This window comes from Lygodium microphyllum, chromosome 2 (assembly GCF_053477565.2).
Source record: "Lygodium microphyllum isolate KBCC chromosome 2, Lygodium_microphyllum_v1.1.10, whole genome shotgun sequence".
Taxonomy (NCBI): Eukaryota; Viridiplantae; Streptophyta; class Polypodiopsida; order Schizaeales; family Lygodiaceae; genus Lygodium; species Lygodium microphyllum.
Genome location: NC_141136.1, coordinates 95,942,796 through 96,014,884, shown reverse-complemented (window position 1 = coordinate 96,014,884; position 72,089 = coordinate 95,942,796). Strand labels below are relative to the sequence as shown.

Below are 72,089 nucleotides of genomic sequence, written 5' to 3'. Positions count from 1 at the left end.
AGTATGTGTCAAATGATTTTGACAACTTTTTGGCTGAAAATGGCATACGTAGGCAGCTTACCTGTAGCTACACTCCTTAGCAGAATGGGGTAGCTGAAAGAAAGAACAGGGTCTTGATGGAAGCTGCTCATGCCATGAGGAATAAGAAGAAGATGCCGCTCTATTATTGGGCTGAGGCTGTTATGACAGCCATGTATATCTTGAATCGGACTCCCACTGCAGGTATTCATGAGATGACACCATTTGAGAAGTTGTATGGCTATAAACTGGATGTAAGTCACATGAAAGTCTTTGGCTGTCTTGCTTGTGTGCATATTCTAGATGAAAAAAGGAAGAAGCTAGATCCAAAAGCGCATAAGTGTGTTTTCATTGGATATTCGCAGGAGAAGAAGGCATACAAATGTTATGATCCCTCTACCAGGGAAACCTTGGTGAGCAGGGATGCTATTTTTGATGAGATGGGTTCTTGGTGTGTATCACCAGCTACAATGCCATCAGATATGCCTTCTACTCATGTATCTACAGTTGATATGTAGCAGAGCACTGCTATGACAAGACCTACTAGTCAGACAATATCCCCATGGGCAGGGAGATTGAGGAGCTCACTGTCCACTGACACCAGTATGTCAGTGAGGGGGAGATATGATGTCGTGGAACAGCAAAGGAAAAGAGAAAGTTACTGAGGATGTATGTGGGGTGATGACACCTGGTAGAATGACTTCTGGATATGAGTCTGCTTTTAGCTGCTCTTTCAGTTCATTGACTTCCCTTTGAGCCATGGTCATTTAGCGTGTTCTATCCAACTGGGATGCAACCATGGCCTCTTTTTCAGCTTTGAGCTCTGCTCTCACAATTCTCTTCTCCTCCTTTTCTTTCCCTAAATGAGAGAGGAGCTCCTTGTCGTACTCATCATAGTTTTCAAGCAGCCTCTTTGTTGTGGGGGCAGAGGTTGTGGAGCCTACCACCTTTTGGCTCTTAGGGTGTCGCCTCGACTTGATGTCTGCCACAGTCGACCTTTTGGTTTTTACTAGGGGGTTCCTTCTCCTGCTCCTTAGCCCATTTCTTTATTCACAAAGTATTGGACCCAAGTCATTAGGTTGCTGGCATCCACCTAGGTCGTAGAACTAGGAGTGGAGATAGCGGTGGTGGCGGCGAGTGACAGAAGAGTGGGAATGGGGGTGATTGGGGCTTTGCCCTTGCCTTCTTGCACCGCAAGCGGCACGAATTCTGGCACCTGGGTGCTTGAGCTTGGCCCTTTGTTTCTGATTGGGCTCACAGGTTCTGGCTCGTCATGTCTGGACTGCTGCTCAATGGACCTTTTGCAAATCTGCCTTTGCCTTTTTGGACTCTTTGCGGACCTTTTGCTATCTTTCTTCCTTCGCCTTTTTGGACTCTCTGCGGACCTTTTGCAAATTTTCCTTTTCTTGTTTCCTCCTCTCCTCTTCCTATTGTCCTTGTGCAATTTTCTTCTTCATCTTCCTAGTCTTTCCTTGGCTAGTTTGCTCTTGTTGTTCCATGTCTTCTTCTTCCTCACTTAGTGTCCTTTTGCTAGACTGTGCCTTCTATTCTTGGTGAGGTGGCAACTTGCTTGGTGTTTTATCCACCCCTTCTCCTCCTTCTTCATGCCCTTGTCCCAAGGCTTCCCTGATGATTGTGGTGAGGACCCCCTGAATCCAATGGTTGCATCCTTTGAAGACAAGGCTTTTCTTTTAGCTTTGGTGGTGGGAGATTCCCCTCCTGCAATCTATCCTCTCATAGCCAAGGCTTTTGACTAGGACTCAATGGTCTTCCTCACAAAACCATCGAGGTTCACCTCATCCAGTGACCTTACCTCGACACTCTCTAGCAAGGGGACATTGGTGTGGCTCATGATGGTGTTGTATCTTTGACTAGAAAACAAGGTGTGCACCATTTTGGCTTGGAGCTGGATTTCGGGTTCAAGGATATCTGCCAAGTTGATGCTGTCGTTGGACTGGACTTTTACTTTGTCCATTCCTAGCAAGGCATATAAATCTCCTTTCAGTTTCCTCTCTACTTTGTTTTCCAAACCCAATGCCTTTTCCACTAGCTCTGAGATCAATTTTATTTGCACCTGACGAGTTCCCTCTCCCTCATGCACAGTTACAGTGCCATGGTTCTTGCGGAAAGTCCTCAGGAACTCTTCACAATGGAAGTAGTCCACCCCCTAGCTTACTACTTCCACGTATTTTTGCAGATTCCATTGTTAGATGATCTGCCTCACGGTCTACTCTTCAATGTCCACATCTTCTAGGTTGAAGATATGCCAAAACTTGAACTAGTTGAATGCTCGTATTTCCACCGAAAGTCTACATTTTGCTTGTTCTTCCTCTAAAAAATGAAATTTGCTATCCTTTTCTTGGCCTGCCATGATGGGTGCTTGTCATGAAGCCATATTCGCCATTAGTGGTTTTCAGAATAATTACAAGCAATAGGAAATGACTACATACTTGTTGAACTAAAATGCTTGAGTGCAAAAGTAGACTTTTTCCTTCCATTAGTCTATTGATTTTAACTTTTATTGACCTTTTTCTTAATCACAAGTTGTTACATTCTACCCTTGCAATGTGTGCTTTTCCTTTATTGTTTTCCCTATGTGTTTGGTTTGATTCACATTACCCCCTCCCCCTTTACAATGAAAAGAATCCATCCCAGGATGAAAAGGTTAGAGGATAAAGGGCCTTTAGCGCACAATCTTAGTGTTTTACTTTTGCATGAGCTAGGTGTAGGAATTTAGATTATATTCTAACTGAGCATAGCTATCCATTTCGAAAGGGCGGATGCCTACATGCATAATATAAGTGAGGACATCAAGCAAGAAGTCACCAGAGGCCACTTGGCTAGCAACATGCAAATCCTCCTCTGTGAGGATGCGATCTAAATAAGGGTGTTCTTTAATGTGTTCTTCCATGGGTTGATTACGGAGAGTAGTCAACACCCTATATGATATTGGAGCAACATAGGTTGGGTCATGTTCACATGCTTTGATTGTGCATTGTTGTTCAGTGTTGGTCATTATTTGGCATCCCTCTAGCTCCCATTGCAATCGTTGAGCATACCATTTTGGCAAGAAGGGGGAGTTGTTGTTAGCAAGCTATTGCAACTTCTTGATTTCCTGGTTTGTGGCCATGACCATGTTCTTGCTATATGACGTGATGAGACACTATTTGATTGCTTATTCCTTGGTTATCTCGGTTGCAATTAACTCCTCAGCTGCTTCATAAGCTTTAACGAATATGAATTTCTACTCCTCCCAAGAGCAAGGGAGTGTCCGTACTTCCATCGCTATAGGTTCTTCCAAGAAGCCTAAGTCTAGTTGATCATAGCTTTTAGCCATTGTCATGAAAGTAGTGTCCAAGCATCGGAGGCAAGCAACCCAGTCTTCCCCAGTATTTTCAGCTAAATTTGCATCCAATGTTAGAATTGATTGTCGCTCATTAGAGGGCCTAAGCCTGGTGGGTGGTTGGGGCTTTGATCAAACTAGAGAGTTCAACAGCTAATGGTCACAACATGGTTTGCTCCGTAGATTGTAGCTTGGCTTCATGTTCGATAGGTTGGGTTGGAGTTGCAGTTGAGGTGCTACTAGATGATTGTGAGGTCTAAGGGCACCACCAAGGCTAGATTCGGGTGGCTGGTCAGTAGCAGGTTGCATTTTTGGGCAATAGATTGGCTCAGGCCCTGTTGAGCTAGGATTTGGAGGTTTTATGGACTTATCTCCCTCATCGATCAATTCGTGGATGGTGCATGTGTTCTTAGCAGTAATCGCCATACTTAGGTAAGCTAATTCTACAACTTTCTCATCCTCATTTTCCATTTCAGTGATAGTGGCTACTCGTACGTGGACAAGGGGTGTTGGCATTGGGGGCTCATGCAATGGATGCATGGGAGGGAAATACTTCTTTATGCTATTGCCATTAAAGAAGCCTATTCCCTCTCCCTCTATGCTTTCGAGTTCTACTTTGCCAGTTCGGTTGATGGTTCAGACCTTAAAAGGTCTTAGCCCCCAAAACTTCTGTTTTTTCTTATGTCCTTTGACTGAGTACAACAATACTAAGTCACCCTTTTCAAAGTTGCGCTACTTGACATGCTTGTCAAACCAATGTTTGCGTCTTGTCTTCTCGCATATTAGCGCATGGGTGGCTAGGTTTTCGATAAGCGTTCAACTTTAATCAAGCATTTTGTCCATGCCTCCTTCCCATCCCATCCCTCTTGAAGGGCTATCCTAAGGCTTGGTACGAAGAATTCCAAGGGAAGGATTGCCTATGTACCATATGTCACTCTGATGGTGATATGTCCATCTTGTAAGCCGTGCGGTAGGCCCACAAGGCCACTATTAACTTGTTATCCCAATCATTGCATGAAGTAGAGATGCCTTTGGTCAAGACGTTTACTAAGATTTTATTTGTGGATTCGACTTGACCCTTTTCCTGAGGGTAATAAGGCAATGATTTTCGATGGATGATTAGAAAGGAGGAAAGGAGGTGAGCTATCACTTCGTTGATGAAGTGTGTGCCTTGGTTGCTAACTAGTTCGATGGGGCAGCAGAATTGTGAGATCACTTGCTCCCATAGGAACTTAGTAGTAGTCCTAGTGTCATTCTTTTTCGTGGCTCGTGCTTTTGCCCACTTTGTGAGATAGTTGGTGGTGGCTACAATGATGTATTTGGCTTGTGAATACTGTGCCGCAGGACTAATGGGTTTGATGAAGTCAATCCCCCATTTCTCGAAGGGTTGTCATGCGATAACTCGGTTTAGCTCCATGTGATCCTTACAAATCGAAACTTTAGTCCATTGGCAGTCATCACAATGCTTCACAAATCGTGTCGTATCTCGGAAAAGGGTAGGGCACCACAACTAGGATTGTAGCACCTTGCAGGCTATCACATCTGTGTTGAAATGTAATGTTGCTTCCCTTTATGCACCACGACAGAGAAGTCAAACTCCAAAAGCAGAAGAAGCCATCTAGCAATGTGTCATGTAGTGCATGGTTTGTTAACGAGATACAACAAGGCTTGATGGTCAACAAAGAAAGTAAAAGGCGTAGCCAAAAGATAATGTCAAAATTTCTTTATAGCAAACACCATGGCCAAGCCTTCTCTCTCTGTTGTTGAGTAATTCATTTTGGTCTCATTGAGTTGTCTGCTAGCAAAGCTCAATGGGTAATTCAGGTTGTGTTCACCTGGTTGGCACAACAAAACTCCTACACATAATTTCAAAGCGTCGATGTGTATGTAGAACATGAGTGTCCAATCTGGGGCTCATAGAATCGGTGCTGTGGTCAGAGCCTTTTTCAACTCCTCATAGGCACGTTGGCATTTCTCGATCCATTCAAATGTGATCAATAGCTTGTATAGAGGTCTAGCAATTGATGCATAGTTCAACACGAACCATTGATAATGCCATGTATGTCCTAAGAAGCACTGAATACCCTTGTAATCAATTGGGGGTGGAAGATCGACGATGACCTTGATCTTCGAGAAATGTGTCCTAGGATATATCCATGCTTCACCCAAAACTGGCACTTCAAGGGGTTCAATGAGAGACAGTATAGTTGACATAGTTCAAAGAGCTCTGTCTAAGTATTCTCGCCAAGTAGAGTGAACACACAAGTCGTCCACAAAGACCTCCGACTCCTTCCTCAGCATGTCCTTGAATATTGTACACATCTCGTTGGAAAGTGGCTAGCACATTAGTCAATCCAAAAGGCATGACTATGTAGGCAAAGACTTTCCATTCAGTGGCAAATGCGGTTTTATACCTATCATTAGGATGTATTTGCATGTGATTGTATCCAGAGAAACTGTCCAGGAAACTATAGGCCTCTTTACCAACCACTCTCTCAAACATATGGTCGGTGTACAGTAGTTGGTAATTATCCCTCTTTGTAGTTGCGTTTACCTTCTTGTCATTGACACACACTCAAATCTTTCCATTCTTCTTTAATACGATGACTATGGGGGAAACCCAATATATGTGTTCAATTTCATATATGAATCTTGCTCTCATTAGCTTGCTAATTTCTTCCTTGACACCATGGGCATGCTTTGGATTCATGGGATATGGTCCCTGTTTGACCGGTGTTGCGTCAAGTGTCATGGGTATGTTGTGAGTCACTACACTTGGGTCTACCCCTTTGAGCTCTTCTAGGGACCAAGAAAAGATGTCTACATACTCTTGCAAGAGAGTAATGAGACTTGCTTCATCTTGCTTAGCCAAGTCATTGGCTATAAAGACAAGTCATGGGCTCTCCCCCTCCTTGGAAAAATTGACCTCCTTGACATTGGCAGGTCCCTCGATTGGTTTTCTTGCTTGCCCCTATCGTTTGGCTTCTAGCAAGATCGCCACCCTATCTCCCTTTTTGAACTTCGCGAATTGTTTTGGCAGGTCTTGCGGTTTTCATTGTTCTTGTGTCCACGTTTCTTTGCTCAACATCCGTCGTTCCTCCCTTAATTGTCGGTGTCGTAGGTGGATAGGTAGGTCCCCCTTAGTGCGTCTAGTCTTGGGAGGTCGAGGTATTTCAGGGTCACTATCTGAGCTGACTTCTGATTCGGAATCGAATTCTCCATCTTCGCTAGAAGAGGGGCTCTCTCTTGGTGTTCATAGCTCAAAAGGTGAGTCTGTTCACAGTAGTGGTGTGGCCCTTGGTCGGGCTAAGCTTGCCCGCTCGTAGTCGATTGCACCTGTGTGCTCCAACGATCGCAGCCCTTGTGTCTAACTCCTTTGTCTACCCTAAGGGCGTTGTGTTTGTGTGGTCCAAAGTCTACTCGTATTTTTTGATTATATATCCCCCAATGTCATATTCTATGGTATCAATTTCCATTTCACTCTCGTCACTCAAGGAACAACAGTCCTCATATTCATCACATCAGAGCTGGTTGCTCATCATTTTCTTGGTTCTGACAACTCTCTTCTTGTTGGTCAAGGATTAAGGCCCAATTGTAATTTAGGTTTAAATTGTGTACCTTGGACCATCGCCATTTGGGCTTGCCCAAGAGGCTTTGGAGCGGCTTAAGATTCATTGCTGGATTGCCAACCAACTAGTCGGCGGTCAAGTATCCTAGGATCTCCAGGAGCTCTCGTTTATTATTTGGGACTCAAAATGTAACAAGGTTGGGTCTTCCATGTAGGCCCCTACTCATCATGCAAACTGGCACTAAAGATGTGCCCTTGAGCTTACCAATGGCCTTGATGGCTTATTCGTACTCCTCAATGTCTGAGAACTGTAGATCAATGGTAGCAAGGACATGCATCCAGTCCCGCTCATCCTTAGGGCACGAGATATACTTGGTAAGGGCCCCATAGGATACCCTAGTCTATCTGTCGCCCCTAAGCATGGTGGAGATGGCATCTAGGTTGACAGGGGTCATCTTCCATGTATCCATCTCCACTCTTACGGCCTCCATTCGATTGCCCAAGAAGATAAGACCATTGCCCTAGTCCTCCACAACTCTCGTGTTGCACATCCAAGGCCAGCTTAGCAGTATGTCGTAGTACACTCAATTACTATAAAGTCAACAAAGAATTGGATTTCTCCGATCTTCACTGGCTAATTTTTCAACACTCCAAATGGTTTCACCTTCATTCAATTAGCTAGTGTGGCATTGAACCTAGTAGTCTCGACTGGTGGGTTACCCCAAATTTGGAGTACTGTGTGGCTAAGCACACTCACTCTTGCCCCTGTGTCTACAATTCCCTTTTTGTGACATCCCCCAGATCTGGCAGGACTACATGCTTTTTTGTGTCTTCCCAAAAAGCATTGACATGTAAGGATTTAGGTATGGAGTGCAGCGTCAAACTCGGTAATTGAGTTTTTGCGTTGTGCTCAGGCAAGTCTGTGTTAGTTGGCTCATTTGGTTCTTCAATCCACTGCTTTAGCTCTAGCATAGTATTGGATGCTGTCTAAGTAGGTCACCTAAGCTCAGAGTTATAGGGGTGGTCACCAGTGTATTGAGGAGGTTGCTAGTCACTTTCCTCTCTTCCAAGTTTGTGCCTCTTGGACAATATTCTTGACTGTTTTGCTGGCTCAAAGCATTTAGCCTTTGCCTAGGTGGCCATGCTTATTGTGCCATCACCTCCCTTGATTTTGGCCATGGGAGGGAGATCAGCATGCTTATACTTGAGTGATCATCAATCTCATCTTCTAGTATGTGCTCTGCATCCTTTAGGTGCTCCTGGGCCTCCTTTACCCATTCTTTCACCTTCTTGATGGCTTCAAGTTGGTGCTTTGGGTTGAGATACTCCCCGACCCTAGCACTCCCCTTTTTAGCCGTTCGTGGAGCTGACATTTCTTCCTCTGTGTCCATGACTTTCTTTCCAATAGGTAGTGTTGTGGCACTTCCAGTTTTGAGGGTGACCTCAGCATCTGGTTTTTTCTGCCTTCGTCTCTGACTCTTCTTTCCAACTGAGGTTGCGTCAAGGTTGCTAGGCCTTGGCAATGATATGCCGGTCTACTTCGTCTGCATGCGGGTCATGACATGTAATGGGATAGGTGTGGCCTCCCCATTGAGTGTCTTGACACCAAACAACCCCAATGGAACTGATGGCTTGTTCACCAAACTAGAGGATGGTCTCTATCTAGGGAAATCAACAAAGAGATGAGTGATTCCACACTCAACACATATCAAGTCAATCTTATCTCTATTACTTGCTCCCTCTTAGGGCATCGCGAAGAAATATGTCCTGGGTGAGGACAAGTCCCACACACAATTGGCTCTTGGGCTTGCCCTCCTAGGCCTCTTTCTCTCCCTCTACCTAACACCATCATTGGTACTGGTTGATAGTCCATGAGGATAGCATTGCCTTCATCATCGTATGACACATATGGGTTTACATAAGGCTCGTCATTGCTAGGCTCGTCCACATAGTGGACTAGAGTATCACTAAGTGGATGGATAATGTAGGGTCCAAGTGGTCTAGGGATACTTGTAGGATTTATCTCCATCCTAGGAATGGATGGCTTGGCATCATTAGGTGTCGAGAGAGCCAATGGGGCTCTCCTTCCAAAGAAGTTTGGTGGCCTGTTGGCAAAGTAGGATTGACCGTAAGGCTCTGGGTACAAGAGTCTCTGAGGTAATCGATAATGCATGCTGTCATGGCTGAACCTACCACAATTAGCACAAGGTCGTGACCTAGGGTCCTGACACTTAGCTGGTAAGTGGTTTCTACCACAATACACACATTGAATGTGTGGGTGCATTGGTCGTCTCACCATCTCCTGTAGTTTGGCTATGTACATCCTAATCTCTACTAGCTCTTGTCCCAAATCAGTGCCCTTCCCTTTTTCTTACATGCTTGGGTTTGCTCTTTCACTCGGCGTTGAGGCTCACTCGAAACTCTTGGCACTGGGCTCTTCTTGACTCAAGCCTCTAGAGCCTCTTTCCTTGAGTTGGTCATCCACTATAATAGCTTCTTCAAAGACCCTTGCCAGTGCGTCTCACTGCAAGCTTGAATTGCTGGCCAAGGCTTTGTAGAGCTCTTCGCTTTGTATTCAGTGGATACTGCCCTTTCAATTGGTCTCTCGCCCATGGAAATTCTCTTGAAGAGGCTCCTCACATGGGTCAGATAATCTCAAATATCCTCTTTCTCTTTCTACTTGACGTTCATAAGTCGCACGAATAGGTTATCAGAGTATCTAGGTTTTGGAAAATCTCTTAATGAAGAGATTTTTCAAGCCATTGAAATTGGTACGCTACACAGCATCTAGAATTGTGTACCAAGTCTAACCCTTGTTGCCTAAGCACAACTCAAAGACTTGGGAGTGTCGAGTACGATCCGTGAGGCCATTGGCCTCGCAGACCGTCTCAAACTGCTCCACAAAGTTGTATGGGTCATCGATCACTTGGTATTTGTCCAATTACTTTGCTACCACGGGGATTTTCGATTGGCTCTTACATCCTTGGTTGACCCCAACCCTATCAGTACCAATGTTGCCAATGCTGCAACGCTTTGTTCTGCGGTCGTGTGATCTAACAACCGCTTCGTCAAGAGCTCGTTCATCGTTAGGTCTCCTTATAGCACTCTCTGACCGATTTCTACCTGCTAGGGCTAGCACTCTATGGATCTCTCACATTTCTAAGCTTTGGCATAAGTTCCTAGTTTGATGTTCCTAGTTATATGCAGCTAAGCTTATAAAGCCCTGCAAGCCAACTTCCTTTCCTCTTCAAAGTCCACTATGATGTACTCTATCTGTCGACCGCGGAGTTCTAGCCGGTTTGAGGGTCTTATTTGTTTACTAATTGCTGGGACAACCTCAGGAAAGTCTCCTAGGTTAAACTCCTCATTGCTTCTACGGCATGAGCTTCCCTCTTCCATGTCTAGGACTTGCTATTCTGCCAAGTTGTCGAGATCAATTTGATAAGATCGGGTAGATCCACTTCTACGATAGTGCCTGTCCTTGTTGCGTCCGACTTTTGGCTGTGTTCTTCGCTTGGGCCTACCTTTGGGGATTCGATCACCTGAGTGAGTTTCTTGTTAATTACAACCAATCCTCAACTTACCTTCACTCTGTGAGTGTGTGCCTTTGTGTGTTCTTATTAGTGCACTGTGCGAAATCAGGATTTTAGCTCTTTTCAAGTGTGCTTGGAGTGATGGAAAAATGAGTGAGTGAGAAAACAAAGTGTGTGCAGCTTCGACGCTCTTGTCTACGGGTTGGCTTGACAGGGTCATGTGTTCGGTTCCTAGCTCTTCTCGTCGGCTTCTAGGGTTTCTGCTGCGCTATCCCGTTTGGCTCCTCGGCCATGGTCGAGTTGGGGTCTTACAATCAACCCAAAATTAAACACCCTTCCAGGCTGTTCGACCACAATTTCTAGGTTTGTAACTACTTGTGAGACGTACAGTGGGTTCTTCCAGCACGGGTCACGCTTCTCGTTAGATGTGGTTTGTCAAATTTCCAGATTTTCCTTCACAAGGTGTGTTCAATTTACCAGTGTCTAATTTTTGCAATCGAATGTCCAATTTACCAGTGTCCGATTCTAAGCATCGGACAGGGTCGGGTCTAATTGTCACAATCAGACAACAGGCATGTCCAATTGAACGGCTCGAGTTGTGGCTCAATTGGGGTGTGCTCGATTCTCAAAATTAGACAGGGTGCTTGGTTTGATTCGAAGATATATTCGATCAGACAAGCCTGTTAGTGTGATTGTCACAATCGGATGGGTCAAGAGTCCAATTGAACAAAGTGGCATCCAATTTCTTCTCATCTGATTCTTAGAATCGGACTGAAGTGGTATGCTTGATCGGCTCGAGGATTGAACGGGTTGTGTGTTCGGAGTTGGTCTAATTTTCAAAATCAGATAGATGTGTCCAATCGGACCTGGTGGGTTTGTTCGAGTCTAATTCTGGAAATCGGACAAGTTTCTTGGTCCAATTTTAGGAATCGACACTGTGGGGAGCATTTGATTATGCCGGCTGAAATGCATGTTGATCATGTTTTTGCCAAAAATCTAATCTTTGATGTTGCCTCTACCCACAACAATAGTGAAGAATCAAAAAGAGGTGTGGGCCAAGGGTATCCTATACCTAAATCTCACATAAATCCTCAATATGCTCCAATCGATCTAATATAGACCTAGACCTACAAGCTCTCTCTCTCTCTCTCTCTCTCTCTCTCTCTCTCTCTCTCTCTCTCTCTCTCTCTCTCTCTCTCTCTCTCTCTCTCTCTCTCTCTCTCTCTCTCTCTCTCTCTCTCTCTCTCTCTCTCTCTCTCTCTCTCTCTCTCTCTCTCTCTCTCTCTCTCTCTCTCTCTCTCTCTCAAAGCTAGAACTATAAATGAGGTTTTCCATGGTCACTTAGGACCTTAAACCTTTGCTAGCCAGCACCTTAGCCTTCCCAATCAATCCACCTACAACTCTAAGGCATCTGAGCCCTCTTTGTTGTTCATTTTTCTCTGTTATTGCCCGTTCAAGACTATTTTATAGTAGTGAACTTCAAGCCTCCCACTTTTATTTCTCCTTCCTATCCTACCCTAAATGCGACAAAAATAAAAAAACAGAGTACTAAATCGATTTCTCCTACTCAACTAATCATCAGAAACCAAAAATAATTGCTTGAAGCACGGATTAAGCGCAAAACCTCATATCTACCTCATGCTCTTGTTCAGGGATGAAACCCTTTCTTCGATGCTTGATTTGAAGCGTGCAAGTGCTCAAGCTTGAATCTGTGTCTCAGCAACGGAACCAAAATGTAGAGGCTAACTGCCAAGACCCACGAACTGCTTATTGTTTCAAGCGTTTCAAGGAAGCACTAACGGCTACCTCTCACATAGCCGACGCGCCATCCCTCTTTATGAGGGTAGTGAGCTTACCTTGATGGCCTGATTGAGTTGTTTTCTTTCTCAAGCACTCCAATAGCTCCACGATTCTTGATGCAAGATCAAGTAACTTCAAGCCTCCACCTCCAAGCTCCATCCTCCATAGCCGCATGCAAGAGAAGAGAAGAGAAGAGAAGAGGAGAGAAGAAGAAGAGAGGAGATGGTGGAGAGCTTCACCTCCTTGATCCCTCACACTCTCCACTCTCTCCCTCAAGCACACACAAGTAAGCAAAGAGAAGAGAAGAAGGTAAGTCTCTTGTTGCCACATACCAAAGAAAGAGCTCTCATTCACTTTTTGAACTTTATATACAAAACCCTCTTTCCCTTGGGTAGTCATCCCCTTTTTACATGGTCGACGGCCCTTTTTTCCATTGTTTTTTAATCTTCCTAGCTTCCTTCCTACCACCCATCTACGTTTACAATTTGCACGAGTTAGAGCCAGCACTCTTAAAATAAATCGTGGTGCACCTTGCGATCTTTTACAAAAGTATTGACTTGCGCTTTTTCTTGTGTGCCTCTCCTTAATTTAGGAACTTTTCACACTTCTTGTGTTTCTCGATTTTTCTTGGCGTGCCTTTGTTCTCCATTCCACTTTTGCCTTGGCCTTGTCTTCTGCTTTAGATTTTTTGGATTTTCCACCTTGTTCGTATCAGGGTTAACACTACATCTTCTTCTACCCCTTATGAACCTCTTCCTATTGTTCCATCTATTCCCTCTATCTTCTCAACAGAGTCCCTTTAAGTATTTTTATTATCTTTCCCCCTTTGTCCTCTTTATTGTCCCTTCAATTATCATCCTTTTATGATTTGTCTTATCCACCTTTGTAATGTTCTCCTATCATTCTAGTACCCCTACCTGCTGAATATATAAATCTTCATCCACAATCTATGATGGATACTCGTGGATATGATAGTGATATCCTTCGTCGATGATAGTGGACATTACATGATTCTTTGACATGACCAATGTTTAATTGACCTCTTATTCCTGGGTCTTGGGAGATTTCTTTAGCATGTTTGAATTCTGGACACAAGGGCGATCATGGTAATAAAGACAACCACTGCTAGCACGATAATCCTTAATCTTGGACCTTTCTTTGTCAAAGCTTTCTCCTTGAACTACCTTAGCCACGAGGCCTTCAAATTCCTTATCCTGAGAAATAGCTTGGCGTGCAAGCTCAAGTACAAGTTATCATGTATGGATACGATTCTTAAGCTTCGAACTTCTACAACTCTGTTAAGAAAGGCTTTTCGGCTTAATGCATCTACAACAACATTGTCCTTCTCTGGACAATATTTGAATTTAAAATCAAACTCTTGCAGTATCTCTATCCATCTTCTTTGCCTCATGTTTAGGTAAGCTTGGGTGAAGATCCACTTAAGACTTTTATGATTTGTCTCACTAAAGTGAATTTCCTTCCCAATAGATAGCATCTCCACAGTTTCAAGGCATGGATTATTGTGAGTAACTCAAGGTCATGAGTGGCAACATGCTTTGATGCTTGGTTTTCATGGTTGATGTGTTGGCATAGCATTTGGACTGACTTAACACTATTTTGGGACTATCATAACAGTCCACAAGCAATTTATGATAGTGTTACACTGACATTTGATGCTACAGCTTGTTTGGCATTGTCATTTGATGCCCGGTTGGTCCCGTTTGATGCTCGGATGTTAGGGGAATGTATGCCTATTTTTTGGCAACCATTTGGAGCTGATTTTGGTGCTAAAATTCTCAGTTTTGAACAGTAAATCACTGCTATACACAGTTGGGCTGAAGTCATTTTACTCATGTATACTTATGCCTATGCTTTTCGGGCTATGTTTCGGGCATATATGGTGATGTATTGACACTTGGGGCTTGACATAGAGCTTGGTTTTGATTCGGAATCATTGGTTGAGCTTGAGCTCACTTTGCAAAGCATTTGGATGCTTCATCTTGGATGTACTTATGGCATGTATGTTGCTAATGTCTGACCGGTCTTGACATGCTTAGCCTATGCCATTACTATATGCTAATTACATTGTTTGGAGCCTATTGCTACTAGAGCTCGGTCTTAGCTTGACCTTGGATTCTCGGAGCTTACTTGAGCTATTTATTGGCTTGCCATAGTTGTATCTTGGGATGTACTTGATGTCTTACATGCTTATGGATGCTACATACGGATGCTCTACCACCTACATGTTTGGGATGTACTATTGATGTATTGTCTCGGACTTATGTCATTGGCATTGTGTCTTGCCTTGGCTTGAGCTCTTGAGCTCATACATATGGCTTTTGTGCTAGTGGGAGCATTCTTGAATGCTTATTAGACATTGAGCAGGTGGTACTTTTATGCATTGAGCCGTTACATGCTATTGAGCAGTTTACAAACACTTGAGACTTTGGGACTTCTTACCTTTTGGGATGATACATCATATGTCTTGGTTCACTGTATGCTTATGAGCTAAGTCTCAGTTTTGGATCCGTATCTTTGTGAAATGACACCTACTTGTGTCAAGTTTTGGTAGTGGCAGGAATACTTTGCCCCGTCGCCTGGGTGGTGTGCCTACTCATTGGCAGATTTTTGTATGACATACTTGGGTGTTAGATTCATGCTTATCGACCGTCATATGCCTATGCTATGCCCGCATGATGCCGGCTTTGGTCTTGGCAATATCTGATTGCCTTGGGATCCGATTTTGGCACTGTTAGCTCTCTTTTACTCAAGTCTGAAATTTATTACAGCAAGTATATATGTATGGATTGACATGGACTTTCATACTGAAACACTCTGAAATGATGTACTTTCACTAGTACTTGGTGGGTAGCAGCATTGGTTCCACTTTCTTTGCCGTTTTTCCTCGATTTTGGTGATTTTTTTGTCATTTTCTACACTAAACATCAAGCAGTTTTGAACTGTCTACAGTCTTCCAGCCTGCATTATGGCGAGTTCATCCACTGATCATGCTATTTTCAACATCACTAAGCTTGATGGTATGAATTACTCTTATTGGAAGAGCCAGATTTGGCAGGTCTTGGTGCAGAAATCGCATATCAAACCTTTGAGGTTAAGCAGGCATCCGCCTGCAACTATGCCAGATGAGGAATGGCTTATTGTATTGTCTCTCGCAGAACAGGTTCACTATAATGTCTTTGAGGAAGAACAGAATCCATGGCAGTTGTGGGAAAAGATCAAAAATCTCTATGACAAGAAAATTCTAGCAAGTCAAATGTATTGGCTGAAGCAGCTTATGGATCTGTGCATGAAGGAGAATGTGAATATGTCTGCTCACTTGAGCCAATTCCATGCTATACTCAAGAACTTGACTTCGTAGGACATCACTTTTGCAGAGGATGTCACTCCTCTTTTCTTGCTTGGTACTCTTAATGAGTCATGGGATGTATTCCGCACTGCATTATGTGCCTCTACTGCTACCTTGAAATTATCTGATGTTGAGAGTGCTCTTCTGCAGGAAGAGGTTAACTGTAAGAATTTGGATGCCTCTCGTGTGTCTCATGCTATGACAGTTAGAGGCAAGAATGATGGATATGGAAAGCATGGTAGTGGTAGTGGCCGTGAATGGGATTCTTAGAAATCTCGGTCCAAGTCTCGTGGGAAGTCACATAGCAAATCTCGTGGCCGGAATGCAGATGTTACTTGTCACCATTGTGGGAAAAATGGTCATATTAGGCCACAATGCCATTAATTGCGCAATGAAAGGCGCAAAGATAAGGGGAAAGACAAAGTGCAGGATAAGTCTTTTGATCACAGCATAGTACCTGCAAAGTTCAGTGTTAAAATTGAAGATATCAATGTTATGCAGCCTGAGAATGTTGATGATGATGATTATATCCTAGCAGCCTCTTCTAGTGCTTCACAGATGACAAAGATACACTCTATGTATGCACAGTGTTGGCTCTTGGACTCAGGTGCGTCCTTTCATGTGACACCTTGCCGAGAGTGGTTTCATTCATACCGTACTATTTCGGGTTCTGTGCGCTTGGGTGATGATAGCTCTCTTGATATTGTGGGCATTGGTGATGTTAGGCTGCAGTTTCCTTTTGGCAGCAGTTTTGTTATGTAGGATGTACATCATGTACCTACTTTGACATGCAGTCTCATGTCAGTTGGACAGCTTGATGACAGAGGATATCATGTATGTTTTGGAGACTCTGCATGGAAGATCACTTGTGGCAGACTTGTGATTGCAAGGTGCCAAGTCTAGCAGTCTCTACCCTTGATTGTATCAGCTTCTTCCGTTGATCATGTTTTGTCTGTGGGTTCTATCCCACATGTATCTCTTTGGCATGCCCGTTTGGGCCATATGTCTTTGAAGGGAATGAAAATGCTTTCTAGTTTGCAGTACTTACCGCCCCTTGATTATGCATGTTTTGATTCATTGAGCATTGTCTTTATGGCTGGCAGACTAGCTCTACGCATAAGAAGTCTAGGAGGCCACGCATGAGTGAGCCCTTGGCATTGGTACATTCGGATGTCTGTGGGCCCATGCCTTGTCAATCTATGGGTGGTGCAAAGTATTTTGTTACGTTCATGGATGATTTTTCACGAAAAGTTTGGGCTTATCCCATTAAGCTGAAATCCGATGTCTTGGCTGTGTTTCAGAGATGGCTTGCATTGGTTGAGAACCAGTCTGGGTATAGGCTAAAATGCCTAAGGATAGATAATGGGGGTGAGTATGTCTCACGTGCTTTTGAGCAGTTATGTGATGACAGGGGTATTAAACGTCAGTTGACCGCCCCCTACACCCCCCCAGAATGGTTTGGCTAAGCAGATGAATAGAACCATCTAGGAGCGTGTACGCAGTATCACACTTCCTTTCTTCTATCTTGTGGGCAAGAGAGTGATTGAGAGAAAGAATGTGAGAGTGTGTGATGAGGGACAAACGGTGAAGCCTCCTTCTCTTCTTACTCTCATGCCTTATCCATGCTCTCTTGCATAATGAAGGCCATAGAGGGCCTGGAAACCCAAGGAGTGCACCTTGGATCATGGGATGCCTAAGACTATTCTTTGTGCATGGAGATTTGCTTTGTGCATTCACTACAATAGAGTTCATATTTGAGTTCAAGAGACTATGTGAGAGATAGTTTGCTAACTAAATCGTTGAAGCTCTTGAAATAATACGTAAGTACGAGATCTTTTAATTTGTCAAGATTTACATATTCTCTCGCATACTATGCTTTGACTAGATGATCATGGAGCATGCACAAGATCATGGCCATAACAACCCAAAATCGAGGTTGACAACATGACCAAAATAACCCAAATCCTATGGCACATGGGTGGCCCTTCAAATAACTTTGAATGTCATCCTTGTGCATTGTGAAGTCTGAGTAGGGGAGGATATGAGAGACAAAATTTGAGAACTTTAAAATTAAGCATTGTGAGCTCTTGCTTGCCATACTTTTCCTACAATAGAGCTTCAATGAGATCATGGCTACAATAGACCTCACTACTATAGAACTGCTCTCTATCTCTCTCTTAACAATGTGAAGACATGAAGAATGGAAGGACCACAACCTAGCCTAATGAGCACACCTTGGATTTTGGGATAGATGAGAGTGTCCTTTGTGTATGGAGATTCACTTTGTGCATTCACTACAATCGAGTGTGGATTTGAGTGCAAGAGACTATGTGAGAGGTAGTCAGATCGACTAAGTGATTGAAGCTCTTGAAATAATAGGAGTGTGTCTAACCATCCCAAATGCGGAGTGTGTGGTGTCCAACACTCTCACTCTTCCATCTATGTCTAATCATAGTGGTATTTTGGATATCTACACAATGGATTAGGCATGGAGCAAGTACAACACCTCTTGTGTAATTGCAAGCTAATCCTACGAGTTTGCTTAGACAACGAAGTCTCGTATACCCAATATCAATGAGAGTGACTCCATTAGGTAGTCTATTTTTGTGGCCCCTACTCTATTATTCTAATAAGTGTATCTAAATATAGCTACAAGATAGAGGATTGAAAATTCATAGACCATGTGTGCCACCTAAGTCAAGAAAGTGTCTCTCATAGTCATATCTATTGTGAAGTGTATAAAAACCCACTTACAACAATATCCAACTTCCTGCATATATGTTCATCAATAACACACAAAGTTATATGTTCACAACATGCCATCCATTGAGATCCCCCAATAATAGAAAATCTCTTAGACCAAAGAATCTCATGAATCCTCCTATAGTGGCATATATGGTGAGTCTATGAGTATATTGTAACATATATATATTGAAGTCTATGAAAGCTTACACTAATCCAAACAAGGAGTGTAACATGGCCAAAACAACTCCAACTTATGATGCACATAGGGGCTCTTTTGATGACCTTGGATCCCATCCTTGTGCACTGGTAGGATTCGAGTATGAGAGAGAGAGAGAGAGAGAGAGAGAGAGAGAGAGAGAGAGAGAGAGAGAGAGAGAGAGAGAGAGAGAGAGAGAGAGAGAGAGAGAGAGAGAGAGAGAGAGAGAGAGAGAGATAGAGAGATAGAGAGATGGATAATATAGTAGACTGGATGGATGATATAGTACTAGACTTGGATGATGCAGTAGAGTTGGAATCAGAAATGCCTTATAAAGATAGCCTTGAGATCTAACACAAGTATTCTTTTGAGTACCATTGTTAACATAGTGGATTATTGGAGAATACCAATGGAGAGGTGGTAAAGATCCTCATTAAGTCGTAAAATAAGAAAGAAACCATTTAAAATTTTAATTAACTAAATTTAGATGTCATACATGTGTATGAATATTAGTGTGTTATTTATACTTGCAATTAATGGAGGTGGTAGACTATAGAATGTAGAGGGCCTATTAAGGCTTGAAATATGGATGCTAGGTAGAACTACCAACATGCAATTAATGGAGGTGGTAGACTAGAGAATGTAGAGAGCCTATTAAGGCTTGAAATATGGATGCTAGGTAGAACTACCAACATGCAACACTATTGAGAATAATGATAAAAAAGGGTAGCTTGTTTCCTAGTCAAATGAGAGTCTTGCTACACAATGCTTTATGTTTCTTAGTCCTTGTGATGATTTTCACCATTATCTTGATATTGTTATTATTAGAATTGATTACTCACATTGTAAATTTTGGAATATTGAGAGTTATTTGACCAATATGTTTTTATTACTTATTTCCAAACACGAACGTCTTTTGAGGTGCCCTCAAAGGATACTAAAGACCAAATTGTGGATGCTTATTAAATAAGAAGGTAATAAGGATTGTGGAACATAAAACATTCGGTAGCGAGACTATCATTTTTTTAGGAAACACACTATCTATCCTAGCATATTGTTGTCATTGTGGCTTAAGCCTTTTAGATTTTGCAAGATCAAGAATTGCTTGACCAACTTATGGGTACTTAGACACTTGTATTTGTTGAGATATCATGAGTGGCTTTTGAAAAGTGCTCAAGGATCATTTTTTGCCTACCCAAATGCCATATCGCATGATTATGATGGGACAAACATGGTCCAATGGAGTCTCTTTTGTATTAGAGAAATATTTTGCAAAAGTGAAGAAAATTTAAGAAAATGAAACAAGAAAGAAGATAAATAAGTGAGTGTTTTCAAGGTCTTACAACCATATTTTTACTTTATAAGTATATTCTCCAATAGTGCCTAAAGCATGAACTAGCTATCTCACATAAATTCATAACAAAATTTGAGATAATTTTGACTTCAATAGTAAAGACAATTGAAACTTTCAAAGAATTTCTATATACTTTTCCACATTAGATTTTCCCTAATCAAGAAAAGAGGTGAAATGGCCAAAATAACTCAGACCCTACGACATGTGTATGACCATTTGGATGACTTTGGATTTCATCCTTGCATGCCGTAGGGTCTAGGTGAGAGAGAAAGAGAGAGAGAGAGAGAGAGAGAGAGAGAGAGAGAGAGAGAGAGAGAGAGAGAGAGAGAGAGAGAGAGAGAGAGAGAGAGAGAGAGAGAGAGAGAGCTTCATCAAATACATAGGCTTGGATGATATAGTAGACTCGACTTGGATGATGTAATAAACTAGACTTTCATCACTTTAAAAGAATACGACTAGACTTGGAGAAAAAATAGTTTGATGAGTTAAAATTTGAGATGGAAGGAAAATACTAGTAGTAATATGATAATTCTCAATGCAAAAATTTCCTTGGTGGAAATTTTGACCATTTTAAGGCCCCAACGGCAGGCGTGGATAGAAAAAATTTGTCAAGAAGATGTACATTAAGAGTAAAAAATCTGCTAGCACATTTTCCTTTTGCGATTAACATGCAATAATTTTTTTATATAACAACCATGAGATGTGAACCAAACCTGCAATCCCTATTCTACCAATAAAAATAAATTTTTTGTAATATTTGGTACATGTAGCATATCATCCAAGTACTCAGAAGGCTCATTCTGATCATTTGGAGTACAAACATGACCCCACGTTGAGCTCTAGAGTGAAAGTTACAGCCCTTTTTGTAGTGTAATTTAACTCGGACCCTACTACGGTGCACATAAACTAATCCGACTAGTAATGTAGTTTGATCCAAACCCTACAGTACGCACAAAGCAATCAGACTATGTGCACACTATAGGGTCCAAGTCAAATTGCACCACAAAAAGGGCCATAACTTTCACTCCAAATCTTAGAATGGGTCACGTTTGTACTCAAATTTATCAGAACATGCCTTCTGAGCTCATCTATAGCCTTAAAATGCAAAAATCTCTACCTTAAAAAATTTTGCATCAAGAATCATCTTATTTCTACTAGTATCTACCTTGTACCTCAAATTTTGGCTCATGATACTATCTTTTTCTCTAAGTAATTAGTGTTATTATATTTCTTATATATTATAACATTAGCTCAAATAATAATCCTTTTCTCTGACTAATTGATGTCATTGGTGTATAAAGGAAATAAGAGTTGGTACAAAAGCCTCATATAACCCTAGCAAAAAGGATAATTGTATTGGATAAGAAGCTATCAATAGAGAGAAATTCCCAAGTGAGAAGTTGTTTTTCTTCCTTTATTGAGATGGGCAAACCCATTGCTTCAACAATGTCAACAAAGTTTATTTTACACAGACCCTATAGCGCACTAGGAGACAATCCAACAATATTAGATTGCATCCTAGCTCACCATAGAATCTGAGTTAGTTTCGAGTCCAAGTTTTGCTAATCCACCCTATGTATAGATGTTTTTCCTACTTATATACAAATTCAAGCATTAGAGAAAAATAAGTACGACAACCATACCATTTGGTCATATAGAGCCTCTACAGGATCTAGATATTAGAGAGGAACCCTATGGCATGCTAGGAGGCAATCTGACAATATTAGATTGCCTCCTAGCAGGCCATAGAATCCGGGTTAGTTTTGAGTCCAAATTTTGCTAATTTACCCTATGTATAGATGTTTTTCCTATTTATATAAAAATTCATGCATTAGAGAAAAATAAGCATGGCAACTGTACCATTTGGTCATATAGAGCCTCTAGAGGATCTAGATATTAGAGAGGAACCCTATGGCGTGCTAGGAGGCAATCCGACAATATTAGATTGCCTCCTAGCATGTCATAGAATCTGGGTTAGTTTCAAATCCAAATTTTGTTAATCTACCCTGTGTATAGATGTTTTTCCTATTTATATACAAATTTAGGCATTAGAGAAAAATATGTATAGCAACCATACCATTTGGTCATGTAGAGCCTCTAGAGGATCTAGATATTAGAGAGGAGATAAGAGCTCGTGTAGAAGCTTTAGAGGACCAAAATACAAATGAAGGTTAGAGAAGTTTTAAAGCTTTCTCAAACAAAATTTGTGATACTTTCGATATATTTTAGCATTAGGAGTACTTGGCACAAAGTTTTTTATATCATTACACCCTATCATGAGGGCTAAAGTTTTTAAATCGGTGTATACTAAAAAATATTTTTTAAAATATATTGAATAAAATTTATCATTAAATGATTTAAACTCTTTGGATAGCCTAATCTTGATTGCCCGTAGAGCTCCTCCCAAAGTTTTGCAATATATCATATTTAATTTAGGTAAATGTGGTCGATGGCTTTTTCCAAGCAGTTTCCAATAGATTTTTAAATATGTTTCAAGAGGAGTAGATGCTATACAAGAGGAGTCCCATTTAGAAGGGGATTAAAAAATACTATTGTACTCTCTTCTAGTTTCTCACCAATTGGACAAAAATACTTATGGATGGAGAATAATAACAAATGCTTATAGGTTTCTAGAAGTAAAGATATCCTTATAAAGAAGAGGATAGTTATAAGTGATATATCTAGTTGTTGGAATTTTATTCTCTTTATTTTTATCATCTATGTGTGTACATCTATAAATCTCGTCGCGTTGACGAAGTATCTTTGATTGAATCTTCATGGCTTGAAGATCGGCATGTGTCCATCATCAGGCATATCCGAATTTGTAAGTCCATTGTTTTTTAGAAAGAATGATGAATAATAGCCAAGGCAAATAAGATAGCCAAATTCTATATGCATGATGCTTAATATACTTGCCAATGATTTCAATGTTTTTACTCACACTTATTGACATGACTATATCTACACAAATTTCTCATAGTTAGACCTAAATTTTACTTAAAATAATAACAGTGCCAATCACTAGTATAATTATTACATTATAATAACCAACACAATTATTATCTTACAACTGAGGTAAAATTTCTATGAATAAAAGGCACTAGATAAAGATCTTTTATAGAATATATAAGTTAAATATTTATATATCTTTTTTCATCCTATGATTTGAAGCTCAAAATCCATCATTTCTGGTGAAAGTTGACATGGTCTTGAGCCATCGCTTCCCCAAACAAGGATACTTGAATCACCTTTTGCATTGTAATGAATGGTACAACCTTTTTGAGTCCACATGAAAACTTGAAAGAGAACAACACTGGTCATTCTTGGGTTTCCCACTACTCCCATGTGTTAATCTCTCTATCCCAATTGGTTGAGATCTTCTCCCCTCTTTATAGAAAGGATATGTCTTGCATTGCCCAAGGGGTAGCAGTGTGGCAAGACTTATTCACTACTTATTAGGTGACCAACATGGAAGATATGCTAATGATTCTATAGCTGGACTACACCCACATAGTCCACTCTTGGTTCTGGTACATTCATTGTGTGATCGCATCTATCCTTAGAAAATTCACTTACCGACAGCATGCATATATATTTTGGTACTTTCATATTAGTCCTTTATCTTGCTATAAGACTAAATCCTTTTTTATGGAAGAGGAAGAAAGAAGTAGAAGATATTTTTAGCCCTACTTCTCTAAGTGCTCAAGTCTCCATTGTGTAAGTGCACTCTTAGTTGCTCTCTCTCTCTCTCTCTCTCTCTCTCTCTCTCTCTCTCTCTCTCTCTCTCTCTCTCTCTCTCTCTCTCTCTCGCGTTTATTTACAACCTTTAGGCCCAAACTTTGAGCCTTAGAGTTACACATTAACATATTAGAGAGATCTATCCTTGACTAGAACTTCTAATGTTACTAAAGAAATTCTAAATAAGGAAAATTTTGAGCAATTAGGTCCATTTTTAACAATCTAAATAGATGAAGATATTCTATTTGAGAACAATTGCTTTTGACCTTCACAAATAGAAAATTTTATCATTGTGATAAAATGTGTATCTTTAAGTAAAAATTGTATAGTTGCCAACTTAGCACCATAGCTAAATGTCTTTCATAGCATGCATATCCTTTTGAAACCAACCTAACCTTGTAGTTTTGACTTATCAATTTAATGTGTGTAACTTGTGAAACCATTCATAAGCAATGACATTCTTACCCTTGAACAACTTAGCTAGATTCCATATCTCAAGTTTACACTTGTGTACATATATGTGCATCATAACTTTCCCCCAATGCTCATTTACTACTTCCTTGAAACAAGTGGGCTCCTTGTGCTCTGGAATTTGTCACAAAGGCAAAAGTCTCCATCAAAATGTATTCCTATGAAAGTAATGCGTGTCAATCTATCCACTAGATATTTGACTGTTTCTTATCTCCTCAATTGTGATACACTGTCGCTCATCAATCATATCTCATGTGGAGACAAACTTCAACTATCTAATCCCCATAGTAATTATTGATGCCAATGCCTAACTCTACACCTAAACTCTTGAAAGTAGTTTCACACTCATTTTAAAGGCCCATGAAAATCCCCAAACACCTTTCGTGTCTTTCCCCCCTCATTGCCATAGTACCATCACTAGATATTGTTATGTTATTTCTGAGTCTAACCTAGCCACAAACCCACCAATACCAATGTCAATCAAAGGACCTAACACAATAAGTGCTTTGAAGTTTGGAGTGACATAGCTCATGACTAATTATGTAGAACAAGAAAGTCCTTAATGTTCAATTATTCCCCATTGTTTGGAAGTCTTGCCTTTAGAGACTCAATACTTCAACAGTTGAATTGTTTCGAGTTATCATGAAGCTAAAAGATTGAATTTCATAATGCTCATACATTCACGAGATCTAGGTGACCTCCACAGAGAGTGGAGACAAGGGCTTCTCTTGGCACCCCCTATATTTTCCGAGACTCAATCTCACACTTCTAAAATAACTCAATTCATGCATGCATATAGTAGGACCAAGTAATAAGCTAGGTGATCAAGTTTGTTAAGAGGTAACGAGACATCAGATATGAATAGTCCATAATAAGGCCCGTTGCGCACGTGTGGTATTTCGTGGGTGAGTTTGTGAATACACACACTGAAGTTGAAGTTTAAGGGACTAAAATCGGTGCGAAGGACGCGTGATTCAATAACATTAGGAGTGTATATGCCCATGCGCCCAACCTCGCGTATTTACTGCTACCGCTCTGACGCTTGAAAGGCCCCACATGCACATTCTCTCTCTGATTAACTTCTTAGGCGTACCTCACATTCTGCATATGCGCTCAATTTAAGATGCAGTGCAATGAAGCGTCCAGTCCAGCCCCTCGGAATTGGACACTGAGTTCCAAAGGTCAACCAAAGGTATTTACCTGGGTACCTACAAACGCTTTCTAAAATCCTAAAGCAGAGGTGCAGGGACAGCAAAAGTCCGAGTTGCACTCTTTGTTAAGTGCCTACGCACTTCATGTCACCCAAAAACATACTGTATTTGCAAAGATTACTCTGAATTTCGGCACGGCTGAAGCCCCTCTTCCCTTCCGTCGAGTTGGCACCCTTCAGTCAAGTTGGCAGCTTTCACGAGTGTGGGTTTCCTTACTCAATATTGACAACTTAACAAGATTCTTAAACTTATTAGACATTCTGCAACACATAACCATGCTTTGGGTCCTTCAAAAATATGCACAAAACACAACCTTTTTGTAGTTCAGCTAACACAGCAAAAAACCAGACAATATGTCTGATGTTCCATAGCCTCGTGCGATCTTTTTCTACTGAAAGCCCGTCAAATGTTCGCACATTTAACATATCCATTGTAATCTGGCCATCTACAAACATAGGCACCCCCTTCATCAAAAGTCTCGAGCAATGATTCCCTATTGAAACCATTCTTTGGAAATTTTGGCCAGCTAAAGTACAATCAATATTTAGCCAGGTAACTAGCGCTTTGAAACATGAGGCATGATCTCAAGAACTGGAAACTTCAGAAGCTCCAAAATGGTGCTCTCAGATGGTTTATCTGATCTAATGTTGATGTACAGGCAAGTATACACTGGCAAAACTGAAAGGACACCTTGTGACATATCAATAAAAGAATATTTGCTGTTGTGACTTGTAGAGCTTACTCGTTTGCCCCATTTTTTTCTCTTACTTTAGTCTTGATCTACAGAAAAGGAAGGCCGTCTATACATGAGAAACTATTGAAATGAAATGGTAGCATTCAAGTTCTGATCCAATTTCCATCCTGGAGGATAGTTCAAATCTGCTGCTTCAAGATGAAGATGCCAAACCATGATCTTTGAGCAGCCACTTGGAAGACCTTCCATTTGGCTTTCGTCCTCCACGAGTTGTTCAATAAAAGTTGTTTCCTGCCACAGAATTCCTTGTCAGAGTCTAACACATTCAAATTCTTGCATCAGCATTCCGTCTACTTCTAATGCTTAACCATATGAGATATATGAGACACTAATTCAACAAGCAGCTGAGAAAACCACACAAGGCTCAACCGTGACATTAGCCTGCAACTCACCTCTCTACAAGCAGTAACCTACTATTAGATCATTCATTTTGCAAAAAAACCTCCAGCAGTAGTATAAGTGCACAATGCAACAGTAGTATCAAAATTAGATCCAAAACCCCATACCTAAACCTTCATTCATAGGCTTAGTGATATAGACATACTAGAATTCACGTACTACCCTAAACTTCTCTCACTTTCTTTGGCTAAGGATGTTCAATAAATGTCCTTCAAACCAACCTTTTGTATTTTCATTTCACAAGTTCTCGTTCCATTTGCATGTGCAATTGCTTACATCTCTCCATTCACCCATCATGTTGGAACTGCAGGACTCCCTTCTCCATTGAATGAACAACAGGCAACACAAAGACAAGCAGTGAGACCCTATAATTGATCGATTCCCCTCCAGTACATACATCATTTGCCAGACGGTGCTCTTTCACACGCTCCCTCCCTCCTCCCTTGGACTTTTGTGCATCTGCATCTGCACCACCAAGTCTGGTGATCATAGTTTGTTGTGCGACTCAAGACTGCTGGTGACTGATAGGAGGTCAGTCCCGAACAGGATAGAGGGCATTCCCTGGTTAGTGTATGTAGTGCAAGAGTGCACTCAGGCTGGATTGTGATGTCCCCCTTACATACATCACTATTACTGCTGGTATATAAGAGTGTAACAGTCATTCCACATTTGGATTCTCTTCTTTCTCAAACTGTAAGGGTCCAGGAGACAGGCATATCCCAGACTGTGACAGCCAGGTCATCACAATCAGATGATCAAGAAAAGATCCAAAGGTTAACCCTGGAGTATGGATCATTGCTCGAGGCAGTAAAGGCTCATGATTTTAAGACTGCTGGTGACTGATGGGAGATTTGTCCAGAACATGACAGCAGGCATATTCTTTGGGGGCTGGTTACAGTCTATGTAGAGTGTCAGTGTGTGCTCAGACAGAATTATGAAGCATGGGCATGCTATCATACAGCTACTTCCCCACTTGTAAAAAAGCATTTCCACGTTAGGATTATCTTCTCTCTGGAGTTGTGGGCGCTTGGGAACCACATGCTTTATAGTTGAGGCAGAGCCAAATCATAACAATCAGATGAAGAAGCAAAAAGCCAAAGGTTGACCCTACAGCAGGCTGAAGATGAATTTTTGCAGAAAGCCATACCACTGAATAATGGTGTAAGGTAATTTTTGTGGAAAGGGCCCTGCATACACTGCATCAATCGTAGGACCAAGCACTCAGTAGCCACACCCACCCAAAATCCATTATATGCTACACAATTCTGAAACAAAGAACAAACCAGTCGAGAGGATCATATCTTCATTCCCTAATTTTTACCAACAATTAAAGCCTTAATGGGGAGGTAAACTTTGATGGTTTGACAATTCTTCCCTTCTTCTCCAAAGCAATAGTGTGAGTTTGCAACATGGCAACTTCCAAATAAAGACATGGTTGTCCAGGACGAGTAAACCCATATGGAGGCCACAGTTTTTGCCAGGAGATTATAATGATTCTGGGTGAACCCATTTGAGAAACAATCCCCTAGTTATAGAGGACACTAGCACCAAACGGTTTTTGGAGCAATGAGTGGAGATGGTGCAGTGGTGATTCTCTATGGTGATTTGAATTCAAGGGCATACAATATTATTTGACTGCCCAATTCAATGTCAGGTTTCACAAAGGAGCTAGTTCTTGGCCACTCACTGAGCATGGAGATTTTTCTAGTCCACACCCCACAAAATTCGTTGTTATGTGTAAGTCTAGCCCTGATATGCTTGAGTTGCAATCACAAGTGCCCAACGGAATCATTATTCATAAATATGAAAATGTGTAATATCTTTGTTCTAACCCACGACATAGGTCTACCATAACCTATGACCACTCGTCAATGGCCAGCTCTAATGCACTATTCTAGAAACATCAAAGAACAACAAGTGTACAGTAACGTGCACTAGAACATTGCCTTTGTGTTTTCCTCCAACCGTTTTGTTTTTTCATCCTTTTCCCTCTTCGTTGCTCACAAGTGAGAACTAGTTTAATTCCATAAAGCAAAGGCTACTTTTCTCTCTTTATTACCAAATGCAAAGGCTAGTTTTTCACTTTCTAGGAGTTCATTTTTCCTCTTTGCTTTCCCAAAAGGAATAGTTTGATTCCCAAAGCAAGTGCTACATTTTCTCTTTCTGTTCCCAAAAGCAATCTCTCTAGGAGCAATTTTCAAGACTAATTCACCATGCCATTGTACCATTGTAAAAGCATATGCCCTGTTTAGCAATGGTAACAAAAAGTAATAAGATTTACAAATTTCATTACAAAAGAATACAAGTTGTTTTTCCATTGAGTTGTCACAACTGAATCAGATTGATAAGGGGTTTGACCAAAGGGCATGACAAGCTCAGTGAGTTCTGAGACTGGTAGACATTCATCAGGCCAATTCAAGAACTTTAAGCACGCCCAAAAGCAATGCATATGAAGAAAAGCCATAATTCTAGTGAAGAAGAGTGACATCCTTCCTACTCACTGGAGAGGCATAGCAATGCATGTGACTAAAAGCCACAATTCTAGTGAAGAAGAGTGACATCCTACTCACTAGAGGAGCATAGCAAGGCATGGCATAGTCTGTGCCTTACAAGGTGTCAATGAGAAGCTAGATAGGAGAGACACCCAATGGCAGCTAGATGGGCATTCAGCACAGTCAAAAATGGCCAGGTAGCTAGGAAGGTAGCAACAGTCAACCAAATGCCAATAGGTGCAAGCAACCGCAAGGGCCCAAGAGTTGCAAGTAAGCAAATTTATCAAATGACTGGCAAGTTAGATTTCTTTAACGCCCAAATCAACCCTGAGCAGGGCAGCTGACAAAAGGCCAATTCTTTCCACATGTGACATGTTCAGACCTCAGGGAGACAATGGTGCATGGTGACATCCACCTTCAAGTAGGAGTAAGCCCATCATATTTCTGCAAATAAGCTTACATGTAACACCCATAATTCATATGAAAAGGTACTTTGTCCCATACAGCTAACTTTGGTAGAGATTCCCAAACTATTTCAGCTCAGGTAACACAGATCCATTTTTAGAACCTGATTTCTTTCCATCAAACATTACGCATGATTAAATGTGATCCAATCATTCGTAATCAATATAACATGATACCCCTTGTCCTCACCTCACCTGTCTTGGCAGCAATTGACAATTTCTTATCCAAGCTTACACAAGGATACAACAGCATATACTACCAATACATTGAAAGATGCTGGCAAGGTTTTAGCTGTGATGGCATCTAAAAATTGAAATTCGGCTCTAACATAGCTTGCTACAAGACACATGGCCATAGCCACAATCCCAATAATAGAGTTCTACCAGCTAGCTACTGGACTATATGAGGCAACTGAAAATCACCCCAGCAAAGTTAAGCACCAAACAATTGCATAATACCAACAAAAACCCGAGCAGCATAATGATCTCATTACATGAATTGTGCGATTTCCATTCAACAAGATAAACCTAGATGTATGGTCAATCACTCCACTGTACATCCCAATAGATGAAATGAGGAAGGAACTTGAAAAATAGGAAAGGAGAGACACCTTTGGACTTGCAAGTCGTGACTCATCAATGTATACAAATAGAAGCAATTTCATATAACAACAACACTTAAATAATGACAGTTTCACTAACCTGGAATCCCTCTTTGATATCATCCCGCTGTCGAATAGGCTCTAAGTTTGGTCTCCGCCATCGCTGTGGATCCCAAAGAATAGTACTATTGAATGCAAATCCAGACATGTCCACGTGAAATCTTCTTAACCTCTTGCTCTTTTCATTGGTATGCCATCCAATGACCTTCTGCCCTTCACACACAGGGCCCTCTAGTATGGCTTTAGATTTGCTGTGAGTAAGCATAGCAACTGGCCAAGTTCCAAAACGTCTACACAAAAAGACAAAATTGGCAAACATTCAGTTTAGAGTTTCATGCAGCAACTTTCTACTCCAAAGAGCATTACAATTTCAGCCATGTCAAACAGTATAGTCATAGGAAAAGCATGCCTTTAAAAATGATTTCCTTGTATGAGCAGAGTGCTTTTTCTACCATGCAATACTATGCTCATTATCCTACATATGTCAATGTACTTCTACAGTTTCCTCCATTGTAGAGAAGTCTTATACTGCTCCCCCATGCCACAGGTGATTTCTACTGTGAATCCCATTTCCTAGGAGGCTCCTACTATGATCAGCATTGGACTAGTTGTTGACATGGAGCTGATGTCACAAGCAAGATAGATGGCACCAAAGACCAGGCAAACAACCCAGCAAGAGATGCAAAACAGCCTTTTCAAGCCCCAATGCCTACTTACAAGCAGCTCACTTTGAAACTAAAGATTGTTGACAACATTCCACTTCTTGCATTTACCACCTGGTCTTTCCCATGTGACAATCAGATCGTTTGCAAACCCGCGCCCCCCCCCCCCCAAAACAAAAAGATAAAAAGAAATCCATTTTTCTCAGCCTTGATCTGTGAGGGATGAGCTAAATTACAATCATCCTGAGAGTGAGAAAAAGAACTACTCTTCCAAATTATAAAAAGATGTAAAATGCATACATGCTCACATCCATATAGAATATGCAACAACTCTCATGGTGGATGAACAGTGCATCAGCATGGTTTCCTTCATTATCCCAAAGTGAGATGGAGCAGCTGAAAACACTCAAAAGAAGTTTTTATAAGCCTACTAGTCTAAGAACAGCATTGAGTAGGGGTAAAAGGTTTAGGGATTCGTTCATGAATAGGTAGAGGTGAGGAGGCCGGAAGGAGATGGCTGTCACTAGTTTTGGGGCTATTTTCACATGTTGTGGCAGGTCTCTTCATTCTTGTCTTGATGAAACCAACCTTCAATAAACCAAAGGGCAATCAACTTTAGCTTGCAAGCTCTTAATCTTAGAAACCGAAGTTCAGCAACGAAAAAACAAACAGAACAGTGTAGATAGAATGCTTCAACACCTAGACACAAAGAAAGATTGGCCCTGAAGTGTGGCACCTCTTGCAGTATTTCTTTATAATTATTGAACTGTTGGTACAACTACTTGGAGAACTTTGCTCTTTGGATCTCCAAAATCAGCCTTCTATTGCTTGTGAGCCTCAATTTGAGTCAAACAAGGACATCATGAGCTTTGACAGTGTATTTGTCCATCAATTAATTTGTCCTAAACATTTTAGGTGGGGATTTGTACCCACATTTGTCATGTGGCAGCCTATTTCTAGGTGGAACGTGACCAAGTTCCTTCTTGACTACTCATACCATTTGAAACCAACCTTCCTCCTCAAATAGGGTGGTAAATAACCTAATTAAGCACTAATTACAGCAAGCATAAAATTCACATCAACTGAAAATGCACATTTTACCACTTTAATCTTGAACATTGGACACCTGATTGGCTCCAAAATGGGGACCCCTTGTATTTATTTATCTTATATTGCAAATGGAAGGAGAAGAACTGAGATTCTTTGATCTCCTTTGCTAATCCAAGTGTCTCTTGCTGTCAAAATTAACCAACAAACCTCCAAACCAATTTGCCCCTTGGTTTGCTTGGGGATTGGTCTTCACCTTGCTCCTCGAAAGACAAATTCAGCCCCAAATCTAACATTGGTTGGCTAGCCTCTTGAATCTCCCTAAAATTCCTCAATTTCAACTACTAGAACTCAAGTTCTAAGCCCTCAATTTTGAGCACATGTCTCATACTTTCGAGACATATTTGCTTAATCATGGCATTACACATCAAGCCACTTTTAGAATGACTCCTTTGCAAAATGGTATTGTTGAACGGAAGAATTGCAATCTTATGCAGATAACTCATTGTATGCTCAAAACCAGGGGGCTACATCATAGATTTTGGTTAGAAAGCCTTCAATGTGCAAATCATGTGTTGAATCGTGCACCCACTAAGGCACTAAAGACGATCACCCCCTTTGAAACTTGGCATGGCAAGAAACCCAAGGTTGACTACTTTCGGGTGTTTGGTTACACAATCTATGAACATGTTCCGAAAGAGTTTCAAGCAAAGCTTGATGACAAGGCTATAAAATGCATATTTACTCGCTATAGTTCAAAAAGTAAGGGCTATCACTTGTATGACCCATGCACAAAGAAATTTTTTGTCAGTAATAGGGATGTCATATTTGCTCAAAATGCTACATTTTCACATGATCAGTTTCAAATGCCAGCCACCCATGATATTGGTGATGTTTTTTAGGGTCTCTTGCCGCTTTCTTTGGAGCATGTGCCTGCTGTAAATGGCCGGATAGACATAATACAGCAAGCTGTTGCTGCACCATATGTGCTTAAACAGTAGGGTATCGATGCTGGTTTGCCACATCCAATGGAAGATGCAGTACAGCATGAAAGAGCTGTTGTAAATGCAGCAAAAACAGTCCCGAGATGGCTGTTATAAACTCTCCAGAAGAGTAAAATAGATGCTCCTTTAGCTCAGCGCGCTAGAAGGGCTGCGAGACATGCAGCACATGATACAAGGGGAGCCCATTTGGCTGACTTTACGGAAGTAGAAGATGGTGATGAGCATGTATTTTTGAGCTCGTTGTTGGATGATGATGAGCCTACTTCCTTGGACAAAGCTCAACAAGATGTACATTGGATGCAGGCTATGCAGGATGAGTTAAACTCTAGTGCCACTGACTCTACATGGGATCTTGTGGATTTACCACTTGGCAAGAAGGCCATTGCCACAAAATGGATTTTTAAACTCAAACGTAAGGCTGATGGTACCATTGATAGGTACAAAGCACGGTTGGTAGCAAAAGGCTATGCACAGAATAAGGGCATAGATTATGAAGAGACTTTTGCTCCTACATCCCGTATGAGTACGATGAGATGTGTAATTGCTATGGCTGCAAATTATGGTTGGAAGATACATCAATTGGACATCAAGACAGCATTCTTGAATGGAGATTTGTATGAGGATGTTTATGTGTCACAACCTCCACGGTTTGTGGTTAAGGGGAAAAAGCACATGGGATACAAGCTAAACAAAGCCCTTCATGGTCTCAAACAGGCTCCTCATGCATGGTTCTCTAAGATTGATGAATATTTGGCTAGCAAAGGGTTCAAAAAGAGTCCAACTGCTCCCACTCTATACATTAAGAATGAAGGAGGGGACTTGTTGATTATCATTCTTTATGCAGATGACATGCTGATCACTGGACCTTCAGAAGCAAAAATTGTAGATTTCAAGACTGAATTGAAACATGCATTTGCTATGTCAAATATGGGCTGTCTACACTATTATTTGGGGATTCAATTCACCCAAAACCAGCATGGTATCATCATGTCATAGTCACAATATGTGGATAAGTTGTTATATAGGTTTAATATGCAATATTGCAAACCTATGTGCACTCCTATGGAGCCAGGCTTAAAGCTGTCTATGCATAATGCTGAAGAGATGTCTAATGTTGCAATTTATAGCCCAGGCTATTGGTTGTCTTATTTATCTTTGCAAACACACGCCGTGACATTCAATATGCAGTATCTCAAGTGAGCAGGTATATGTATAGCCCACAAACTATACATTGGCGAGTTGTTAAGCGAATGACCGATCTACATTTACCATTGGAGGATCCTACACCCATTATTTTTTACTGTCAGAGTACTATTGCAATGGCACGAAATCCTATGTTTCATGCTCACACGAAACATATTGAGGTGCATTACCATTATGTTAGAGAGATGCTATGCAAGAGAGATCAACTTGATGTATGTTCCTACACAAGAAAATGTTGCATACATTTTTACCAAGGCACTATCTCGTGAGAAGTTTGAGGCTTTTCGTGAGTCCTTAAACTTGCAATCCTTTGGTGATTGATCATTCCTGTACTTTACCACATTGGCACTATAGGGAGGTGTTAGAATTAACCAATTCTATGTGCAATGCCCAATGTTTTAGTAGTTCTTTTTCAATTCTTAGTGTGAACGCAACTAAAGTTATAAGTTGTGTCACCACTTTTAGAGTTAGATTTAGAGTCAATTAACTCTAGTTGAGTTAGAGCTAGGTCTATCTTAAGCCTATCTTGTACCTTTCATTCTCATTCTTTCAGTTCAACAAGTATACTCTATTCTTTTGCTTCAACACATTCTCATTGTCCCTCTTTTCTCTCCTCCATAGCTAGCTGTCATTTTCCAACACATTCCCCTTCTAATATAAAGGACCCTCCAAGGCATCTTTCCATTGCTGCACTTGTTTCCATTTGTGCACCACCAATCCATGGTTTCCTCGTACTCCCCATCCATTTCAAAGGGGGACAAACTCTAAGGTGCGGCTATGGATTCCTTGGCCCATTTCATTTGGGGGATTCCCAAGATTGTAAGAAACTTCTTTAGGGATTACAGTCCTCTACAGGCCTTCCCTTCGTGTAGAGACTTCTTTTCTTCATCATCAAGCTGCCATCCCCTACCGCTTGTATGCCCATCTTATGGCCCTTAGTTTTTGTTGCTCTTTTCTAGCAAGTTACAACATCTTCGATAACTCCTCTATTATCATCTTGCAATTGGAACAATAGCTTGACTCGCTTATTCTGACTGGACATGGAGTAATCCGTTCGAGCCCTCCCCACTCCCATTGGCCTAGGGTGGCCTATGGTGGCCATTATTTGGCTTTTTTTTTTTCACTTGTGTTGGTTCGATTTTAGCTTCTTTTTTTTCCTATTTATCTATGCATGCCCTTGTTAAGATAAAAAGAATGTATTACACATTAAATATTCATTAGCTCTTGAAAACAGCCCCAAAACTCAACACTGCCAAAGTTTTTGTGTCCCATAAGCCAAAACCCTAATTTCGGGAGGATCCATATCCATAAATAAGAGGTTGCTCAACCACTCCCTCATCCCTTCTTTTCCGAGTTCAAACAATCTCACTGCTGCCATGCCATCATTAGTCCAAAGTGCCCTATTTTCAGATGTCTACTCCACTACTTCCCTACATTCAAGTGACCTCTCCTTTAGATGGTGCCTTCATTGCTTTTGCTCTAGGTTGCTGCATTTGCTATTGCAATAAGTCACCCAAGACAACAGTTTCCAATGTGTGTTTGGTTGCTACACACGCTGCCCTACCCTCTCCAACTGTCACCCAATTGTTTATTGTTGCATGTGACGGCTCCATCAAGCAATACATTGCTATATTTACTAGCTCCAGCCCTCCAAACTACTGAATTTTGGTTTCCAACCTACTGCCCATCCATTTTCGACATCATCTAAACTCCAATTGGTGGTTACAACGGTCAAGATCTGTCGCCAATGGACATCAGTCTCTGACTACTCCCTAAACCCACTCCCATGAGATTCATCAACTATTAGACAGCTCTGCCTTTGAGCATCTTGTGCACTATTTCATTCATTTATAGCGTTCATGCATTACTTCAAAGTTATCTTTTTTCTTTGTTTGTGTTTGTGTTTTGTATTTTGGGTTCTTGCATTTTGTCCTAAGTTAGTGTTTTAGTCATGTAGCATGTGCCAAAAGTGGATGCAGCAATGGAAGCATATACATATGCTGAAATAGACTGTTGAACACAAGACAGAGAGAAAGGAAGAACACTAGAAATGCAGAGAACTTAAAAAAATGCTCAAGAAATGGAATCCATGTACCAAGTCACAAGACAATCGTGTACAACAGTGAGTCACTAGCTATGTGGGCACTAGCATTGGCATTGGCTCCTCTCTCCAATTATACCTCCAAGCGATGAGTACACTAACTAAAGAGGAGGAGCACAAATATATAAGCAATAAATATGCCATGAATCGCAGTTGGTTGGCCAACATTAAATATTGGTCAATTGGCATAAAATGCCCTAAAATGCCACAAATAAAGCACAAATAAAATGTCTAAAATATCTAATGCATGCCCAACTCAATCTAGCATGCACAAACTCACACATGAGCTGACACATCTGCTAACACCCTCTCTCAAATCAGAGGTGATCTGATACAATACAATATACAAAGATAATGTCCCATCATAGTATAGACAACAATGTCCACCAAAGTAGAACCATGGAAACCCTAGCAATGGATGCACAAGCCACCACCAAGGTGACTCGAAGAGAACCTGATGTCAATGTCAATCATACCAACTCCTGAAAATAAAGAAGAATCAAAGCAGCTCTCAATGTCTGTCAACAAGGTCTCGCAACAGCATACAAGACCATCTTGTCAAAAATGCCTCTGAACATGTATGACCTTGAATTTCCCCCCTTGGCCAAACCGCCAAAGTGTCCCCTCATGTGAGCTCAGACTAGGAGCCAATCCCACTCTTTGTCAAATACATACCCACCATTAACCTGGATGTCAAGCCTAACACCAGGATTTGAGTTTGCCAAACTCTAATCGATGAGTCAAGCACGTCCCTCTTTAGAACCTGTGCACCTATCTACCTGTGTAGATGGGGTTCACCTATCCTATCATCTCACCACCCTCTCATACTCCCTCTCTAACACCGGAGAGTCATAAGGGATGTCTCCATCACTTATAATAGAAAGCAACATAGGAAGGAGCAAGCAAGCCCTTCCCTCGATCTAAACAAGCAAACCCCTTCAACGCCTTGGCCTTCATCTGGGCCGAAGGATCTAAATCGGAATCTAAGGAAGAGAATGACTCAGCAAAGGAGTCTAAGTCTTGCTTCTTCTTCTTCTTCTCCTCCTCCTCCTTACTCATAGCCGCTAACTCTTTATAATCCTTTTGAAGTGTCCATTCTTACCACAATGAGAACATTGGAACTTCAACTTCTTCCTATCATCCCCCTCTCTCAAGCTACAAGAGCCTCACCAAAACTTATATAATGAGCTGGAACCCCGCCCTGTAGATGCAAAGATACCTCATGTTCAAGCAACATGGAGGACATATGGGTAAAGCTCATAGGTGTCGAGGATGTCTGCACCCTCAAAGCATTGGCCACTCCATCAAACTCCGAGAAAGCTTGTAGAGTACCATCCCTACAAGATGTGCCTTTGAAAGGGCAGATTGCATGTATCAAAGATAATCATGTACTTGTGTAACACGGAGTAAAAATGACTAAATAGTGTCCTTAGGCTCAAACTTTATCTATTGGAGTTGTCCATAAAGCGTCACTCCACACATGGTCTAAGGTGCCTCATACAACATCTAAAGCTTTGAACATACTTCTAGAGATGTCTTGTAGGAGATAACCACTAGTAGAACTTCTTTAAAAATACATTGAAGAAGAGCAAAATAGGCATATGCATCATCCGTATCCCATGTAAGTATAACTTCCTCATAATTGTCCTCATCAAAATCTTCTGGAACTAGAAAAGGATGTTGACGACGTAGAATAGCTCCACAAACAATATACCATAACCGCTTTTGCACGAAACAAGCTTTCATAAAAACACTCCATGTTAGATAGTCAGGGCCATGTAACTTATCATCAATAGAAGTGCACAGAGGAGCCATCTAGAGAGGATAGGAAGAGAAGATAGAAGATAGAAGGTGGACAAAGAGAGAAGACAGCCAAACCAACAGCAAAGACTACACAAATTGAGAGTTCACACGCAATGGAAACCAAAATCTCATCAAAAGATGAGGGCGACTACTACAAGAAGTGAAAAACACACCCAAGAAATGCCCGAAACAGTAAAAAACGACATGTACACGGTCGCCCAACCAACAATCAAGGTTAGAAGGAAACACAAGCTACGAGAGACAGCAAACAAGCTACAAGCAATCAACAATAGGTCGCCTAATCAAAAAAAAGTAATACAGACCTGTAATCAGTAGAAAAACATCAGCACGAACATAGATCCTAAAATCTAATACTATGTCAAAAGTGGATATAGCAATGGAAGCGTATGTGATTACTAAAATAGACTGCTGAAGACAAGACAGAGAGAAAAGAAGAACACTACAAAAGAAAAGAACTTAAAAGAATGCTTGGGAAATGGAATCCATATACCAAGACATGAGACAATCGCATACAACAATGAGTCACTAGCTGTGTGGGCACTAGCACTAGCTTCACTCTCCAATCAGGACCTCTAGGTGATGAGTACACTAACTGAGGAGGAGGAGCACAACTATATAGGCAATAAATATGCCATGAATAGCAGCTGGTTGGCCAGCATTAAATGCTTGCTAACTGGCATAAAATGCCAAAAATAAAGCACAAACAAAATGTCTAAAATATCTAACACATGCCCAACCCAATCTAGCATACACAAACTCCCACATGAGCTGACATATCTGCTAACAACATAATCGCCTTTTACCTCATCAAGCAAAGCATCATGAGCTTCCATTGCTCGCCTAGGATCTCGAGCAACTACCACATTTCTTGTATCAATTACCTACAACTACCCATATTCCTATGATGGCACCCTTGATTGTGGTTCAATGCTTTGGGTTTCACTTTTGTATTAACTACTAAGCTAAGTCAAAAACCAAAAAGAAAAAAACAAAATTCTAATCATAGGAATGCTCATAACCTTTGCGATCATTGCAAGCAATCCATTGCGACACGCTTGGTCCAATGCTTTGATTTCACTAGGGTCAGCTCTTAGGCAACTCAAAAGAAAAAATACATCACCTCTACAATCCTGATAGATCCTAGGACGATCTAGAGTGACACCCTAGGGCCAATACCTCTCTTTGGCTGCTGTCCAAGATGCCACCCAGCTGTTCTAGCTGCTGCTACTTGACCTGCTGGTGGTGCCAACCAGCTGCATACACTCCTAGGGCAGCTGCATTTCAGGTTGTAGGCTGCCACTGCTACCATATCCTCTGATGCTGTCACTTGATCCCATACCTCCTTGCAGCCTGTGTTTTCATCTAAGGCCTTCCCTTTTTGCTGTGTTTGAAATCCAGCTGCTGCTATTGACTCTAGAGCCCGTCACATGCACACAGTTGAGTTTTTCTATCCTCCTCCCTAGACACTGCTGCATTTTGACATCCAGCCTGCCATCCTGCTGTCTTCAGCCCTCTGCCACATAGTCACATGGGACACAAAGCAGGATGGGCAGAGGGCAGAGGGCAGAGGGCAGGGAAGAATTGCCATATCTTGTGACTATATGATCAGATGGAATAGGTACCTTCCCCACAATCCTCAAGTCTAAAAATGAAACCCCCCCCCTTGTGAACATGCTTTATCATCACATATCCTCTCCCAATCTGTTGTGTTTGACAGTCCTATTCATCTGAGCTTCTGTCAGAGTGGTCTACATGATATTTCTGCATCAAGATTGGTAGTTAGCTGCACTCATGATCCGTTCACAAGGGACAAGACTCTCAGCCTGCTCCCATGGACTGCCTCCACTCTTTCAGCACACTCAGTTGTATCTCTTCTTCATTCATTCACTACAACATTCATTCTTCATTCTCTTCTTCTTCATTTGCATTCTTGTCTGAGTTGACCAGACCGTGACTTTCTTCAGCTCCCATAAGATGCTCTAGACTTGTTGATGTGGGGATCCCTATGGTCCTTTCCATAATGTCCTCATTTCCTTCTAGCTATCACAAGCACGAATTTAGAATAAGTTAACCACATTCACAACCAAAGATAGTCATACCACAAGCACAAATCATCAATTACTTCTTAATAGACCATGTTGCGTTAATCTACCCTTGCTTTTCCCGATTGTCATTTCTAAAAGATCAAGAGCTTCTAAAGTCAGTCTCTTATGTTCTTGGCTTTTAATTTAATAATTTCTTAAACGATACTATTTTTAGAAACTAGATTTAATTTTTAATGAATTTCTGTAATCATGTTCCTGCTCTCTATGTTCTCTCTACAAACCTTAGTTTAGCCTTACAATATTGACACGCTTGGGCATCCTCTAAAGTTCACAATGGCCAGCCAATTGGGCAAGCAATATCAATGAGCTTTTGGCATAACCAAAACCTCAAGAGGTTGAGACAACCTAAGAAAACCCTTTGGGTTACATAATATCTTGGGCACCACCCAAGGCAATTTGAGCACAAGCTCCCAAGCAAGCACTACACACCACCAAGTTTCAATCAAGTGCAGCCATGGGCCATAGCAAAGACGCATGGTCAATGAGGCATTGTGTAAGAAGTTCATTGTTGGCACAAGAAGCTTGATCAAGCCAAGACAATCTATGTAACAAAGCTTCAAAGGTCAATGGCATGTTGAGGACCTGCCTAATGAGTATGAGGGCTAGCATGTTTGGGCGGCCAACAAGCAAGCATGAAGGCCAAAACGTTGGTTGTTTGTATGGTGGTAGGATCTGCTAAGGTCCATATGACTTCTCAAGTCAACCACATGGCTTGGCTATAAAGAGCCTAGGCCCTCACCTTTTCAATCAAAATCAAAATCCTAGGCCCTCCTTTCTAATTGTCAGTCAGGACTTGAAGTAGATTCTCCTAGCTGATATTTGCATGGAGACCAGTGTTGTATAGCACCAATTTGTGCTAGAGCATTGTGGCTAATCAAATATCTGATTGAGATTAAGCATTCCACGTGCCAAATCGTGCAAGGTTGCATATAGGCTAGAGTGCAACATGAACACTTGTTGATAGCCCTTCCCCCTTGTGTACTTTATTTAATGGCCATATATGAGTGGGTAGATTACTTCCACTTTTGAATTCTTCACCTCTTTTGAGGTGTGCAAGCTATGGAGCCAACTCTCTAACAAATTAACAATTGATACCAAAACCAACACATCAACCTAGCAAAGAAGCAAAGAGCTGCAGCTTAACATGAAAAGGTGAAGCTGATATAGAAATCACTTTTTCATTTAAGGGGCTGTATGCCCAACAGATAACTTCACCAAACACTGATTAATCACCCAACCCCAAACTTCATGGTGTACCAAATCAAAAAGCTCCAATATTTGTTCCCTTGCTTTATCGTAGTGCTGAAGGTCTTACAAGAAGGGAAGCTTTGATGGAGTTCAATATTTAATCGTCTTATTCCCGAAGAAGTAATACAAGATGCTTATTTGTTAGAGATTATGTTAGAAGCAGCAATACAAGGGGCTTATTTGTTAGAGGTTATGTTAACTCCACCTAGATCACTTTTTGGTCCTCCCCATAGAGCTTTCATTTGGGTTTTGACTATATATATAACAGCTAGGACTTCAAACATGAGAGTTGTCCTTGGTGTGGGAGGCTACCATTGTTGATCCTCTTCGGTATGGTGATGGCTATTGTATCTCGTCTTGTTGCATGCTAGTAGATTCCATTCTTGATATCTTATGTTCTTGGAGTTGATGCTTTTAATAGATGTTTTGTCTTTGTATTCGTTGATCATATGCTCCTTCACTTCAAATTTACATCATTCTGACATGGTATCAAATACTTGGATTGTGCATATGACATACTATTGAGTGTTGATGAACATTTAAGCATTGTTCCTTTACTTCTACATTGCACTATTCTAACATCATATCAAGAATCTAGGTTGTGTTTATGACACAATCTTGATTGTTGATGAACATTTGAGCATTTTCACATACTATCATGATTAGCTTTGTAACTTTCATGTTCCCTCACTTGCTTTTTAAGGTTTTGGGTAATGTAGTTTTCTCAATGTAATCTAGTTATCTTGTGGACTCCAAGATCCTCGTTTGAGTTTGAATGTGTTGGGTGCCCTTGTTGAGTAAACCTTCATTGGCTGCATTGCAAATGCTTGGGGCATTCATGTGGCCGAATCGTTGTCAGAGTTTGCAAGGTTTTTATGGCTAGGAATCCACATTTTCTACATTTTAAGTAACACCCTACTATCAACTCTTTATTGCATGAAGAGCATCATCATGTGTTTGAGCATTGCCAACCCATCCCCCATATGTCGTACTATTGATAATCAAACCCTAGTTGGCATGCACCCACCTTTTGTTGGGTGTAAAGGCCCTTTACGTGATCTTGTGTATATATTACTTCACACATGTGAACCCAACCTAACGGGTGTAAGTGTACCGTACCCTAGGTATAAATACAATCTTTTATTCCGTGTGTACCACACTGGTACACATCTATCTAACGACTCACTCTCACACTATCACTGTCAAACACTATTCAGCTCTAAGTCATTGAACTCCTCGATTACTGTGCATGCTCTCAGCTCTCTTTCTCTATTTGCTTTCGCTTCGACTCTACAAACTGGTATCAGAGCCAATGGCTCTTGCAAGCAAGCAATCATTCTATCAGGCCGTTGAGGAGTAGACGAGCAGGTATCAAGCGATTGATTGGTCAGGTGCAGCTAACGGGCTAGGCGTAGTCGAACAATGCAGGCGTAACGGGCTAGGTGACTAGTCGGGTGCAGTTGACAAATTGACAACTGCCGAACAGGCGACTCGACAGGCGACTGTTGCACGACATTGCTGCGCGACGGGGCTGGAGGCGACTACTACACGACGCTGCTGCGCGACGAGACTGGAGGCGACTGCTGCACGTCAGAAGATTGCTGCGCGACAGTCGACATGTCATCACGTCGCACAAACGACGGACAGAAGGTCAACAGCCCATTTTTCCTTGTTTTACTTCATCTTATTTTCCCCTCTCTACTGGGTGTTCACACATACAAGTACAGAGTGCAAATCTATTTCTTAAAATTTAGGGCTTTTCACAAATTTGGTGCCTGACACATATTGCAGTGACCTCTGGACCATAAATTGCAGACATTGAGTGCACAAGTCTCAGAAATTTTGGGGATTCTCAAATACAAGTGAAATTTTAGCTTGGTTGAGCAAATTTCTTGGAAATTGTGCACTCTTGGACCCAGAAATTTGGAGCTTTTACAGAAATCGTGAAATTTCTGCAACATTAGCCCACACTTGATGCTCGAGAAGATGTATTTATGCAATTGGAGCAGATTCACTACAGAAATTTTGGGGCTTTTCACATTGGTGATGTATTTTTTAGTTGTTTTGAGACTAGACAGTGAAATTTGCAACAGATTCACTGCTGCGTGGGAGCCTTTAGAGTTTTGGATGTTTCAAATGTTGAAAAAGGGCAGCTTCTCTTGCTACATGTATTGATTTGAATACTCATTATGCAATGAAACAGTGCTAAATACAGCATTTGGGTCATTGCATTTGGGAATTTTGGTGATGTACTACTGAAGTGGAAGCTATTATTCGTGCATATGCTATAATCAGTACTTGAGACTGAAATTTAAAGTTAAACATCTGCGTCTTGAACATCTTGGAAGTACAAGAGTGTGTACTTGTTGTTACAATTCAAAAACCTTGCTATTGACTGAAAGCATTCAGCCCTTTATTACAGTTGTGTATTGCTGAAGATGGCTGGCAGTGCATCTACATCTGACACAAAGAATCTCTTTGAGATTCGTAAATTTGACGGAAATGGTTTTGATCTTTGGAAAAATTGTATGCAGGGTATAAAGAATTGTGATGATGCTTTAGAATAACATAAGCATGTTGCTTTGTCAAATGAGGATTGGGCTAAAGTGAATAAAAAGGCCATTACTTACATTAAAATGGCCGTCACAGATGATATCTTGGTTGATATAAAGGGGCTTGATATTGCCTATGTAGTTTGGGAGAAACTCAAGGCTACTTATGAAAATACAACTCCTATCAATTAGGTACATCTCATGCGGAAGTTGGTCAACTTGAAGCTTGATGAGTCCAAATGTGCCTCAAAGCATTTAAATGCTTTCACTAGTATTTTGAGTCAATTACATGATGCAAGTTTGCCAGCTTTTGATCCTAAATTGAGGGCTATCTTCTTGCTCATGACCTTGCCATATTCATGGGAAGCATTGGTTGTGTATTGAGCAATAACCCCAACTTGACATTTGATGGTGTGTATGATTCTATTCTGAATGAAGAGATTCGACGCAAGGCAAGTGGGGAAAACACTGGATCAGCCTATAATGTAAGAGGAAGAACTGAAAAAATGTATAATGCTGCAAATGAAAACAAAAATCGCAACAAAAGCAAGGAAAAACAGCAAGATGTAACTTGTTATCAATGTGGTCGCAAAGGGCATAAAAAGCCTGATTGTAGGTACTTTAAAAAGAAACAAGAACGTAAGAAGCAAGCTAATGCAAAAGGCAAAAAGAATGGCAAGGATGGCAACTCTACCCTAGAAAAAGCAAATGTAGTATCTAGTGTTGTTATTGAGGAAATAGAAGATGATAAAGATGCTGATTTGTTGGTTGCATTTTTAGATCCGCTTGGCATGTATATCACTAAAACAAATTGTGATAGATGCCTTGTTGTCACCTCATAATGGTTTGTCACAATCATGGATTGTTGAAAGCGATGCTTATTTTCATGTAACTCCATTTCTGGAGTGTTTTTCTACTTATGCAGAAGGTAATCTTGGAAAAGTCTACCTTGGCAACAATCATATATGTGATATTTAAGGAATGGGCACCATACACCTCACTCTAGAAAATGGTCAGGAATTGATTCTTCATGATGTTAGGTATGTTCCTGGCATCAAGAAGAGCTTGCTTTCTATTGGGTAGCTAGACAGCAAAGGTTACTTCACTACTTTTGGTGGTGGTACGTGGAAAATCCAAAAAGGATCTATGCTAGTCACTAGAGGTGGTAAAAAGGGAACTCTGGATTATCTCTACTGCAAGGCACTTCTTGGAATTGCAGTTGCTGAAGTACAGTCGCACATGGAGTTATGGCACAAGTGTCTTGGACATAAGAGCCAAAAGGGTTTGCAGGCACTCTCTTCACTTGGAAGAGTTGATGTGAAAAGCTCAAAGCTTGACTTTTGTGATGACTATGTTCTTGGTAAACATGTAAAGAGTCCATACTCTCATGGAGCCTCTAGGAAGGCATGTATCTTGGATTTAGTCCATTCTGATGTTTGCACCATGCAATAAAAACTCATAGTGGTTTTCATTATTTTGTCTTTTATTGATGACTATTCTAGGAAGCTATGGGTCTACTCGCTTAAGCAAAAAAGTGAGACATTGAATGCTTTTAAAAGGTTTTTATGCGTTGATTAATAGTCAAAAAGGCTTAAAGCTAAAATGCATAAGAACAGATAATGAGGGAGAGTATGTATCTAAAGATTTCAATAAGTTTTGTGATGACAATGGGATTAAACGAGAGCTTACACCTCCTTACAATCCATCATCTAATGGATTGATCTAATGGTGTGGCTGAGCGAATGAATTGCACATTACGTGAGAAGATTCGATGCATGCTGTCTACAGCTAATCTCTCGCAATCATTTTGGGGAGAGGCTCTTAAAATTGCGGTGCATATTTGCAACCGATCTCCACATCGTGCACTTGAAAGAAGTGGCATCCCTGAAGAGGTTTGGTCTGGCAAACCTGCTTCATATGACCACTTAAGAGTCTTTGGCTGCGAATGCTATGTACATGTACCTATTGATAGCAGAACCAAACTTGACATGAAATCTCATAGAGGCATCTTCATGGGTTATGGAGATGAAGGTGAAATGGGCTATCGAGTTTGGGTTCCAAGCATGAAAAAGGTGCTACGCATCCGAGATGTGGTATTCAATGAGTCAAAGCTGCTGAAAAATGTCACATCTAATGACTCAAACAAAAAGAAAGTTAAATTTCAGCATGATTAGTTACTTGAGCAACCATTAGCCACTGAAAATTCAGCTCCTTTTGAAGCTGATTATGACAATCAGCGTATCATTATTGAGCTAGATGAAAATGGACAACAAGGGGATGCTGAACATCAGCTTGAGCACCAAAATCAACATGCTGAAAATGAATTACAACAGCCTGAAATTGTATTACAGCAACCTGAACATGCAGTTCAATAGCCAAACAATGAGGTCATTGGCATTCCCTTGGATATGGATCCATTACCTAATAACACAGATCATTGGGTAAGAAGGTCTACACATGTCAGAAGAACTATAGAAAGATTTGATCCTTCTTTAGACTGCATTTTGCTCACAGATGAAGGTGAGCCTCTTACGTATAAAGAGGCCTTATTATGTGAGTTAAAGAAAAAGTGAAAGCTAGCTATGCAAGAAGAAATGAAGTCATTGTATCAGAATGATACTTGGGATTTGGTTACATTGCCCAAGGATCGAAAAGCCATTCCTAACAAATGGGTCTATAAAATCAAATGTGTGGATGGCAAACCCAAATACAAAGACAAACTTGTGGCTAAGGGTTATACACAAAATGAGGGCATTGATTTTCAGGAAGTGTTTTCTCCTATTGTCAAAATGGCCACTCTTCGAGTGTTATTTTCCATTGTAGCATCTATGGATCTTGAACTTGATCAAATGGATGTTAAAACTGCATTTCTGCATGGTGATCTAGAAGAAGAATTGTACATGAAACAGCCCGAAGGCTTTGTTATACATGGAACGGAGCATTTGGTATGTAAGCTTAAGAGAAGCTTATATGGTTTGAAACAGGTTCCTAGACAATGGTATAAAAAGTTTGATGCCTTCATGCTCTCACATGGTTTTAAAAGGAGTAGAGCAGATCACTGCTTATATATTAAGAAGGCTGATGATGGAAGCCTTATTATACTTGTGCTTTATGTGGATAATATGCTTATTGCTAAGTTCCTCTCGTAGAGGACGGATCTTGCTGATGTCCCTACAGAGACATCATAGGTCGAAGATCTCAAGGTGTTGGATGGAATGACCATGGTTCCATTTGGGTTGATCAATGGACCACAAAGTATGCAGAATCTGCATAAGCAATGGATCAAAGGTATAAAAATTAAGTTCACCAATGGCTCCTGTCACCCTGACCATTCATTCTGGAGAAAAGAGGATGATGATGCCCCTTGTCAACAGAAGCCAGAGCCATCAAAGCCACGGCTTATAGAAGGTCCCTGCTATGTGACATTCATGGAAACATCCTCTGAAGATAAATCCCTAAGTCCAGAAGAAATCACCACTCATACAGAAGCAAACAAAGCTCTGATACCCTTCCAGCAATCTCACCAGACAAATGAGTCAATCGTTCAGAAAGAGGACACCGGTTCTAGTGGAACATCAAATGATGACACTACTCCCTTGAAGGATTTAGATATCTATCCAAAAGCAATCCGTGGGACATTTATCCGTGAAGTGGAAGGTGAAAGGCAAGTGACGTTCTTGGATACTGACGATATTGAACGTCATCTGAAAGTGGATCTCAATCTTCCAGAAGAAGAACTAGTGGTCATGCGAGACTTACTAAAGGAGAACTTAGACGTGTTTGCTTGGTCGTACCAAGACCTAAAGGGGATTGATCCCACAGTATGCCAACATCACATTGACCTAGAGTGTGATACCAAACCTATAAGGCAAAGACAATGGCGTATGAATCCTAATTATTCTGCTCTGGTGAAGGCTGAGTTATTGAAGCTTCTTGAAGCCGAGTTCATTTATCCCGTGGCTAGCAATGAATGGGTTTCGCCCATTGTGGTTGTACCCAAGAAAAACGGGAAACTTCGAATATGTATGGACTTTTGAAAGCTGAACTCAAAGACGAAAAAGGATCATTTCCCTATCCCTTTCACAGACCAATTGTCGGACACAGTAGCAGGTCATGAGCTCTATTCCCTCTTGGATGGATTCACTGGATATAACCAAGTTCAAATCACAGAGGAGGACCAATCCAAAACAACCTTCACCATAGAATGGGGGACCTATGCCTATAGAGTGATGCCGTTTGGGCTCTGTAATGCTCCTGCCACCTTCCAACGAGTAAGGCTTGATGGGCTGCTGCATGGAGCTATAGCTTTGTATTGTTTTTGGCATGTTCTCATTGGTTAGCAGTCTCACTAGTGTTCTCACATAGATTGGTATTCTCTTCTCTTTTACATTTGACCTTTATGATTGGTAGATCCTAAGCCTCATGTTGGTATTCGCATAGGGATTGCATTGACATATGATATTCTTCAATTTCCACCTTTTCAATAGTAACATCTATAGCATTGGCAACAATGCTTGAATCCACCAAGATATCTTCTAAATTCTTCTCACATTGCTAGTATTAAATGTTCTTCGAGTTATATTATTATTGGGTTCTTTCTACATTATCTTATTCCTACTATTACTTGTTCTTCTGGTTACATTAACATTGGGTTCTTTATATATAATCTTACATTACTATATTCTTCTCTCATTGCTACTATTACTTGTTCTTCCCATTACATTATCATTGGATTATTCATATACAATGTTACATTACTCATGAAGCTGGGGATTGAGTGCTATGGCATTTACCCATGCTATCCATATCATAGTTTAACTTACTTCAGCCTTTGAGGATGCAGGTTTTCAAAAGTTGTTCCAACCTCCTATATTAGTCACCTTTTGGAGGATTCTATATGCATCCACCATAGAGGACATCTATACGGTGGTGAAGGAACAAGTATAATTGACTTGTCCTATCACACTCTTGACTTGCTAAAGTGGTGGCTTTCATGGTCTCACATTTCTCATAGACAATCACATGTTTCTCCATCTTTTATTCTTCTTGATTGATCAATGGCTGAGGTGTATTGCTTGTCTTAAGACATGGTGCTATCATCATCTTCTCATACTCTCATTCCAAAAGCAATCCTTATATGCCATATGGTTGGCTTGTCAATAGATCACAACTTTGGTGCACAATAAATTGGTTAGCTCCTTCCTATCTTTCGATGGATTGGTGGTACATTTCTTCAACAACATTTGGATTCACAGAGCAGCTTACCAAGGCATATCAATGGGCACAATATTTTGAGTGTGTTCATGGTGTATTGTGCTTCCAATTTTCCTTATAAGTGATCACGTATGACCTAGCGACATATCAGAGATTATCTTAAACCACATATGCATTCATGCTAAATGGACCACTTTTTATTTCTTTTGGAGGGGTGCCCATTTTAGTTTTGCCTACATGGGCTCCATAATTCCATGCTTCTATGTTCACCTGACACATGAGATTTGTCCTAAACGCGGATGGCAGGCTACCATTGTCACTCCACTTCACTATCATGATGACTATCATATATTGTCATGTATGATGTTGCAAACTAGTGTAGTCCATGTCCATGCATCTTGTGTTATTTGAGTTTATGCTTTCATGTTGATGCATTGTCTGCATGCTCATTGGTAAGGTGTTCCTTCACTTCCACATTGCATCATTCCAGCATCATCACCATTGCAATCGCACACAAAGAGCTTGTGTCGCAAATGGAGGAGTATGGGTCATGACTCACTCTTCCACAAAGTCAAATTGCTTTACCTTGGGTGATGATTTCCTAGCTTCGAAATTTGAAGGGAGGTTATCAACACCAAACAAAGGTGAATCTAGACTCAATTAGTGATATGGCTAGAGCATGCAATGAATATAAACTCAACAACAAACACCTATTCTACCCATGATGGTGGTTCGAGTTCAAGGGCATCATATGTAATTCAAGCACAAAATTTGATGCCAATTTGGCTAGAGAAGATAGTTCTCAACCTTGAGCACGAAGATTCTCATATGAAGCAAGAGCACTCTTCGACCCTTCTCATCATATATCTTCCTTTCCCTTACCCACTTCCTTTCCTTTCTTCTCCTTCACATGAGCTGGCTTGGCTTCTAATGGGGGAGTGGAGCTCATGATGTTGAGGTTCAAACCACAAGTGGTATGGTAGGATCATTTAAAATTGGGCACGAGCAATCAATAGTGTTTTATCTTGACTATGGCATACTCAAGGGTTTGAGATTCTCAATGCACAAAGACTCTCGAGATGGTGTGGCTTTCTAGGGGAAGTCATACCTACAAGAAAATAGTGTGACCACTTGGGCTGAGATGAGATCAACCATTCTCTAATACTTGACACCAACAAAAACTAAATTGCAACAAAGCAAAGAGAAGGAGTCCTTCTAGCAAAGCCAAAGAAGCACGGGGATACATTCTCCATCAAGTTTATGAGCTTCCTCCTCATGTATCCTTTTTTATATAAAATTTTCCCCATTGATGATTATGTCAAAGCTTATAGCAATTTGGATACTTCTATGTCTTCTGAAGTACAGGTACAGAAGTTATTTATGTTGAAGCACATTATAGAGATGGCACTATAACAAAGGATCCAAAGACATATGCCAAGTTCAATGATGGTATGGAAGGAGAGTTTTCCCAAGAGGCAACTACTTGTGAGACACAACGGCTACAAAAGGATAACATATGAATCAAATGCAAGGAGAAAGGTCACAAACGTGTAGAGTGCCTTGGTAAAGGCATTAGAGGCAAGAACTCCCAAGTCTCAATGGATAGGTTAAATTAACAAAGTTACAATGACTTGGCATCAATAGCAACCGGGATGATGATAGATAAAAGTTTAAATCCTCAAGTTCCAAAACCTAACTATGGTTACAACTAGGATGGAGGGTTCCTACAATTTATAAGTAACAACCACAAGCTTTGATCCAAGATGTTTCTTTGTTGCATAGGCATTGACATGGGTGATGGGTTAACAATGAAGTGGATGTGACATAAGAGTCTGAAACATTGCAACATAGTTCTCATACTAATACTACCCGTGAGATGAATTCTTGGGAGGTAATCAAGGTAATATTAAACAAAGAGTACAATGTCTACTTGGTAGATGTGGATTATGGTGCATACACAAGCTGCTGATGGCTCTTCGAAGGGTATATCAAGCCCTAGTGAAGAACAAGATTTGGTTGTGGTGGGCATGGGGACCCAAGAGGACCAAGTGTATGCCTTTGAGGTGGGATCTTCTCGTCCCTGGTCCCAAGCGTCTAGAGATGCACACTATCCAAAGCTAGCCACAGACATATGCTTCACTTGGTTGGTTATATCGCAAAAGAAATATGATAAGGAAAAGAAACATAGAGAAAGAGCTGCATGAAGGTAAGGTAGCACTCAAACCAAAAACTGATGTGACTTATATGTCTGCTCCATTCTGGAATTAAAGGCAGTACATCCAAGCTTTTGCACATTCTTAAAAGGAGAGGCCTCCAACTGCAAGTTCATAGTATTCAAAACATAGTTTTGCAAAGCTCAAAGGGAGAGGATCCCCAAAGCATCATATTCAAAGGAGAGAGATTGATAAGCTAATGATTCTCAAGTGAAAGAGATGTTTATAAGGAGAACATTGTTCCTATCTCAAGCATCCCGATTGAAAATTTTCAGAATGTTTTCAAAGATCGAACTTCAAATATTTGCTCTTTGACAAATAAATTTTTTATCACAAAAGCTGAAGCACAAAACTTACTTAACCATTCTTATTTGCTGAAACAGTTCGAGGGTATACACATTGTCATCGTCAGCAAAGTACACCACCCCATCAAGCTGATGCTGCTCAATGTGTGCAAGTGCCACGTTTCTTTGATGCACTCCACGATCCTTGATGTCTGTCAGATTTTCGTTACAAACAAGATGCCGATACATCAATCCTGTGTTCCTCAAAAGCACTGCAGTTTCCATAGTCTGAGCTGGCATCTCTACCACAAGCCATAAAAGAGGTGGTCTGACAAGCTTCAGTGTGTAAGAAAGCCGGGTCAAATACATTGCCTGGAATGGCCTGTTGTAAGTTGGAGTTACGACAATAAGAAGTTTGCCAAAAGTGGGATCTGAGATCTGACCATCAGAAACAATTTGTTCGAGCAGGCTTGTAACTACCCTTGAACTGTTGGATTGATTAGTTGTATCATTGTTCACTTGCACTGCTTCCCCTTGTCTTTCTCTACTCACTTCGTGTCGCCAATATTTAGGAAAACCCTTGACCTCTAGGGCAAACTCGTGCTGAGCTTCAGTTTTGTAACTTGCTGACTTCGGCAATGAAAAAGGCATCAAGCCAACCAGAAATCCCACAAAGAAACAAAAAAGAACACGTACATAAGGCTTTTTCCACACACTCCCTTTCAACTTCAATCTGTCACAGGCACCTTGCCTACTAGAAGATCTAAACCAAGTCCAAGGATTCCGACCATTAGGTGACAACAGATCTGAGGCATTCACAGCTGGAAATGCGGCATTTGCTGTTGGTGCACCTGTAAATGAATGATTTACAAGAGGAAATGCTGTCCCATTTTGCATTAAAGGATCATGATTGGCAGGAGACAAACTTCGCCGAAACTGAGCCATACTGTCTAATCTAACTCCAAATGCAGTTCCAGAAAAGCCTGGACTAAACAGTCCAGGTCATCAGAAGAAGGAAAGCCTTGTCCTGGATTTCAAGCGTTTTATCTGAAAACTGTGAAGCGCTGTGAAGCAGCAAGATATGAAGTCTTTGCCTTGTCGAACTTTACAAAAAAACTAGGACTGCTGCATCAATTAACTCATAGACATCACTGTATTGTGGCACAAATGCTGCTTCCTTCGGTGACCTGCAAAGATTTGCAAGTGTGATCAAAGAGTCAAGGATTTAATACCGCTCCCTTACATCTGCTACTACTCAATGAGGCTTTTGATTTATGCCCCGCGTATAGCCAGTACGTGAAAATTAGCACATAAGTAATAAAAATGATGCTTTGTGATACATCCGTGATGTAAGTTAGGCCATAACAGCAGACGCTAAAGAACACTACGATGATATCATGGCAAAACGTCTTGCGTACCTCTTCACTCTGGTCGGGAAAAAGAAGCTCTACTGATCGATTCACTGCAAAGCGATGAACTTCAGTATGTTTGCAAATACGTTGACCTCCTGTTCTGCATTCACCAGAAACATGCCTTGCAAACAAATCAGCGCTAAATGCAAGGGATGAAATGCATGCTGCCAAATCATGCTCATTCCGTACCTTTTCTTGTAATGCGCCGGAGATGCCTGAATGAAGGCAGATTCTTTACCGAATGGCGAAATATATGCACGTAGGGGAACTGGAAGAGGTAAGAAGCTCCTCGGATTCGGCCATTTCTGGGATTGGATGCTGCGATCCTGGATGCTCGAATGCGGGGGGCTTGAATGTAGCAATGGCTAATCTAAATCTGCGGTTTGGAGACGACAGGAAGATCAGTCGGCCATTCTTGTCGACTCGCTGAGACAGCTGCGGCGCAGTCGTCGTCTTCTTCTTCTTCTTCTTCCTCCTCCTTCTCCTCCTCCTCCTCCTCCTCCTCGTGCACGCCTGCCTTCGTCCACCCTCAGTATGCCAGTGAGCAGCGGTCGATGGCCCTTCCAATCAGGTCGTTCACACCTACTCGCTCTTTTTGTTCGGTGCGAAGATGACCTTCCATCCGTAAGGATTTTCACGTTTCACCGTTCCCTTCGTGCATGTATAAAAATTTGGACACTATTAGTGTGTGAAAATTAGAAGGTAGTTTGTGTGTAGGTGTGAGACAGAGAAGAGAGAACGATTCATTGTGCATCTACTATGTAAAGAAAGGACACTAGGGGTGTAAAAAAAGGAAGATCGGTCACTATGTGTGAATGAGGAGAGGGTATAAAGACATAAGAGAGGAGAGAGGACGTTCTATTTGTGTGTGTGCGTGTGTTTAAAGAGAACAAAGGTCATTGTAATTTGTATCTACAATCCTACTTGATGTTCTCACTTGGATAGGTGTTCTACACCTTTGATATTGTGGCAAGTTTGGAACAACATGATCTTCATGCAAACAACCATAGATACTTCGTGCATAATTTCATCATACACTACATACCTCTCTACATAATGTACTATAGGGAAGGGATACTAGAGAATCTATGAGGCCTTGTAACCTTGAAATTAAAGTATCCAATTGTTTCACTTCATAGTGTCTTGTGATTCAAAACTTATAAAATGGAATGTTTAAGCTTTTTTTCTGGTCTCAACACTAACAATTTGGATTTCATGATATCATTCCCTTCAACTTCCTCCTATTCAAGACATTCTGGCATTAGTTTTCAAACTTAATGTGTTCAAAACAAGTGCATAGACTACCATCTTTAATACATAATCAAATAGATCTATTTAATAAATATTTACATCAATAGATGAGGAAGCATATGCAAAAAACCTTCTAGTGCTTCGACAAAAGCGTGAAGGCTGTCTTAAAAACATGATTTGTTTTCCTGAGTGACTTAAAGACCACTAGTATTTCACCCTTAGCACATTAGTACTATACATCGTAAGAAGTATTTCTCTCCTTTGTAATCAAAACTCTACCCCTATTGGATAGTATGTGCTTTTTTTTTCATTTTCGAAGAAGGCTTGAAATTCGAAAGATTCAACTCACACACCCATGTCCAAAGCTCAATAGAAATTTGCCACACAATTTCTCCACTTTCTCCCATTGAGATTTTGAGATTGGAGTGCTAGCCACTATGAACATTAGTGCATGTGACATAATTTTGTCAATAGCAACAACCTTACCATGAAAGTTAAGTAGCAATGTCCTCGTATTGGATATCTTGAGCTTCAATTTTTTCAAAATCCACTTCAACTATTGGGAGGTTGATTTGGCAAATCCCATAAAGTAGCTATGGTATTGAAACACCTCTCCAACTTGTAGAACTTTGAATCTTCATCATTTGATCCATTGAGGCAACTCATTTAGGCCCAAAAGAGTAGGTTTGGCTTTGCTTGTTACAACCCCAAACACCCATCTATATTCATAATAAGTCTTCAACAATTGCTCCACGTTCTCCTTATACACTATAAGCATGTTGGAGTTATCATTGGTGCACAAAACTGAACCCATCTAGAAGGAGAAGACCTCAATCAAGCTAGTATGCAACTTAAATTCAATCATTTTGAGAAGAGGGTCAGTTGCAATGGTGAATAATAGAGGGGCCACAAGACAAACCTAATGCATTGAGCACCAAAGCACAGAGGAATGGGACAATTAACTATTAGTACCCACCTTGGTAGAAGCATTAGATATCATACTACAAAATTGTTCTCCCAAATCCAAATTACAAATGATTGCACCTAAGAAATTGTACCCCAAAATCTTGCACATTTGAATGTGAAAATACTACACCCTAATAGCTCTAATAAACTTTACACCAGACAAATTCAATGATTCAAAACACAATAACTAGGTGAATTCCATATGGATCAAAACTCAATGGCTTTCAAACAATGGTTATGGGTTTCTAATAGATGGAATTCTATATAATCCAATTTTTGTTCTTTTTTGCATTTACTTGGCACAACGAACATAATCTAAGCAAAGAATAGCGAATACATGGAAAATCAAAGAATAACTGAGATTTCTTTATTTGCAAATAGAATGATACAATGATGGCTTTGTCCACCCATGTGGTTCCGGATGAAGTTTAGATGGCAATCTAGATAGATTTTAGGTGAAGAGCTTAAAGCTTGTTGGATCCAACAATAAATTGTATTATCTAGGAGTATTTAAGAATGATGGAGATTATCCTAAGAATAGCTAATAACTATATTATCATTTTTGTTATGTGAGTAGATCACATAACAAAAATGATAATAAAGTTTAATACATATGTTGTGTTCATAGCCAAGGAATACAAAACAATGTGATTTAAGGAATGGTCAAGCATGGTACTTGCAAGTAAATAGTCAAGTCTGATACTTGCAAGTCAAATAGGAGCTAAGATGAAAATCCTATGTTGGAGATGTTAGTGGAGTAACTTCATTGCTATCTTGATCATGAAGACTAACAAACATACCTTGCAAGTCTCCATAGCTAAGCATTATTTATTGCTAAAATATCGAATAATAGGTGTAGCACTCACTTAACAAAGTTGAGCTAAAAGATGAGTGAGTGTGGGGAAGGACCATGGATTCTTATAAATAGGAATGATTTTGTGTTTATACATGAATTTCAAGCTAATATACAACCTATTAAGGGGTTAAAAATCAATGGTAATTGCCATATCTTCTGGAGTAAATGCTAGATCTACATTGGTAAGACCCCAATTTGTTGAGTTAGAGTAAAATCGATCTCACAAGACCCAACGATAGAGATGCATGATATGTGTGCCTGTGAAGAGACACTGATTAATTTTGTGTGTAAAGAGAGAATACAGATCATTGCATGCCAACAAGTAGAGTGCAGAGAGAGAAGAGAAGCCATTGTGTGTGAACAAGTGGGGTATAAAGAGAGAAGAGAGGTCATTCTACTTGTGTGTTTTTGTGTGTGTCTAGAGAGCACAAATGTTTGTCTCTATAATCCTACTTGATGTTACTGGTTGAATTAAATACCTTACACTTTTGACATTGTGGCAATATTGGGACAACAAGATGTCCGTGCATAGAACCATGGACACTTTATGCATGATTATATCATACACAACATAGCTCCCTACATAAATGTTTGTCTTTGGAGCCTTGCTCAATGTCCTTGCTTGGATTAGATACCGTACACATTCAACATTGTGGCAATATTGGAACAACAATATGTTTTTGCATAGAACCATAGACACTTCATGCATGATTATATCGTGTGTAGAGGGATGGCAAAAAATCTATATTCTAACCTCCCTTTGGACCATACAACCTAGTAAACACATCTAATTCGAGAAGCTTTGCATTTCTATCAATATAATGCTTGTTTTTTAGCACACCTCTTTCAGTATGCCTCTTTTTGTTAAAGCAAGAATGTCTTTTGATGAATAGGTTATATTTCCAATTAATGGGTTTATTCAAAAGGGAAAACTCTTTTAATCACGAATTCATGTGATACTCCATCTTGCATTCTATACACCTAAAGATATAGCTCATGTGATTAATGTACCCAACTATGTCCATCATATAATTGCTTATACCCCAACCTTTGTTGATGATTTCCATTCAAATGTACTCAAAATATTAACTTTAGAAAAATATATTCATTATGCCACATAAATCTATCAAGCATTTCACCAAAAGGTAGTAAGAGGAAATATGGTGAAAATATCACAAAGAACTAAGTAAAGGAGGTAAGGATTCTCCCAAAAGCCTACTAATTTACTATTCAAAATGTTGGTAGAATTGGACTAAGAATGTGAGCTTTGCAAGAACATCTCCACATAGTTTTACTAATGGTAATACCATACATACCTTCATCCATGCATATAAGAAACATAGAAAATAAAATGGGATCGTGTTGAAAATGATTATGAGTGTAACAAACAAAGACCATAACGGGATCAATGAATACAAGGATAATCTAAAGAATTTGTTTGCTCTAGACAATGAATCAAGGTTAGGGAAATCTCAATAATTTGTCATAGGAGACACCCCCTTAACTTGTTTACCCTTTGTAATTTTGAGTTTGATTAAATGCAATGGGCTACATGTTAATGGTAAATATTTGTAGTATACCAGTTTGAGCAAAGAATACAAAGTACATAGCAAAACAAATGAAAAATTAGATCTCTTTATTTGTGAAAAAAGTGATACAATGATGGCTTTATCCACCACAAATTCCCATGGACCATGCAACGAATAGAATTTGAGCAAAGAATAAAGAATGCACTACAAAGTAGAGAAAATTTGAGATTTCTTTATTTGCAAAGAAAGTGATACAATGATGGCTCTATCTATACATGCCTCATGGACCATGTTGATCTACAGGTCATTCAAATGTTGATTTAAAACATTACTCTCTACAAGGTTCTCCATGAGGGATACTGCAAAATTTGGTCACATAAGTGGTTGGTCATAGTAAACGTGGTGTGAAAGACATGCCTTGAGGTGCAAATATTTATTTGAAATAGTAATAAACAAGAACTCAACTTTTTTGAAATAGTAATAAACAAGAACTCACCTAGGCTTCTTCTGGGTGTCCATTACCATCTCGACTTTTTTACCTTTGTGATAATCAAAGTTGCCTTGGCAATGCCAAGTGCTTCTTCTACAAGATTTGGGGTTATGGTGATGCCATACCATACCAATCCATGCTTGATACAGATGAAAACATATCCAACCACCATCAAGTATGCCAATGATGAGAGAAGAAGGAGAAGAGCTTCACCTCACCAAATCCTTCATTGTATTGCAATTTCACAACACACACTACTTCAACTCAACCCTTTTACCATAAATGGGAAAAAGAAGAAGAAAAGTAACAAGAATATATAGAGCTTCTCTATCCCAAGTTCCCCACTAATACCACACCTCTCACTCTCCCCCTTCCTCACTCTCAATAATGGAGACAAGATGATAAAATAGAAGAAGCGAATGGTTGCTCAAAACAATGTTTTATTTTGGGGCCCCTACTAAAAAATATACTCAAAGCTTTGGCAATCAAAGCTCATTTATCATCTAAACTTGTCATGTTAGGTAAGATACACATATAATATATATACATAAGGCATATACTCACGTCCTCACATGCTTAACCAATGTTAAACAACACATGAATGCATGCTTTATGAGAAAATATATATCAAAGTCAATAAGTTTTTGATTTACTATCCCTCTTTACATTGTAATGTAGGTGACGTTTGGCAATAAAATACCTTTAGAAACTTATCTTATAGCCATACTAGGCGATAAATAGTGATTTTTAAATGAAATATAACCAAGTTTTGTGTTTTGAACCTCTTTTATAGTCAAATCCTTGAAATTTTTCCCAAAAAAACTTTATTGATTTAAAAGTTACATTGTCAGAGCTTCTATAGCATAGATGTGTCATAAGGATGATTATAACTAAGACCTTCCCCCCTTGTATAGACCAAAATTAGTATTGGGATTAGGTCCCTTCTCTAGGATGGTGCCCCATTTGCATTTTAGGATTTCCACAATTGTGAATTAGGGTTTGCACCCTCTCTCAAGCATCCTACCCACTTTGTAGGCTCGTGGCCAAATGATGCATGATCTAATATTAACATAATTGGATCTAGCCTATGCTATTGCTACCACATTTTATATATGCAACCCATACAATAGTTAGGGCACAACGTACATAATTGTGAGTGATAATACAATGCTCACAAAATAATACTATCATGATAATAATATGTCCATGAAGTACCATAAGGTCCCAAAAATAATATACTAAATCTCCCAAAAATAATCCTCAAAAGAATAAATTGATACTTGAGCTCCAAACTTGCTTTGACTTTGCTTTCCACATTTTCTGTTAAAATTGCCCCCCTCCGAGACATTGGTCCCGTGGCACTGATGTTAAAGGTAGATGTGGGATGTTGAGATGGTCGATTAAGTAGCTTTGAAGAAATAATGGTCCTAATGGGGAAGTAATGTATGTTGATGATAGAGAGCTACGTCCTAAGGAAGGTAATGTAATTGATAAAGCTAAAGACAACTAGTACTTTGATAGATGGGAGATGTTGTTGATGATATAACTAGTAGAATATGGTTTTGTTGATATCGATACTTTGGATTGGTGATTCTTCATATTGGGGATAGAGCTTGCATGGCCAATGAATTGGAATTGAACAATGGTCATGATTGTCCATGAACTTTTGAACTTGCAAAGTAAAACTCACATGCATTTACTTCTTAGAAAAAAGTGCTAGCCTTCTATTTGTGCACAAAACATATAATTTTGTGGGAGATGGTGGGTCGGTTGAAGTCTAGGTAAGCATGAAGTGTTATGCACAAAACATATAATTTGGTGGTCTGGAAGATGGTGGGTTATTTGAAGTCTAGGTAAGCATGAAGTGTTGTCCCACACTTGAAGGCCCAAAATCATGTATAGATTATAGTGCAAATGCTATGTCTATATGCATACTTACATAGGCTATTACTGAGTTTAAATGAATACATAATTTGGTTCTTTTATTATGACAGTTGATGAAGTTAGGAACTTTGAACTAATGAAGATGGTAAGAATTTCCACATCGAGGGAAAAGAGAGTTGTTGAAGAAGAACATGGAGAACCCCTAAAGGTGGAATGGACAAAAGTAGGATTCCAAATTGAATTTCTTTTGAAATGCATGGTTCTCCACTGGATCAATGAGATGTGGTAGTTGATGTAAGTGATTCCATTTTACTTAAAGTACCTTTCCACTGTCCTTTGGAGTTGATTAGTTGGCATTTGGGAAGATTAGATGAGGAAGCAAAAAGTGCAAGTAACTCAAGGAGAAAAATCTAACCAAGGTGAGCAAGTCTCCCTAGGAATGTATTGACCTTGATGTACCTTGAGTACATGTGAAGAAAAATGGGAAAATGGCTAGGGAGTTATGTTGTGGGTGTTTGTTCTCTTTCCTTTCTTTCTCTACCCTTTTAAAAAAATAAATATAGGGCCATACAAGTTGGATTATAGCCTTAGAAAGTTGATATGAAAGGATAAAAGATCATTAGGCTAATTGAGGATGGTGCATCGAGGTGCATCCCTAAATAGTTAGTTTGCATCAATTGGTTGATAGGTTTCTTATTGGACTCTCTCAAATGATCTTGTTAGCTTGATGTTCTTATGATATACCATCTTAATGCTTCATGAACTTGATATATTCAAGAAACTTTGGTACTCGTGTCATCTTCAAGTTTTAAATCTTTATTACTTTTCTTTATAACCTATTGTGATTTGTCATGTTTTTGATGGGCTAAAAAATTAGTTTGTCTAAATCCATTGATAGGTTTCCCTTGATGAGTTGATCGATTCAAGTTTCATGCATCAAGACATTGACAAATTTAGGTGCCATTGCATTGATTAGTTTTGTGTTGATGGATTGACAAGTTTAAGAATGGAGAAGTTGACAAGTTACCCCCTATGAGTTGACAAGTTGATGAGTTTTCTTGTTGGCAATTTGACTAGTTGACAAGTTCTCATCTAAGTTTTCTTATGTCACGTAAGTTGGGAAGTTGGTATGTTAACATGTTTCTTATATTGAGAAATTTATGGATCAACAAGTTTGTACTCATGCTTCAATTTGACATATTTGATGCTTGACAGGTTGATAAGTTGATAGTTGATAGGTTCGAGCTTCGAGCATTGATGAGTTTATAAGTTGTCAATTGATAAGTTGATGAGTGATAATTTGATAAGGTGTAGTTTGGTGTGAGTTGATAAGCTCTCAAATGATACATTAAGATTTAGTAAGTTGAGGGACTGATCAATTGATGAGTTGGCAAGTTGTCGATTGGTGAGTTGACAAGCTATCAATGGACAAGTTGTCAATTGGTGAGTTGACAAGCTATCAATGTACAAGTTATCAATTGACAAGTTGATGGGTTATTGACAAATTTACGTTTCAATTGGTGAGTTGATATGTATCAATCTGTTAACAAGCTTCCCCGATGAGTCAATGAGTTAATGAATTCAAGGTTCTTGCATTGACAAGTTGATAATCTCATGTGCTAAACGAGTTGATTAGTTTTGTGTCAATGGATTAACAAGTTTAAATGTTGACAAGTTGACAATTTAGTTGATGAGTTTGGTTGTTGGTATGTTGACTAGTTGAGGAGTTCTCTCACAATCGATAGGTTTAGAATGAAAAGTTGGACAATTGAGAAGCCCAATGATGAGTTGGCAAGTTATATTTCGATGAGTTTGAAATAGTAGTGAGCTAACAAGTTGTTTAAGTAACACAAGTTCTCAATTGATGAGTTATCAATCAATGAGTTGAGAAGTTATCAATTAGATGAGTTGATGTTTGACAAGTTGATAAGACAATAGAGACGCAAGAAAGTTAGAAGGCAAATTTTGCGCACACATGAATAGCCTCTTGATTATATTTCATTATTTTTATATAATGGCCCTATGGTTTAGACCCTTTTTGGGCATCCAACTTACTTTTTTGGCCTCTTAACCAACCTTGCATTGAGTCCACTTTAGAATTTCGGCAAGACTCGCTCAACTTCAACAAAAATAGTTACATTTGTACGAAAGTGATCTCTACCCTCAATTCCACATCGACAACATCTTTTGAAAATAAAAAAAGTATTGTGGTGGATGTTCCCATCCTTCTTGTGCTCGCTCCATTGAGAGGGTTAATAAGTGTCCAAGTCAATCGGGTTTTTGATCAATCTACAAAGATAAATAGCTAGATCACTAAGCACATAAGATCTTGCAAAGCAATTAGTTATAATGTAATCTATATTTAAATTAAAATCTTATCAATCAGTGAGTAATGTTGCAACATTTGTGGCAAGTCCAAATTTTGAGCAAGAAAGATGGAGCAGAGGGAGATGGAGTCATGATAAGTGGGATCTACTTACATGTACTAACCGCACATTGTTGTTCAATTGTTGATGTGGTCACGAGGCAAATGCCAAAGCAAGATTAAGTGAATGCATATACCACTTTTATCATGATAAGTGGGATTTGCTTACATGATATTGAGCGCACCTTGTTGTTCAATTGTTGATGTGGTCATGAGGTAAATGACAAAGCAAGAAAGATCAAGTTGAGGTATATACCATTTCTATCATGAACGGACTAGAGGATTTGTAGAGTTGCTTAAGTTCCTTGATTTTTGATCAATTGTTGCTCTTGCTTATAGAAGCATAAGAGGAAATAAGTTGGGATGTTTGCAATTGCTCTTGTGAAAGGTTTTCAAGAATTGGTTCTGAGTAAGGTTACTTTTGCAAAAGGGATACACATTCTCCTCCCAAGTGGGATGCCACTTTGAAGCAAGTTGAATCACATCGGCATCAACTAGACCCACAACTATCATAGCAAACAATTTGGCAAAAGTACAAAAAGTAGAGTCAAGTTAGAGCAACTTCTTTGTTTCAAGAGAATTGTCTTATTTGGCCAACTCAAAACCATACCACTAAGAGATTGGCAAATGAGGGCAGGCTTAAGATCATAGAAGGATCATGTTTAGTTTAGGTGACCTTTAGGTGAGCTTCTGAAAAACCTTCTCTAGAGATTTCTAGGCTTTGGCTGGCATAGCTCAGTCATCTAGTGGACGCTTTAGTAGCTTCTAGTTTAGGATCAAGATTTTCAATCATACTATTGTCTACGACCATGTCTTTGTTAGTAAGAGATTTATATGCATTACTCTCCTTTAGGTCAATCAAGAAAGATCTATTTTGTGTGGTAGTAGAAGCAAATGAAAGATTTGGTTCAATGTCACTCAACCTTAGATTAAACCAATCAAAGAAGTTAGTATTGTATTAAAGTAGGGAATAGGCATCAAGAACTTGTGGGTCTTGGGCGAGGCAAAATACATATATAATAATATCAAGCATCATGCTTTCTTGTCCCAATCAACTAGCAACATGTAGCTCTTCTTCAAATAGGAGTTTGTCATACAAAGGATGGTTTTGGGTAAGTTTATCAAGTTTGACGTCATGATAGTTGCAAGCACTCAAAGATGTAGGGGACTACATATGTCAGATCATGCATTAAAGTTCAAAAAGCCCATCTTTGCTTAGCAATGGTCATTAATTGACTGCCCAACTCTAACTACTAAGCTCTAGCTGCATACCTTTTCTATTCAAACATGCTTTGTCCTTCTCTTTTCTATTTCAGTGCTCCTATTTTCTCTTTGGTTATCTCACAATCCTTAATGTAAGTCTGTGCAAGTGGAATTGGGAGTTGGGTTGTTAGGCAAGCCTGTGGTGTTGTCCCACACTTGAGGACCCAGTTCGTGTACAAGGAGAAACGTTGTGGGTGTGGCTTAGGGAGATAGGTCTAGGCGAGTGGAAGTCCCCCTCAGGTGTGTCCTACCCCCTTGATGTGCCCTAAGTATGTGAAGAGGGGAAAGGGGCTAGGGTGGTCCCTAGCTTGTGATGCTTGTAGAGTACAGACAAGCTAATTTCTTTGTGGTATTCTTTTCTTTCCACTTCTTTCTTTCTGGTCCTTCTCCTTTTTCTTTTCTTAGCTTTGAGCATTTGCTTCGTGACTTGTCCCACAATTGCTAGATAATGAAAGAGTTGTGCTCTCATTCTTCCCATATCAATGACTTTTTCAAGATATTCTTATGCTCTTTGGCATGAATTCCAATGTCGACATGGACATATGCACAAGTAAGAGCTGTCATTATATCATCTAGTTCTTCTGGTGGCACTTAGTTAGTTACTAGCAACAACTGATCTTCTTTTTGCACCCCCTCTTATGCCATCTCCATGAGGGATCTCTCGACTAACTTAGGAATTTGAACATGCAGGGGGTTCAGGTTGAAAAGAAAATATCTTGTGAATCATTAGGTTAATTGTGCTTTGTGTGCTAGAGTTCAAGTTCTTTAGTGATATTGAACTAGAGGATTGTTCCTTAGTTGGAGTATTTGGTCATAGCCAAGGGATGCAACCATGCAAGTTCCACATAAGACTTGGAAGTAGTAATGATTGGCTCTATGGATTGGTCAATGTGGGTATTCAAAGATGATTGCTTGCTCGAATCCTTAGACTAATTTGCCATAATCTCAATCTTGGAAATTATAGCTTTATTGTTGATAACATTCTCTAACGGAGGTTGGCGATCTTTTGATGCTTTTTAAGTAGTCTCTTCTTAGTACTTTTTCTTGGCTTGAGTAGCTACACTCGTTTCTTGCTCCTACTAGTCTTTTTATTTCTCTTTAGATGACACAGATTCTTTGACTTTTGGAGACTTTGGCTATGTGGATGGACCACCAACTATGTTGAACAATTTCTCTTGGGCAATCGCTCATCAATAGTTGATGGCTCTATCTTTTGTGTCCTTGGATTGTCTCTATAGTTGAGCACCATCACTAGGAAGTGGCTGCTTGTTCGCCTCCTCTTGGGTTAATGACTTCTTAGACACCTCAAGTTCCTCTTGTGGATTAGAATTGTCTTAAGCTATTGCACCTTTGTGATTGTAGGCTTAGGTGTCTTTTCATGATAGTTAGGGGAGAAATTTTTGGCGAGCTTACTTAGGTGAGATTCTTTGGCATATCTATTTTTTAGGCAAGCTTTCGGTCCATTGTTTATATCAATTATATCATATTTTTATTGGACAAGCATCATATAATCACAATATGTGGGTGTTCAGAAAATGTCACATACAAAAAAATGAAACATGAATATTAACATGATATATCCAAGAATAGTTACATAAGAAATCTTATACATTTAGTTTCACTACAAAATTCAATGTGATTGTACAAAATTCCTAGTGGGCATGACAAATTATCAAGAGTTTGGGAGCCATATAAGTGCAAACATAAGCTAGGCCAAAGAAAAGGTATTCTACAATGTAGACCTAGGATGAATACAATCTATGAGTGAAGAATGGTTGAAACATTTCCACTAGAAAGCCGAGGTTTGTGCATGAGTATTTCTTTTTCATAAAGGCCCCAAACCTCATGAATACAAAATATAGATGTTTGTATGCTAGTTAAGGCTTCTCATCCCTTTCAATAATCTATTGCATGTATAGTAAGGCTTGAATTTAATATACACTTCAACCAGTCGACCACTATTTGTGGTTACATGGAACTTGCAAGTTTTCAATGGTAGCTTCATTCACAAGGGTTGCAACCATACTTTATGTACCTAAAATACTCCTCTTATGAAACTCGATGTTGCCACTTTGTAGACCTTGACAATGTAAGGGTTGCAAACAATAATTGATGGACTAGCTCACTACAAGTGTAGACATGGACACATTAGCAATGGTAGCCACATGGACCACTCTCCTTGTGATGAGTTCTTATCTAAATAGTGCATTCATCGAGTTGCATATCTCACCATGGATCATTTTTATGCCTACTTATAACTTCCACACTAGAGGGGTTCTTAGGGTGTACACACTAGAGGGTTTCTCGGGATGTACACTATAGTTTTGTTCACGTAATGAGTGTGTGTAACATCATTTGGATAGAATTGCATCATCTCTACCTTTGAGCCACCCTTCCTCGGGTGTCATCATTTAGAGACCGTTTGGCCTCCAATCAATCCTATACATTTTGCTTTGCATGCTTGTGGAGTATTATGTGCTAGCCATAATCTAAAATTGATGCAATGCTCCACAACTCTAAATTTCTCTTTCAATACTGTTCATGATTCTTGTCCCAACGTTGTTGTTCGATCTAGACTTCCTCCATGCTTACTGCATATACATCTGCCATTGTCCACCACACGAGCTAGTTGCTCCTACACCTACATGAGATCTTGTGAGAAAGCCTTTTTTGTTTCTAATCCCTAGTTAAGGTTTTTGGTTCCTCAAACATGGGAGTCCCCACTACTACTTCATGCACCATATGTGTAGCTTGTGAAGGGCTCAAGACATTCTTCAATGCAAGCCACTGTAAAGTATTGGTGATGTCCAATAAACATGCAATGTATAATGAGATCATGTCCTTGAAACCCTCCCCAAAAAGCTAGGAATGATGCATGCTCTCTACAAGGCTTATCTTTGGTGTCTAGATAACCTCTATAGTACTCCTTATAACTGTTAAGATAAAGTTGTGGATAAGGATAAAAGTTTGGATAAGATAAGGATAAGTCAGTATGTGGACAAAAAGATCTCATAGATATCCACTTTGTAAATATCTTAGATATTTAGAAATAAAGCTCACCTACCTCATTTAATGTACCTTGTATATATACAACCACTAGCAATGAAATGCTCAATTGCAGTTCACTCCTTTCTCTATATTGTCTCTATCTCTATCTCTTATTGTGCACATTATCCTCTTATCTTCAAGTTCCTGGTTTTCATTACATGGTATCAAAGCACCAGGTCCTATCTTTCTAGCTTATCGTATTCTCCTCAACTTCACAAATTGCTCATCCTCCTTTACTCTCATTCTTTCAATGACTCTTGTTAATGCCACCACCTCCTACAACCAACACATCAAGATCGATAGACTCAATGGCAGCAATTATCAAGTGTGGAAGCTAAGGATGGAACTTTACTTATCTCAAGCAAATCTATGGAATATTATCAATGGTAAGGAAGACTTCCTTGAACAAGAAGGAGCAGACAAGGAAGATTGGATGCAGCTGCGAGAATGGAAATACTTGTCCATTGTGGAGATCGACAAGTACAACTAGTAAGAACAATACCCACTTCAAAAGGTATTTGGGAATTCTTCAACAATACATATGAACACACATATATTATTTATCAAATGAGCATGCTTAGAAAACTATCTACTGCCACTATGCATGAAGATCAATCAGCCACTATGTTCTTATAACAGTGGCAATCTTTGCTAGATGAAACCATTATCTGGTTTGGTCATCCAGAAGAATTACAAACCATGTTTCTACTCTCTTCTTTGCCTCTATCTTGGAGAGCCTTTATTACTACTCAAACCTCCACTGATAAACTCAAGCTTCAACCATTGATTAATAGAATCAAGCAAGAGCAAGTCATGAGAGATACTCTTTCTACTTCTTCAAATCAAGAATCCAAGGCTCTAGCTGTAACTACTTACAACCCAAAACATTTGCACAAAAGAGCTCAACACTTTCAACAAAAGCCCAAGTTTTCTCCTCCGTCTAACTTCAAAGGGATTCTTGGTAATCCTCAACATAAGCCCAATTCTTACCAGTCTTCTCAATCCCTATCCTTAACAAGAAACCCTCATTATCATCTCATATGTAATGCTTGCAAAAGACAATGTCATATTGAAAAGGATTGTCATAAAAAAATAGATTCAACAAATATCAATCAAAATGTCATGCTCACTTTGTTAGCATCGGCAATTATGAAATAGAATAGGAACCAGAAACAATCATCAGCCTAGCCACAAGTGTTTGGGCACCTTCATAAAACTCCAAAGAAGAGTATACATGGTTTCTAGATTCTAGAGCTGCTCATCATATGACTTTTCACAAGGAATGGTTAGTCGACTTCAAAAGATCTCTACTACACTCTGTGTTGCCATAGGGGACAATAGCACTCAACAAGCTCAAGGCTACGGCACAATTCAAGTGGAGCTTCCCTCCAATCACATAATCAAGGTACATAGAGTCTATTATGTTCCCAATCTCAAGAAAAATCTATTAAGTATCAGTGAGCTCACTTCTCAATCTTCTCTCACTGCTCACTTCTACAAAGATCACTGCATCTTACAACCACTCTCACCTTCTCTCAGACTTACCTGCCCCAAAGTAGGTCGACTTTATACACTTGGGTATTCACTACTACAACCTCCTTCAAATGCTTCAGCTAACTCCACTTCACACAAGTCTACCACATAACACACTCCTATGGTACTCTAGGCTTGGTCATGCCTCTCAGAATGTTATCCAACAACTTATTCACAAGAAGCTTGTCCTCGGCATTCCACCTTCTCTCTCTCAACTTTCATTTTGTCAAGCTTGTGCTCTCAGTAAAGCCACAAATCTTCCTAATCCCAAATCTTACTCCATTATGACTCAATCGCTTCAATTAGTACACTCCGACATTTGTGGTCCAATAAATCCTATATCTCTCACTGGAGCAAAATACTTTATGGTGCTTATTGATGATTATTCAAGATATACTACTGTATATTTTCTCTCGAGGAAGTCACAAGTCTTCTCCAAGTTCCAAGAATATAAGGAAGCTGTTGAAAACAAGCACGAGTTACGACTCAAAGCTCTTCGTACAGACAATGGAGGAGAATATACTTCAAATGAATTCGAAGATTATTGCAAAACCTTTGGCATTCAACATGAACTTACCATACCACATCATCCACAACAAAATGGAGTTGCCGAAAGAAAGAATCGTACACTACTCAATGCTACAAGAGCTATGCTATCACTAGCTCATCTGGGAAAAGACTACTGGGAGGAAGCAATTACTACAGCAACATATCTTCAAAACAGGTTGTACTCTAACTCCCTACAAAATAATACTCCTTATGGATTGTGGTTTAGTCACCCTCCTGACTTATCACATCTTAAAGTCTTTGGATGCACTGCATTTCTTGTCAATCAAGATCACAAATCCAAGTTTTCTCCTAGAGCCACACAACTAATTTTTACAGGATATGGAGAGCCACATGGTCACAAGGCCTATCGTTTCTATGATCCAAATGTCAAGGTCTTTATTTATGGCCAAAGTGCCATCTTTTATGAAGACAATCTTCTTCCATCCAACACAACACAATGTCCATCTCTCACACTTTTTCCCGTCAACAAATCTCCAACATTAGACATGCCTCATACAAGGCCCAACATATCTTCGACAGAATCCTCTCCTTCTAGTTCTAGCCACACCAGCTCTTCACCTTTATCATCATCCTTATCTCCTTTTAGAGGTTCAAAGTTCGTTAGGTAATGTGAACAACCCTCATCTCCAAAAACTTCAAACCTTAATGAATACCAAACCTTATTAAAAACTTCAAAAACCATTATAGCTCCAGCCCATCAAACAACGATAATCACGCTTGCTGTCCATTCAAACGGCGTTGACTGTTAGGCAGCAACTTGCGTATTAAACGCCATGCAACAGCTTCACGACACACAACATATGGACTCTTCAATCAGTCCAAAATCGACAGCTGCTTCACTCCACGACAAGCAGGTACATGTGATGTCAATGGCTACAAAACAGCAGCAACTAGCGCACCATAGTAGCACGACTGCTACCTATCCTAAAAACTAGCTTGCCACAAATTGCAATAAACAACAACACTCCGTCACACTCTCTACTACTAAAGCCGAATATGTGGCATGTAGCATGGCCGCCCAGGAAATAATTTATCTAAAGAAAATCTTGGAAGACATCGGTTTTGGGTAATAGCCTCAGCAAAATCCAATCTTCACTGACAATAAAGCCTCAATCTCTGTCATTCAAGGCCCAAAATTAAGTATTAAATTCCGCCATATTGATATGAGATATGATTTTTTACATGAATTAATTGAAAATTCCCATATCATCCTTCAATATGTACCATCATGTGATAATGCTGCTGATTTCCTCACCAAATTAGTTCCTCACTTGAAGCACGAAATTGCCATGCAAATCCTTTGCATGATTTGATGGGGAGGGGAAAACATTCTAGTTGAATTGATGAATTCAATGTAACCTTTTATTTTCTTTACAGATACCTATGGAATCCTTTTGACGGGGGATGTTAAGATAAAGTTGTGGATAAGGGTAAAAGTTTGGATAAGATAAGGACAAGCCAGTATGTGGACAAAAGGATCTCATAGATATCCACTTTGTAAATATCTTAGATATTCAGAAATAAAGCTCACCTACCTCATTTAATGTGCCGTGTATATATACAACCACTAGCAATTAAATGCTCAATTGCAGTTCACTCCTTTCTCTATATTGTCTCTATCTCTTTCTCTTATTGTGCACATTATCCTCTTATCTTCAAGTTCTTGGTTTTCACTACAATAACCTACAAGCATATTGGAATCTATGGAAGTCAACATCACACAATCCACACATAGTGATAAATGAAATCACATGTGTTATAAGTGCTTAAAGTAGACATTAGGTTGCCCCAATGAGCAATTTAATTTTTCTCCCAATTCAATTGAATGTATATGGATGAGATGCCACTTTCTTGCACATTGCCTAGCCGTGCACATTTACATACTTCTCTAGTGATATTATGATCAATGTTGTACTTCACAAAAACCTGATGATGCCCCCTATAACTTTTAAACGACATGCCATAGTAGCTCCATTCAAAAAACCAAAGTCAGTCCCCAATTGTGTCTCTTTGTTATGTATTTTCCATTGGTGCTCTATGCAAAGAATGTTACACTATCTACTTACAAATAGCATGCTTACGAAGTCTAGTTGCCCAACCTCTTACATGTCAATGAAAACACGACAATAACTATACATGAACTAATATTATGTTTGCTTTTGCCTTTTCTTTGAGTTATGTGTTGGCCTTGTTAGTCAGTCTATGTAAATGCCTAGAAAGTCTGGTGGCAATAATAGAAATGAATCTCTAAAGGACCAAACACTGAGTTTGAAAAGATCATTTAGGTAAGATGATATAGAGAAGGCCAATAGCAACTTTGCAGAGCTATATAAATAACTATTTCCTTCAAGCCATATGGCATAGGGGGGCCTTTATTGCTTTGACAAACTCATGGTATGTCCCACCCAAAGACAACTCACCTACTTGCCATAACTTAATGAGTGGATGCTAGAGCCATAGAGAGAAAAAGAAGCTAGGCATCTAAGTTGCTAAAGAGTTGGATATCCAAGCTACCAAACTAAGTCGAGTGGGCTCCAAGATAGTTCACCTCTACCAATTGTTGAGTCTATTGCCAACCATTGAGTCCATTGTTGGGCACCACTAGGAGTCTTGAAATGGTCCGCATGAGTACACACCCTTTCAAGGCTCCTAGAGATGCCCATGGAGGAAAAGTCTACTAGCCATCATGACCAAGTATGAGGCATTTAGATAGATCTCAAGTAGGTTCCCTTGTCGTATAGTGAAGGGTCTGCACGCAAGTAGACATACTTTTACACATGGCATTTCTAGACCAAACAAACTTTTCAAAGAAGTTGGAAAACTATAAAATAATATGTATAAACAAAGTGCAATGAGTGTCAAATTTGCTTCATAGCTTGATAGTTATAGTGGAAGGCCTTTTTCAATGAGATCTACCATTTAATTCTAGTCATCCCCCCATTGTTTTTGTTCACAAAATTCAAGGGTATTATTCGAACATTTTAACACCTCTATTGTAGATAAAACAATGTATTCATTATCGATATAGTATTTTAATATTACATTGTCAATTTGATCTAGTGTTCAAAATGTGCATTATCATAGCATTACACTAATTTGTATGAATAAACAAGAGTGTGTTTGGTGAAATATTTTCTATATATTATTCTTTTCTACATATTATAGGGATGTTCAGCAATAGTTGCCATGGGTCGACTCCTCTTTGGCAATTTGCAGCCCTTTAAGCCCACTAAAAGCTCTCCCATGTGCTCAGATTGCAAAGGCCTATCCTTCTACTCACCCACTTATTG

General features: G+C 39.9%; 1 protein-coding gene across 2 annotated transcripts; it reads right to left on the bottom strand.

Moving 5' to 3' along the window:
• Positions 1–25,727: 25,727 nt before the first annotated feature.
• IRX9-L (Nucleotide-diphospho-sugar transferases superfamily protein) lies at positions 25,728–53,557 on the bottom strand. 2 transcript variants are annotated; one of them, XM_087696420.1, is made up of 5 exons: positions 53,174–53,557; positions 52,991–53,084; positions 51,646–52,759; positions 30,156–30,405; positions 25,728–26,329 (listed from the first exon to the last, which is right to left on the bottom strand). In XM_087696420.1, exons 3-5 carry the CDS (start codon positions 52,515–52,517, stop codon positions 26,159–26,161), a joined length of 1,293 nt encoding a protein of 430 aa, XP_087552546.1. In that variant the 5' UTR covers positions 52,518–52,759; positions 52,991–53,084; positions 53,174–53,557; the 3' UTR covers positions 25,728–26,158. The 2 variants fall into 2 exon arrangements, with proteins under 2 accessions (XP_087552546.1, XP_087552554.1); XM_087696428.1 differs by having other exon boundaries at positions 52,991–53,079.
• Positions 53,558–72,089: the final 18,532 nt, after the last annotated feature.

Bases quoted from the DNA above. Each gene is read 5' to 3' on its own strand.
- IRX9-L (XM_087696420.1), bottom strand. From the start codon at position 52,517: ATGGCTCAGTTTCGGCGAAGTTTGTCTCCTGCCAATCATGATCCTTTA. The intron at 30,406-51,645 runs GTAAGTTTTGTG...CTTTTTGTGTAG, and splicing joins CAGCAAATAAGAATGGTTAA to ACGTTTTGGAACTTGGCCAG. The intron at 26,330-30,155 runs GTTAGTGAAACT...ATTCTGTGGCAG, and splicing joins ATATCAAAGAGGGATTCCAG to GAAACAACTTTTATTGAACA.